Consider the following 50791-nt stretch of genomic DNA (forward strand, 5'->3'; position numbering starts at 1 on the left):
AGCAATTTTAATTGGAAACACAGCCGTCAATATTTGGTTTTTAATTCGGTTTTTATTGGGGTTTATATTGTTGTATTTTTGTATTTTTTGTATTTGTGTATAGTATCTGTTTTTTAAATATGCTGTGAACCGCCCTGAGTCCTATGGGAGAAGGGCGGTATATAAATTAAATTTGAATTGAATTGAATTGAATTCATTACAACAGCACTGAAAAGAGTGAGTCCAACCAGTCCTCAAACTTATGACCCCTGCAACTTCCCTACTGTGATCATAGTTCAGGCACTTAGCAACCAGTGTATATTTATGAGTTTGGTTTTTTACTTTTTAAATGTATGTGCTGCTCATATTGTTTGGAGATGACTTGCAGTGTCCTGGAATCACGTGAACTCCATTTGTGACCTTCCCAGCTGGTTTCCAAGAAGCAAAGTCAATGGAGGAAGCTGAATTATCTCTCTCTTTTTTTGTAATATATTTTATTGATTTTTTAAAAAACATAAATCACTTAATAATTGGTGAACAGTACGTTGTCTGGGTTACATTTGTAAAACAATAATTAACAACTGATTTCTGTAATCCATAATCCACATAATGGTTTTAGTTGATTTCCTCTGTTCCCAAAATATCCTCTTTTGCAAACATTGAGTTAATACATTTCTTATTGTTTTGATAGATAACAATTAAATATATATATATTCCCGATATTCCTAAAAATAATAATCACATCAATATAATATTTCTTTTCTATCTAATCATTCTGGTTGTCTTATCATAGATCCTGTTACAGTCCTTATTTTAGTTTGTTTCTCCCACCAAATTCTAGGTATTCTTACTGCTTAAGATTTTCTCAAAAATTAATTACATTTAAAAATTTAACTCTATTTTTCCATATGAACCATCTCACACTTTTACATTTCTTAAGGGATAAAACAATAAAAAAAGAAAGGAGAGCAAGAGTAAAGAAACATAAAAAATAACATACTACTTAAAATATATATCCCTCCTAAGCTAATATATATTTATTTCCTAAATTTCTTATTCTTTTTAACCATAATTAATACATATAGTCATCCATTTAATACATATAGTCATCTAGTCCAGACATGTCAAACTCGTGACGTCATGTGGCGGTTTTGCCATTGCCGGCAATGGGGTGGGCACGGCTTCCGGATGACACGTCTGGCCCGCAGGCCGGCAATTTGACACCACTGATCTAGTCCTTTAACTCTTATCCAAAATATTTTTTTAATCCATTATAATTTTCTTAAATTCAATCACATTTAAGTATCTGAAACATTTCCTTTATTTAAGTCATTTCAACTTTTTTATATTACTCATATCAAGAAAGAGAACAAAAAAGGGGAAAAAGCATACTATATTATTTAGGGAATTCATCCCTCTTAGAATGACATATATATTTCAAAACTTTTTTATTTCTTTAATACTTTAACCATATTCAAACAAATGTTTCTTTTTAAGTATTCTCTCTGGTAAGTCCCATCATCTATTTTCTTGGTTTCCACTTTAGTCTTTTTCCTTTGCCCGGTATCTTTCTTAATCAATGTATTTTGCTGAATCAAAAAGTTTTCCCGTATGTTCGTAAATGTTGCTGTAGATATAAAAAGTAAATTAGGTGAAGTGTCTTTATACGGGGCTTCTGCCTTTCCATGTTTGTTGAAAATATTTTTCTTTTTCTTTCTCTCCGCTTCTCTTATCATTTCCTTTCTCTTCGATGTTCCTGACATCTCTAAAGTCCATTTTGTCCAATCTGTTTTCTTGTCCTCAGATTTATATTGTAGTCTTAAGAGATAAGTTGTTTTTTCCAGTTCTTGTGATTCCCCCCCCCACTAGGATTAAATCATGTTTCCTTGTTTTGTTAAGTTCCATCTTTAAGTCTCTATTCTCAATTCTATATCCATTTGTCTGTTTTATGTGCTCCTTCTCTGCTGTTGTTTTCTGGGAATTTTTTTGTTGTAGAGTTAACTTAGAAATAGACTGATTTATATTTTCAAAGTTATTTTGGATTTCTTTGTGGTTTAAATTCATTGTTGTTTGAATTAGTTGCAGTATACTACGGTATATATCTCCTCCTGTGAAGTATTTATGTTTTCTTGATATGTACTTTCTACATGTCTCTGATCCATGATGGCCTAGAATTTGAGTTTTTCTCTTCCTTTTTCTCTGCAAATAGCTTTAGAGTCCCAATTAAATAGATATTTGTAATCCAAATAGTTAAAAAAAGATTTTTTTCCTGAAATTTATAATTCTCTATTTGTCTACAGCCCAGATTGTCTTTTTTTTTTTTGTCAGAGCTGTTCTTTGTTGTTAAAGCTTTGAAGGTCACAAACACAGATTAGCTTTTCCCAGATTTTGCCAAGTCTTATATTAAAGTCATAGCTGTCATAGTCTTCATCCACTACTAGGTGTCAGTAACTATTTGTTTTTCAATTTCCAAAATGAACAATTATCTTTAGAATGAGAGTCTTAACCATTCAAACAATTTTAGATTTATCCAGATTTAAGTTTTCAATTTCAGGTTTTATATTTATTTCACTTCCATGTATTTTGATCCTCCATAAAAAGATTAATTCGCCGCTTCCGTTAGTAAAAGGGTGGGGCAGAAATCCCCCTCCTTCCCTTTCGGAGGTATTTTGCTTCTTGGGGATCTTTTCCAGGAAATCAAATGTAGAATAGAAAAGAGAAGATCGAGTTCCTCACCCAGTTTCAAGCACGCTGTTCACAGTTGTGCTGGTTTGTGCTTTTGGACTTCAGTTGCTAATAGCTTGGGCTGGTCAATGCAATACGTCCAGCCTTTCTCCTGTCGGGTTAGAAGGCTTTCCCCAAGTTGAATGGAATGGCCGCCGCCGTTCCAGAATCGCTGGAGCACCTTTCTTTTTTCGTCGCCTCTCCGGGGTGACTTAGACCCATTTAGGGTCCCCAGGCAGGGCAAAATTACCTGCTGGGGTGCAGAGAATCCGCAAGCCCGTGACCAGTTGCTACTGCGGGGAAAAAACTGAAAGCTGGATTCTCTTAATGATCATGTGATTCACTTAACTGGGATGATTCACTTAACTTGGCAAAAAAGATTATAAAATCGGGCACGACTCACTTAGCTACCTCACTTAGTAAGGGAAGTTCTAGTCTTAATTGTAGTTGTAAGATGAGGAATACCCCCATTCACATTTCTTACTTCTGCTTCCAGTGTACAAGTTTTACTTTACTTGGCCCACTCACCAATTTACCTATCTTTTCCTAGAAGTGGAATCAGGAGACAAGTTGAACCTCTGCAGCATTGTGCAGATTCCAGAACTGTGGGTTTTTTTTATTTCCAAGGGTAGGAATAGCATATGAATGTACCCAACAACAGACCGGTTGTTTTTTTGCTTGGACCAGAATCCAGTTGTAGTATGTAGTATGTTTAGTATGTTTAGGTGTGTGTCATGCAGGGCTTTTTTTGTCATAAAACACCCAGAATGGAGTTCCGGCACCTTTTTTGGATGGAACCTTGTAGGGTAGGCAAGGCGGGTTGTATGACATGTGTGAGCTCCGGCACCTTTTTTTTATATATATATACAAAAAAAGCACTGGTGTCATGTATGTGTTTTACTTTGAGAGCAGGCAACTAAATTTCATTTTTGATGTGTGCTGTTGTGCCGGTGTAAAAAAAAATGACAATAAATGTTATCTTATCTTTTATCTTATCTTATCATTTCTCCCTCCCTCATTCACTTCCCTGCCTCTCATTTTTCTCTTAAACTGCTCTTGAAATGGAGATTTTTTTTTAAAAAAAGATGAGGGGTTTCTTCGCTAGAAACGGTAAGCCCAGCGTCTTTCATTTTTGATGTGTGCCTTTGTGCCCACAGTAAAAAAAATGACAATGTTATCTTATCTTTTATCTTATCTTATCATTTCTCCCTCCCTCATTCACTTCCCTGCCTGTCATTTTTCTCTTAAACTGCTCTTGAAACGGAGATTAAAAAAAAAAAGATGAGGGGTTTCTTCGCTCGAAACGGCAAGCCCAGCAGCGTCTTTCATTTTTGATGTGTGCCGTTGTGCCCACAGTAAAAAAAAAAAATGACAATAAAAGTTCTCTCTTATTGTATCATTTCTCCCTCCCTCATTCACTTCCCTGCCTGTCATTTTTCTCTCAAACTGCTCTTGAAACGGACATTAAAAAAAAAAAAAAAAAGATGAGAGAGGGCTTTCTCCGGTCGAAACGGCAAGCCCGGCGTCTCTCCAACTTTTCCCGTTCCAGCCCGACTTCAGCGGGCGAAGGCTGACGAGAGGAGGCTTCTTCTGGGCCGCTCAGGAGACCTAAGGCGGCGCTCTTGGCAAGAGGCGTGCTCGCCCTCACCTCCTGCCGGAGCCCGGCCCTCCAGAAACCAGCTGACAGCGGGAAACCCCGGCTGAAGGGACGGGCGGGGCTCAGCAAGGCCGGGGAAGTCTGGCCTCAAGGATGGCAGAGCGGTTTGGGGACAAATGGTTGGTGAGTAGCGGCAACGGCCGGACCTTATTCTATCCTGTCCTTTCAAGCCGACCTTTAGTTTCTCCTCAGGACAGGGGCCTTCAAAGTTGGCCCTTTTATGACTTGTGGCTGGCTGAGGAATTCTGGGAGTTGAAGTCCACAAGTCATAAAAGGGCCAACTTTGAAGGCCCCTGGCCTTAGGGTTTCTCCGAAGAGACTTCCATTTCCCGGGGGAAGCGCTTCTCCTCCTCCTCCTCCTCCCCGAACGAGCATAACCAACCACGTGCGGATCTGACGCCGGTCGCAATGCTAGCACGGGAAGTTTCCCACGACGCCAGAATCAGCAGGCGGGGCAAAGCTGACCTCGCTCGCTGGAGAAGACGAGGCGGCCCCCGGGTCTACCCCCCCGCTCCTTCCCTCCTTCCCTCCCCGGAAGACTTGGGAGCGCTTCTCCATCTCCCAACCGCGCTTTCCTTGCCCGGCCCGCAAGAGGGCCTGGAGATGAGCAAAGGCAGGCTGGCTGGAAGGCGGAAGAAGCCGCGAGAAAAGCGAGCAGAGCCTGCCTTCTTCTGTCCCTCCCTCTCTTGGGCTTTGCTGGGTTTCTAGGGACTTTCCAGCCCTGCTACCTTGCCCGCCCAGTTTCCCCTAAGTTTCTTTTGGCGGCGGCGGCGGCAGCACAAGGGTGTTGCTTGGTTTTGATTTGTAAAGATCCTCGGTCTGTCCTGTTTCTTTCGCAGAGCCGGGTTGCCGATTCCGTGATCACAAGCTAGAAAAGATCCTCCATGGATGGCGAAGGCTATCCCGCGGTGAGTCTCCCCCGTTGCCTGGAAAGTTCCCCTCCCTCCTTGTAATTCACTTGGAATTTGCGATCCGGCTGAAAATCGGGGCCTCCTTTTCTTGCCCTTGCCTTCCAAGTTCTCCGTCTCCCAAGTTTGTTACCTTTTGGGATCCTGTACTTTGGAAGGCTTAAAATGTGTTTGGTTTATGTTTATTTAGATTTGTATACCGCCCTGTCTCCCTTAAGGGGACTCAGGGCGGTGAACAGGCGATGATAAAAATCACAATAAATATCTGTTCTGAAATCAAATGAAATAAATAAAGGCCCGCTCTAAAATACCCCCTATAAAAACCTATGCTAAAAACGACAACAACAAAAGTTGTCTTGTCTGCCTTGGTTACCGGTTGGGCCCCAAGGCAAGCAAAATATGCATTATATACAGCAGTCCTTCCGTAACAAAGTGCTACCAAAAAAAAAGGAATAGCTGGGATTTGTGTTCTCTGTTGTACAACCGTCTATCAATATATAAAAACGATTGATTTCGTATGTGAAGTAAAGTGAGGCTTAAGCAATAAAAAAAAAAGAATAGCTGCTCTGTTGTACAACACCGTCTATCAATATGTAAAAATGATTGATTTCATATGTGAAGTAAGGTGAGGCTTAAGCAATAATGGGGCAAATGCTTGTTTTTTCTTTTCTTTTCCCCAAACAACTTAATTGTAGATATCATTCTCATATTTGCCTTCTTCCCGATGAGAAGTATGTCCTAAGAAACTTAAATCTAACATTCTTGTTTAGGTATTTATTGGATTTGGGGGTTGCCTGACTTTAAAGAGTGGTGCCTACAGATTTAAAGTGCATCTATTTATGTGAATTGTAGCCTTCCATCGGTACAGAGGGTTGAATGGGAGTGTTCTTTGCTGTCAGATGCTCAGGAGACCTTGCCTTAGATAAGTTGATTTTTGTTCTCAGTGTTTTCATTTAGCTGTCACTTAGTAGTGGAGACTTAATGTAGATTCCTGTTGACTGTCTACATTATTTATAATCTGTATAAACGCTATGTCTGTAATGCTTTCAATCATCTGGGAGTTAAGGCTTCCTTTGTTCTTTGATCCTTGTTTGTATGCAGTGCTTAGATGGGATAGACTATGACGATTTTCAGTTTGGGGCTCATTTGATTGAGCAGAAAGAGCTGTTCATGGAGACAGGTAAGGAACTTTTTGGTTAAGTTATGTGTCCTGAGGGATGTGGAACTATAGATAACGGAGGGAAGGAGCTAATTTTCTGCTTCCGTGTGTTTTATTAATAATGTTCCTCTTAAATTGTATTACGTTGTATTTATAAGTATTTAATATTGAGATACTCTGAATATCATCTTGTTTGTTTGTTTTAGTTGAAGGCCCATTTCTCACTATAATCGAACAGCCAAAACAGGTAAGGATTTTCTAAGGATATATATATATAGCTCATGGTTGAACTGTGGATTCACAGCGTTGAACTTTGTGTTCTCTGAGCTTATTTGTTTGCAGAAGTTTTGTTACCACACTAGGTAACAACTTCAGTGTAGTTTTGTAATGCCTGCAAACAAACGACCAAGCTCAGAGAGCACCAAGGACTCCATCTATAGTCTATTATAGGCAAACTTTTTCTGATTTTTCTGGGGTTTTTTTCTGATGGAATGGCTTTGCTTGAATTATCATTTTTGGCAGCGAGGTTTCCGGTTCCGTTATGGCTGTGAAGGGCCCTCGCATGGTGGGCTACCTGGAGCATCTAGTGAAAAGGGACACAAGACTTATCCCACTGTCAAGGTGAGTAACACGTTCATTTATTTATCATGTTTTATGAAAAAAACTTTTTTAAAAAAAGAGTACTCTCCATTGCCTTTTCTGTCTTTAGAAAAAGTTAGGTTTTTTTTTTAGTAGTCTTATTATTTGGTACATATTTTGGTACATATTTTGTTTGGACTTTCTAATTAATTAAGATACAGCACAGAAGGTCAGTAAAGTAATTATTTTTGATACACATTGCAATACTTTTAAGTTTTCATAACGTTATTCCTGGTTGTTATAGATAACTGACAGAAGATAACTGACTGAAGTAAATTCATTTATGTTTGCAGTGTTACTCTTGGGCCTTAAATCTATTGCTTCCTGTTGGCTTTTGATTCCAGAGCAACTGAACATTTGTTCTGTAGGAATAGAAAATTTTGATTTGGCTTAATTCTACACTAGGCTGGTCTTAATACAATAGATAGAGAGTGCCCAGGAATAAAAAGGAAGAGCATGATGTGAAACCGTGATTATCATGGTATATTTTATCCTTAGGGTTAAAGGGTACAATTCTTTTCGAACCTGTATTTTGCATTCAGAACTCTAAGTGAATTATTTAGTTAATTAATCTTGGTTCCTTTGGTATGGGATCTAAATATCAAAATAATAAGATTAGGTTCAAATAGAATAGAAACTTTATTGCCATTTTAAATGTACACTAAGTGTACATACATTAAAATGAAATTTCATTGCATTCAGCTCTCTTTTTTTAATTTTTAAAATTAAATATTTTTTAAAATCAAGTTAGGATCAATTTTTTAAAAACTTGTATTTCAATTTGTGTTGTTTGCTTCAGAAAATTCCTCAAAGCCAGCTGGGTGGAGTGCAACAAGAATTAAATATAAAAGAAGTTTAAATTTTCTGGCTAAAACATAATTGTATATTAGATTAAACTAAAATCAAGAAAATGTACTATGCGAATGTATGGAATTAACCAGGTTGAAAAGACCACCTGCTTCTATCCATAAGTAATTTCATTTTCACCTAATGCGAGCAGATAAGCAAGCCAGATAAACTAAGATATTTATTATATTCAAACAATTTATCAGTAAAAATAGCTTTTTTGAGGTACACTAAATCAGACTTTTGAAATTAGTTATTTCATTGTGCTATTTTTATCTCGTTGCTTACTTCTTTCATAACATGAACTACCCAGAGTTACTTTGGGTACTTATTTAATAAATAAAACAAAAATAATAAAATATTATGGCTTACTAAGTTAAGATTCATTGCATGTTTGCTGTAGGCAAATATGATCAATAGTGTCATATGGTCTGAATTGCTATTAGTGGCTATGGATATAAACAATGTTCTAAAACTGACTTTTGTTTCTAGCTATTTAAAGGCTATTGTAGTCTGTGTTAATGAAACTTGATAGGCTTGTATCATGAGCGTAAATTAATTCAGTATAAATTATATGTGGCAATATTTCTTTTTAAAGTTCCACAGGCATTTGAAGAATGAGTGTTTCATAGAAAGGTGGTGTTGATGTCATTTTGTATAATTTTTATTGGCAGATCTCTAATTACACTGGACTGGCTAGGATAGAGGTGGACTTGGTGACACACACTGATCCTCCACAAGTGCATGCTCACAGTCTTGTGGGAAAACAGTGTAATGAAGCTGGCAACTGCATTGTGATGGTGGGCCCAAAGGACATGACTGCCCAGTATGTATGACTTACTGATGAAGGAATGATGGTGGGGTTCAAAAGGCAAGACCTATTTCATGATAGCATTTTGTTTCATTTGTTAGATTGGATGGGTTGCAGTATCTTATTTAATGAAAGCTGAAGCTTTCTGCCATTTGGAAAATTCAGCAGAAATATATAATTCCATTGTGGGAAACATTGTGTTTTCTTTGTATGAAAAGGAGTGGTGGCTATAGAGCAGGCATGTCAAACTCGCGACGTCACGTGACGTCGCACGACGTATCGCGACTTTTCCCTCATTGCCAGCAATAGGATGGGTGCAGTTTCGGCGTGATGCATCCGGCCCGCGGGCCAACAGTTTGACACGCCTGCTATAGAGAAACCATACAGTGTACAAGTGTATTGAAACGTGTTTTCAGAGGACAAGCTTTAATACTTGGGTATTCTCTCTGTAAAGCTTCACTCACACCATCCATTCAGATTGAGCAAGTAGTTGGCTAGATGCTACAGATAGTCCTCATTTAGTGACTGCCTTGTTTAATTTGCAATTACAGTAGTAATAAAAAGTCACTTTACAACAAGTCCTTACATTTACGACTGTCAAGCTCCGGCTGAAAAGCCCAGCTAAGAAAAACACCAGAGCCATTGTGTCCTCTAATGTAAACTTTATTAAGCAATATCATACAGGTAGGATTAAAGTGAAAGCTAGCTCTGAAGCTGGGAAGCAGTTAATGAAAAGAATGAATCTTCTCCTCCCCTTACTGACAGTTCAGGTCACATTGTCCAATACATCTCCCAGTAGTTATTATGAGAAGAAACTTTAGTTCGCCAAAATAACTCTTCGGGTCTCACGATGATAATCCAAAGTCCCGTTCCCCCCCCCCCAGATCTTCACCCCATCTCCCTCTTCTCTCTGTAGGCAAGCTAGAAGCACACAGCGGCCCTAAGGGCAGTAGGTTTCAGCTTGATACAGGTGTATAAAGCAAAGGAAAGCTGAAGTAAGATCATAAGCATAATTGTATTTTTACTTAGTGACCACTTTGCTTAATGACCATATTGCTAAATTGTAGTCACTAAATGAGGATTATCTGTAGTATTATGGAAGGTTTCTAAATAAAAAAATTAAATTATATGTGTGTATATGTGTATGTGTGTGTATATATACACACACACACAGATACATACATACATACATACATATATATACATACATACATACATATGTATGTAATTTAGTTTTAGATACTTAAGAATAGAATGCAGGGAAAAAAGGAGACAGAAAGAGATTTACAAACTGTAAAAATTAGCTAGGAATTTACAGAATGTTAAGGGGAAAAAACACATTTATTGTATTAGCAACATTAAAACAATGTATTAAATAGCCTTATAAGAATTTGGCACTTTAAAAATATTGACTACTGTTGAATAAGAGATTAGTATATTATGAGTGAAAATAACGTACTATATAAATAATAATTTGAGATTTAGCTTACTAATAAAAACAGCCGCAACAATAACAATAATCAAATAATAAGAATTAAGTTCTAGCTAATCTGAAACTGCCATTAATTTTATGACCAGTGAGACAGAACATTTTAAAATCTTACTTTAAGAGAAACCTAAATTTTGGATGTTGCAGAATTTTATGTCCTGAATTATATTCTACAAGCAGTTTCCAAATAAAGAGTATAAGATTAATTTTTTTAAATATGAAGATATTTTTTTGATGTTTATGTTCGGTGCCAGTTTTGATGGTCTAACACAGGGGTGTTAAACTGCCGGCCCACGGGCCGGACGTGTCACGCAGAAACCGCACCCACCCCATTGCCAGCAATGGCAAAACAGTCCCGATACGTTGCGCGACGTCACATGACGTCGCGAGTTTGACATGTCTGGTCTAACAGTTTTTTGCTATAGTTTCTAGTTCTAATCCTTTTGGCCATCTGTAGGTGGCTTTTGATAACATATTATAAATCAGTCAAAATTCCAATAGTTTAAGCAAACATCAGAAAATCCACATTTTTGTAATGGATATTATGCAAATCATTGGCATGTTTGCTTGTTGGCGGTTAGCAAGAGAAATGCAAATGTGTGATATTAAAAGTTCATATATACATTAATATGTATTAACTGGCGGTGGCTAATTAACATGGAAAATCTGCATTATGGTAAATGAAGATATCAGCTTGTTTACAACTGCTGTTAAAACATCATTAAGAAGCAAATAAAGGAACCAGTATAAAGTTTGATAACTGTAACTAATAAAAAAAAACAACAGCCCAGAGTTGAAAAAGATGCGGTAAAAGGCAACTACATATCAATTTATTCCTGTTCCAATTTTCAAGCCCCTGTTCATTCACTGAAATTAAATTAAGGGGAGCTTTATGATCAGTAAAAGTAAGCCCATCATTTGCATAGACCAGAGTTAAATTTGGTATCACCTGCATGGTTTTAAAAAGATGGAGCATTGGGCTTTACTGCTCCCCTATCAGTTCTTTTTTAGCTCCCTAGTGCCTTTGGGTTGCTGCTATGTGATATACATGTTTCCCTCAATAATGATACGAAAAACTCTATTTTTTAAATGTTTGGAGATTTGCCTTGTTTTTTAACATGCTCATCTCAGTACCAGTGTCTAGAATTTGAGCGGGTTGCTGCCCACCTAGCCATTGTGATTGTTGCGGCAGTGCAGTAGAGGATAATTTGTCTTTTATCAGATTTAATAACCTAGGTGTGCTCCATGTGACTAAGAAAAACATGATGGAAGTCATCAAGGAGAAACTGCAGAAGCAAAAGATGCGAAACAGAGCACAACCTCTGACAGGTAAGTTTGAGCAGAAAACAAAAGCTTGGGGAAGACGGATTCTAGATAATGGTCCATGGTCTTCTCTTTTACCCTCATAGAACGGGTGCTTGTGGGCAGTAGGCAGTAATGGTTAAACTGAGACAATCTATGCATTATTTATTCTACGCTTGTTAGCAGTCCTCTATTGCAGGGCTTTTCAACCAGTGGTACGGGTAGCACCTGGGGTACATTGGCACCTGGCAGGTGGTACGCGACCATCCTAGAAAAGTGGTAGTGGGCGAGGGGAATGAGCTGAACCGGTGGCAGCACTGCACAAGCCTGAGCGAGAGATGGCTGGGGCTGTAGGGCTGTCAGGGCTCAGCAGAAGTGCCAGGATCAGCGCCAGGCTCCAGCTGGAGCTCGGCGCTGATCCTGGTGCTTCTGCTGAGCCTTGAAGAAGCACCAATCAGCTGGAATGTTGCCTTATCTCCAGGGTCTTGTGATTTACATTCAGATGCTTGGCAACTGATTCATATTTATGACGGTCACAGTGTCCCAGGGTCATGTGAAGTGATCAAAATCTGCTGCAACCACCCAGCAGACGGGGGGGGGAATAAAAACCAAATCCCCCCCCCGCTGCCAATCCCCAACAGAAATGTTCAAACAATGAAAACCTCGGACAGGAGGAAGAGCTCCGCTGGGTGGGCAGGCAGGTGTCTTGCTCGGCTGTCCCTTGGGGGGCACTTTTTCAGTGCCATTGTAACTTTGAACAGTCACTAAGCGAACTGTTGTAAGTCGAGGACTACTTGTACTTCATCACTTTTTTCCTTTTTTGGGGGGGGTCTTCAAGTTTTTGACACCTTGCTAGGCGACTGGTGGTACTCGGATATTGCCGTATCCTAAAAGTGGGTGAAAAGGTTGAAAAGCCCTGGTCTATTGGACCTTGCATGGAATAAAAACATTGATCATAAAACATTTTTCTTGTCAGGTATTCTTCACAAGTTACCTCTCCCTCTCCCTCTCTCTCCCTCCCTCCCTCCCTCCCTCCCCCCTCTCCCTCCCTCCCTTCTTNCCCTCTCTCTCTCTCTCCCTCTCTCTCTCTCTCTCTCTCTCTCTCTCTCTCTCACACACACACACACACACACACACACACACACACACACACACACAGAGAATTCTACAGGGTGATCTGATCATTATGATTTTACCAAGGAAAATGTTTACACTTGTTCAAAGTGAAACTGGTTGTTCCTTGGGCAGAAATGAGAGATCAATTGCTTTACCAATATGAGTAATACATAACATTTGAGAGAAGGTTATTTAACTCAGGAAGTTCCAAGTTGCTGCTTCTGAATTGTTCTGAACTGCTTCCATGTGGGTTTGAAACCTGGGGGTACCTGACAGAGCCAGTGCAAAAAAAGGAAAAATGGAAATGGAAAATTTAGCTAAGGAAAAACCATGAAAGGAAAAGACAGAACAGCACTGAAAATAAAAAAATAAAATAGCATATGAAAGCTCAACCTCAGCAACTCCTTTTAGTGCCCAAACTGTTATAAAGGAGTGGCATTGTTGAGGTTTTGTAAAGTGCATTTTTCTTTTCTTTCATAAGTAAAACTGTATTTCAGAGCAAAGCATTTCTTGTGGCCTTAGTTTCTCTTTAGTTGGGAATCTTACAACAACCTTATTTTGCATGAGGGTTGAAAAAGTTATGTAAGCTCTTTGAATGCTTAAAAAACTGATTTTGACTTTTTATTAGGAGGTGGAATCTACTTAAGATTGTAGTAGGTAATAATAACAATAACAATTAACAATAATAATAGCTCAGTCAGCCATATGTTCAGACTGGATTTGGCATTTTTGTCTACCTATCGAGTCCTTACTAAGGACTTGGAATAGGCAGATATGGATGTTGGATGGTGTTACAGATATCATTGCAGGATGGAAAGTGTCCCCAGTAAAGCCACCTTTTGTAATTGATTGATGGTGAATTTGTCAATGCCAGTGGTGTTCAAATGGTGCTCCAGTTGTTTTGGGATTGCATCCAAGGTGTCTATTACTATTGGTACTACCCTTGCTTGCCTTTGACACAGTCGTTCTATTTCTATTTGTAAGTCTTTGTATTTTGTTATCTTCTTCAGTTCTTTCTCTTCTCTTCTGCTGTCTCCAAGTAGTGCCATGCCCAGACTTTTTTTGTCTTTCTTACGACAGTTGTTAAGTCCAGGGTGTTATGTGGCAGGTGCCTGTCTGTTTGAATTCTAAAGTCCCAGAGCAATTTAACTTCTTCATTTTCTATGACTTTCTCTATTTTATGGTCCCACCAGTTCTTGCTTGCAGGCAAATGATATTTCTTGCAGATCTTCCAATGCACTATTGTTGCTACTTTGTCATAACGCTGCTTGTAGTTAGTGTGGGCTATCTTCTTGCAGCAGCTTACCAGGTGGTCCACTGTTGCATCAGCTTCTTTGAATAGGCGGCACTTACTGTCTGTTCCTGTCTTCTCAATTCTAGCTTTGTATGCATTTGTCCTTAAGGCTTGGTCTTGTGCAGCCAGAATTAGTCCCTCGGTCTCCTTCTTCAGCTTTCCTGCTCTTAGCCATTGCCGGGTCTTGTTATTATCTGCTTTCCCTGATAGTTTGTTAATGTACTGGCCATGTAGTGCTTTGTCTTCCCATGCCTTCATTCTGTTCTACATTTGTCTTTCTTGTAGGCCAGTTTCGTCTCTCCAGTAGTCAGTAAGCCTTCCTGGCATACTAACTTCAGGGCATCTTCTTCACTGTCATTCAGACATTCTTCCAAAGCCCTTTTTCTTCTTCAACCATCTGATGTACTTGCAACAATCCACACCCATCTATTTGCCTTGGTAGATAGAATCTGTCAATGTCACTTCGTGGATGAAGGGCATGATTCATTGTCATTATTTTTCTGGTCTTCCTATCCATTGCTTTTAGTTCTGCTTGAGTCCAGTCCACTATTCCAGCTGTGTATCTAATGACTGGAATTGCCCAGGTGTGGTTTTGATGATATATCCTCCATTGAGTTTGGACTTTAAGAACTTTTTCATTCTCTTGATGTATTCACCTCTAATCTTTTTCTTGACTTCAGTGTGCTTGATGTTGTCAACTTGAAGGGATACCCAGGTATTTGTAGTAATCATCCTCATCCCGACTCTTAATGTTATTTTCATGGGGCATCTTGATTCCTTCAGTTTTCACTATTTTGCCTTGTTTAATATTGAGTGTGGCATGTTTGTCCAATCTAAACACTATTGCAATATATTGGCTATATATACAAATATTGTTGAGCAACGATTCTGTTTCAGATGGTGTTTTTCCATACAGCTTCAGATCATCCATGTAAAGGAGATGGGATAATCTGGGAGATATTTTTGATGTTTGATAGCCACGGCCTGAGTTATTCAGTATGGTTGACAGGAAACAGTGCAGTGACAAATAGTAGTGGTGATACTGAATCACCTTGAAATATTCCTCTCTTGATATTAACCTCTCCCAGTCTCTCACCATTGACCCACAACTGTGTCTTCCATTCTGCCCTCGATCTTTGCACCAAGTTTCTGATGTTTCTACTGACCTCTGTTATTTCTAGACACTTGATTATCCAGTCATGTGGCAGAGAATTTAATGCTTTTTTGTAGTCAATCCATGCTACATTTAGGTTGGTCTTCCTTCTCTTGCAGTTTTCCAAAATCATCTTGTCAATGAGGAATTGATCTTTTGTTCCTTGGCTATTGGGGCAGTTTCCTTTCTGCTCAGGTGGAAAGAGATTGTTTTCAACTAGATGCTGTTAGACTGCATTAGCTATCACACCAGTTAGCAATTTGAAAATTGTTGGTAAGCAAGTAATTGGCTTGTAGTTGCCTGGTGCTGCCCCTTTTGCTGGATTTTTCATTATCGGGTACGTTAGCCACTCTTCAATTTCATCTCCTTGTAGTATGTTGTTAAACTGTTGGGCAACGAATGAGTATAGACCAGTTAGATGTTTCAACCAAAAACCATGCAGCTCGTCTTCACCTAGTGCTGACCAATTCTTGATCTTCCTTGCTCTTTTCTCTACCATTTCAGCTGTTGTTACTAGTTCTTTCATTTTAACTTATTTTTTATTCTTATCCACCTCTTAGCCAAGCTGCGTCCTTGTTGTATTTCTTTGGGTTATTCGATATCTGTGCCCAGAACTGCACTGTTTCTTCCTTCTCAGGTACTGACTGATTCACTGCAGTTTCTCCATTGATGGATTGGTAGAAACGTTTCTGATTGGATTGAAATGGCTCCAAGACGGATATTAAACGTTAAGCTCGAAGCATAAACGACTAGAAGAACCGATATCGACAATAAACGACGAAATAATAAAGGTCACGAAGGAACTAGAAAGAACAAAGATTCACCATAAAGAACTAATCTATAAGAAACCAGAAGAACAAGAAGTCAAAGAAAAGCAAATAGACAAGATCGAACGAACTAAGACTACAACCTTATTGCTGATCTTATTTTCCAGTCTAATCTTTCATTTTTGTGGGACACTGTTTGGTTTTTTCTTCTTCTTTGCATCCTAAGTATTCAGTTATAACTGCAGCTGTGCTGTACATTAGTTGGTTTGTTTCTTGCAATAAGTTGGTGCTTATACTTCATATTGCAGTATTTGCATCTTTTAATGCTTGTGCTAGTTGTTTCTTTGGAATAAGCGTCAATGCAGGCAGCCTTATTCTGATGTTTTTGTGCTGTGATAGATGCTCAGTTATTCTTTGTTTCAATTCTTTTACTTCTTTAGTTAGAGGGCTTTGTTCTTCCTGAGGCAGAGGAGAGGGTGCCTGTTTCCCATGAAAACAGTTGTATATCTCTACTGGATTCCTCTACTGCCAACTCCCCCTGATTTGCCTCTACGTTCTGAGTTGTTTCTGTCAAGGCTTTGATTTCTTTGCCCTGGGTGAACCTTTGCAGTTCTTCTAATTCTGCCTCTGTGAATCCTTTATTTCGTCTTATAAATTGACATTGATCTGCTAGGCCCTGTTCTGTTATTTCTGATTCTGGTTGTTGCTCTTTCCAGAACTGGTGCATTCATTTCAAATATCCTCTTCTTGTTGGACTTGATCTGTAATAACAGATCATTGTTCTTTGTTTTCAATCACTGTATATTTGCAACAAAGTACGTATAGTCAAGGCCATGGTTTTCCCAGTTGCAATGTATGGCTGTGAAAGTTGGACCATAAGAAAGGCTGAGAATTGAGGCCTTTGAATTATGGTGCTGGAGAAGACTCCTGCGAGTCCCCTGGACTGCAAGGCAATCAAACCGGTCAGTCCTAGAGGAGAACAACCCCGACTGCTCTTTAGAAGGCCAGATCCTGAAGTTGAAACTCAAATACTTTGGCCACCTAATGAGAAGGAAGGACTCAATGGAGAAGAGCCTAATGCTGGGAAAGATTGAGGGCAATAGAATAAGGGGACAACAGAGAATGAGGGGGTTGGATGGAGTCACTTGAAGCAGTAGGCGTGAGCTTAAACGGACTCCAGAAAATGGTAGAGGACAGGAAGGCCTGGAGGAACGTTGTCCATGGGGTCGCGATGAATCAGACACGACTTCGCAATTAACAACAACAATATTTGCAATGGGTAAACACCTTTTCTTCCAGTAGTTCTGCAGCTGGTTGCTCAGCCAACAGTCCTGAGTCCTGTAGCCCATTTTTTACCAGATATCTAGGAACTCCAACATCTGTTGTGGACCTTGTTAACCTGGGTGACATCCGAGCTGGTATGGATGGCTTTTTGAAATTTACATATTTTTTATGGGAGAGACACTCTTTGTCTGACTCCTCTGATGAGACCTGTCCAGTATGGTTGAACCTCTGGCATAGCTCTCATCTTCCTCAGAGCACACAAGCCCCACAACCACGTCAAGGTAGTGTCTCACTGGGGGATGATGGTGAAGATGATTCCAGCGTAATCCTAGGTTTCATTAACAGAATCACGATCCCATGAACTATTAGTACCCCTTAATAAAGCCTTAGTAAGATCACGCTTAGAATACTGCATCCAGTTTTGGTCACCCTATTATAAAAAAGATGTAAAGACTTTGGAAAGAGTGCACAAAAGAGCAGTAAAGATAATTAGGGGACTGGAGGCTAAAATGTGTAAAGATTAGTTGCAGGAATTGGATTTATCTAGTCTAGTGAAAAGGATTGAGGTGACATGATAATAGTGTTCCAATATTTGAGGGGCTGCCACAAAGAAGAGGGAGTCAAGCTATTTTCCAAGCACCAGAAGGCAAGACAAGAAACAATGGATGGAAACTAATCAAGGAGAGAAGCAACCTAGAACTAAAGAGAAATCTCCTAACAGTGAGAACAATTAACCAGTGAAATTATTTGCCTTCAGAAGTTGTGCGTGCTCCATCACTGGAGGACTTTAAGAAAAGACTGGACAGCCACTTGTCTGGAATGGTATATGATCTCCTGCTTGAACAGGAGTGTTGGACTAAAAGATCTTTTCCAACTCTCTTTTTCTCTTAATTTATTTCAGTCTGAATTAATATAACCTACTACAATTTCAAGTAGATTGTAAATAGAACATAGCAAACTATTTCCGCTCACTATCGGTTCTACATTACATAGGGAAGAAGTATGAATATTAGAATTTGCTAGTTGTTGAAAAATGTTCATCTGAGATTGGGAGAGTGGGAACAATTAATTAAGGTTAATTTTTTAAAAAATACTGTATTCAGATGTATATTTTATGTGTGATTTTAGTATCCAGAGGAAATTTTGGTTTGATGTGGATGCTGGACTGTTTGTAAGATTTATAACTTTGCATCTATTTTAGCAGAATCTGAACAAGAATTGATTGATCAAGAGGCAAAAGAGTTGAAGAAGACAATGGATCTCAGCATTGTTCGTTTACGCTTCAATGCCTATCTTCGCGATAGTAGTGGAAACTTCACTTTAGCATTAAATTCTGTTATTTCCGACCCCATTCATGATAGCAGTAAGTTTTACTTTTGATCCATAGCTGTATTTGACATGGTTTAGGGGTACCTACCATAATATATTTCTGATTTGGATTTGGCAGGATTGCACACGTATATTTGTGAGGACTTTGCAGTATTCATATTTTTACAGCCTTATTGTAAGGCTGCTGTAAAATGTACACAAAAAAGCTAGATCTTGCTATATACCCAGATTGTGATGATTTTTCTATCTGCCATGAAGATAAAAAGCCTAATATTAGTACATATTTTTGAGAGGAGTTTGCTAGATTTCTTACATGGCTCTGATCCTTTGTGGGTCCAATGAATATTGTATTTTCTCCTCTGTCATGCCCAGCTAGAATGGGGAGCTCATGGATTAAATGCAGTCCCATTTTTGTGATCTCTGGAGACTCCCATGTCATATTTCCACAATTTAGCAGCAAAACAATTCAGTGTTTGGTTTTTTTTGACAATTTAACAATAACATTAGCACTTAGACTTATATACTACTTTACCATGCTTTACAGCTCTCTCTAAGTGGTTTACAGAGTTAGCGTATTGCCTCCAACAATCTGGGTTCTCATTTTATCAACCTTGGAAGGGTGGAAGGCTGAGTCAACCTTGAGCTGGTGAGAACTGAGCTGCTGGCAGCCAGCAAAATTAGCCTGCAATACTGCATTCTAAGCATCGCCTTTAAGATATTTAAGATATAAAATGCATATAACTTGCACAAGCTATTTTCATAGCCCTCAGATTCCTAAAAATTTTCAATCTTATCCAGTGGATTTCACTGATAGGAATCTTAGAGCTTTCAAATGGTAGTACAGGTAGTCCCCGGTTAACTGTAATAATTGAGACTGGGAATTCCATCGCTAAGTGACAGTTGTAAAGTGCAATGTGAAGCAATAGGATAGGAAAAAAGAGGACGCCTTGTAGTTCCTAGAAGGAAATTAAAACTGTGTGACTTCCCTTTTTCTTTTTGTTAAATGAAGTATATTTGCAAGGCGAATCATTTTGCATCTGTTTGTTTGAGTAGCCATGTCTGCTGATAGAAATCTGAGAGGTCCATGCATGGAATTAGTATATTCCAGGGGTAGACAACCTTGGCTCTTTTATGACTGGTGGACTTCAACTCCCAGAATTCCTGAGCCAGCCATGCTGAGGGGAAAGGGAGAGGTTTCCAAGCTGAGCCATGCTGGCTCAGGAATCCTGGGAGTTGAAGTCCACAAGTCATAAAAGAGCCAAGGTGGCCTACCCCTAGACTATATCCCCAGAGATAAAAAGTTCTTGATTTGTTCCATCTCTTGAGGAAAATTTGTACTCTGGAAAATAAATAATACCATAAATGATGGCTTGTGACCATAAGACTTTTTCTTTCAGGCCTTAAATGACAAGTTCCTTTATACTGATCTTCATATCAGAGTTTTGACAGAAGAGTTTCATATTTTTTTTAATATTTTATTTTTAAATTTTTTGGAATTGGTAGGATTTTCTTGCTTCCTTCTGAATGTGTCCAGAGCCTACCACAAAAATAGCAATGAAATAGCAATCTTTCTGCTCGTGTTCTACATTCTTCACTGTTTATTAAAATTAGCCAAAATTATGATCCTTATAATGACTCCATCGTCTAGTACATTTTCATAGTTTTACAATTGTTCCAGAAACAATTTTATATATCTGTGAGGGGTTTTTTTTATTCTACAGAATCTCCTGGAGCTTCCAATTTAAAAATATCTCGGATGGATAAGACGGCAGGCTCAGTGCGAGGTGGAGATGAAGTATATTTGCTGTGTGATAAAGTCCAGAAAGGTAAGTACCATATCTAATCCTGCTTATTTTTTTGGCATTGTACTTTCACTTCTGAAATAGATACAAAAATGTTATTTTTTTTTAGAAACATGCATTTGATTTCCTTTGTCCTTGAGAATGAAATCCATTTCCAAAATGTATTAGGCTCATTTTTTTGCCCTCATCTAGTCTACCACTACATTTGTCTTAACTTGCATGATGTGGAGAAACACTACTAGAAGTCATCAATTACCTGATAGCATCTCACCCAATATCTCCCTAATTTTTACGATTGACAATATATGATAAATTTAGCAAGCGCAAAAGAATTGAGTCCTTTGAACTATGGTGCTGGAGAAGACTCCTGCGAGTCTCCTGGACTGCAAGGCGATCAAATCGGTCAGTCCTAGAGGAGATCAACCCTGCTGCTCTTTAGAAGACCAGATCCTGAAGTTGAAACTCAAGGACTTTGGCCACCTAATGAGAAGGAAGGACTCACTGGAGAAGAGCAAAATGCTGGGAAAGACTGAGGGCAATAGAAGAAGGGGATGACAGAGAATGAGGGGGCTGGATGGAGTCACTGAAGCAGTAGGCATGAGCTTAAATGGACTCCAGAAGATGGTAGAGGACAGGAAGGCCTGGAGTTGTCCATGGGGTCGCGATGGGTCGGACACGACTTTGCAACTAACAACAACAAGTAATATAATAGTGAATGGGACAAAGTGGGGTTGCGATGAGTATTAATAGTCCAATGTTACCATTGTTTTGCCTCCTCTGTTAGATGATATTGAGGTGCGTTTTTATGAAGATGATGAGAATGGTTGGCAGGCCTTTGGAGATTTCTCCCCCACAGATGTGCATAAACAGGTATTGATTGATTGAATCATGAGAGCCAGTTTGAATGGTAGACTAAAGACTTATAAAAAATCTGTAGTTTTGATTCTGTAGAGTGACTTTTTGTATTGCAGTAGATCAAAGACATTTTGTTTTGTTACATTGTAATCCAGTATTCAGAATTTTCTGGATGGATTACACAATTTCTGAACACATTAAAACTACTAAAATAATAAACATTACAATTACTAAATAATACACTTGATAAGATCGAGAAAAATAAAATGCAATTTATTAATAGTATACGAGCAAATAAATGTACTATCATAACTGAAAAGCTTTAGAATATCTTGTAGAAATAAAACACTGAAACCTAGTGCTGAAAGGACATCAGTGAGGGCATCTAGTTATATTTATAGGGAATATTTTTAGTAAAGAGGACCCTTAATTAAGATGACTTTCTCCTCTACATTATCCACTTAATTTGATTTGATGGGATCATTTGAGGTGGAGAATTATTTGAAGATAAACGGAACATGTAGGATGCACTAAACCCATGTTTTGTCTCCTTGCAGTACGCCATTGTGTTCCGTACTCCGCCTTATCACAAGACAAAAATAGATCGTCCAGTCACTGTGTTCCTTCAGTTGAAGCGCAAGCGAGGGGGTGACGTGAGTGACTCCAAGCAGTTTACATACTACCCAGTGGTAGAAGGTACAGGGCACTCCATGTGATGTGCTACTTTTGGTGTTCAACAGTGTGGCAGGGCACATCATTGATTATTTTTCTATATCTTTGGCTGCAGATAAGGAAGAAGTGGAAAGGAAGCGTAAGAAGATCTTACCTCAGTTCCCCCAGCACTTTGGTGGCGGTGCGCCTATGGGAGGCGCTGGTGGTGGAGGTAGTGGATTTGGTTCTAGTGGAGGTAAATGTTAATACTTGAAGGCATTTTCTGGGTTTTAATTTTTTAATAGTCTGTTGCAATTTAACTTGAAATCAAAGGCTTTGTATTGTAGAAGCAAACAAAGCTATAACTGGTAGCCAGCAGGGGTTTGTTAAAAACAGATCATGCCAAACCAATCTTATTTCATTCTTTGATAAAGTGACCAAATTAGTAGACCAGCTAAATGCTGTGGACATAGTATACTTACATTTTAGTAAGGCATTTGACAAAGTAGACCACAATCTACTGCTTGGTAAGCTAGAAAAAGATGGAATAGACAACATCATCACCAGATGGATTTGTAGCTGGCTGACAAACCGTACTCAACAAGTAGTCCTCAGTAGTACTACATCCACATGGAGAGAAGTAAGCAGTTGGGTACCACAAGGCTCTGTCTTTGGCCCAGTACTGTTCAATATCTTCATCAATGACTAATAATAATAATAAAGTTAGGTGCTATGCCTATATTCCACCACTTATGTCATTAGGTATCCATCTTCCAACACTTAAAATGAAGTTTAGTTCTTAAATTTCACCCAATCTTTTTTAAAAAAAAGTTTTAAGAGTTCTCTAAATTGCCAAGTTTGTCAAAGCTGTGTCTTTATATTATTTCCAATTTAATGTTGTATTCTTCTGTTTCTGTCCCCTAAAATAAGGATTAAATCGCTGCTTTCGTTTCTCTGGAGGGAAGGGGCAAAAATTCCCTTCCCTCTCGTGTCTGGGGTTTTTTTGCTTTTGGGGAATTTATCTTTTCCAGGGACTCAGTAGCCAAATAGTAGAAAAAGGAAAAAAAGCCTTACCCGGTTCCAAACACGATGCCCACAATTTGCTAAATAATAATTTCTTTCTTCGATTGTCAGTAGCTTCTGACTTATCACATAAATGCAGCTCACCTTTCCCCTGCTGGTTTAGAGGGCTTTCCTTTGATCAAACGGATTGACCGCCGTCTTTCCGTGATCGACGAGGGTTCCCTCCTTCTTCATTGCCTCTCCGGGGCGACTTTAGACCCTTTTAGGGCCCCTGGCAGGGAGAAATCAGCCGTGGGAAGCGGAGCCCTGCTTTTCCCTCATCTGTGATGCCACGATGCAAACCGGAAGTAAAAGTAACCAGTTCTTATAGTTTAATTATCAGTGTGAAGTAAATAAAGTACAATAGCTGAATAGTGGAGTGGTAGTTATAATTCTCTTATAAATTGTCATTTATTGTGGCCACAGTGCCCTTTCAAAGCATGTGATCATTTTGCATATATACAAAGCTTGCAAAAAAAGACTTAAATTTTTAGGTAGTTCTTACAGCAACAACCAATATGGTTATGAACAGTTAAAATGTCTCTTTTTAAACATATATACTCTAAATTGCATGGCCTTTTTTTTTTGTTCTGCTCTTCTAGCTGGGAGTCCCTGGCATTCTTCAGGATATAGTCCATATAACAACAGCATCTACCTATCTGGATCGCATCCTATAGGCAACTATCAAGGTGGAAGAGGGATCCAGATGCCCAGAACTTCTAGACTGAAAGATAGTGAACATCATCCTTCAGAAGATGACAGCGATTATATTGAACTGCTGCAGCATGGTATGGCTGGGGAGATAAGCAAAAACTATTTTTTCTCTGTTTGGGAAGCATCCAGAATTCAGCTTTCATTGTTGAGATTTCTAAAGGTAAAGGTAAAATCATGTCCGACTTTAGGAGGCAATGCTCATCTCCATTAGTTGTGCGGCACTCGTGTCTTGAACCTGGGCTGCCAGCTTAATTTTTTTAAATGGTCCAGACTCTTTCTGAAATGTTTGAATTTCAGAATGATGTGCAAATAAACAAGATCTTCAGAATCTCAAGAGCAGTCCAACGTTGTAAAATCTAACTTTTGTATTCTGAGTTACTGAAATATATATATATATAGTTCACATACCAAGCATGAATACATTTATCTGTACCAAACAGTTGCTACTTATGAGAAATAAGCGCTGTTGTTAGAAAGTGCTTTTCAAGGTGATAAGTCATTTTCACAAGACTGTCCCCTTTGCTTTTTAAACAAGTACTAGAGAATTTGCTCATAAACCAGAGGAGAGTGGTCAACGTGGAAGCTTTCTTTTTCTCTTATCTGATTCAAAATGTTTGTGACTTATATTTAGAAGTATATTAGTTTTTTCCCCTGTAAAAATAATTAATGTTTTTGGGGTAACATGTCTTGCTTTTCTGTCAGAGACCAGTCCAGGGGTAGGCAACCTTGGCTCTTTTATGACGCGTGGACTTCAACTCCCAGAATTCCTGAGCCAGCCATGTTGAGGGGAAAGGGAGAGGTTTCCAAGCTGAGCCATGCTGGCTCAGGAATTCTGGGAGTTGAAGTCCACGAGTCATAAAAGAGCCAAGGTTGCCTACCCCTGGTATAGGTAGTCCTTGACTTAACGACCACAACTGAGCCCAGAATTACAGTTGTAAGTTGTGCCAGTCCTTTAAGCAGGTCAGCACATGACTGTGCGATGGTCATTAACTGAATGCTGCAATCATTAAGCAAATCCATTATCCACAGTGAATGTTTTTTTGCCAGAAACCAGAAGTAAATGCTGATTTCTGGTAAAAAAAAAAAAAAGTCGTAAATTCCAGTCATGTGACCACAGGATGCTGCAGATGGACATAAATGAAGGCTGGTTGCTGAGTGCCCAACATGTGATCATGAGACCTTGGGGGGGTGCAATCAACTTTAAATCCAGGTTATAAATATCTCTAGAGAGGCCCATTGTAACTTTGAATAGTCACTAAGTGACTGGTTGTAAGTCGAAGACTACCTGTACCGACTGCAACTAACTGGAAACTAGTAGAATAGCCCTTGCTTTTGTGTTGGCAACACCAGCCGAACTGTAGATAACTAAAGTACTCAGATCTCCTGGCAAGTCCATGCTGCTGCCATAGCCAACTCATCTAGGATCAGGTATTTACAGTAGTGGCCAAAATTGTGGAAACCTTTTGGGAAAAGTGTACAATAGAAATGCCACCTTTGGTTAAGTTTCCACCCATTTTTCTTCTAATTTATTTATAACTGTAGCCTTGTTCACTTAATAATACTATTTTACATCGCTTTCTGGGCAACCAGTCAACTCTTTGCACCATGACTTTAATTTTATTACGTTTTACAAGCTCACTAAATGAAAGAACACAAAAAAACCCCAACCAACTTGATAGCGATCATATAACACCCTGACAAATATCCTCCTCTCAGCTTCAATACAGGACACCAATCACTGAATCCTACTGTGATCTGATTGGCTCATTGCCAAAACAAGGTGACACCTGATTGGCTCTCTAAACACTCGTGCTCATTGGCTACAATCGGATGAAGGAAAGCTACCTGAGATCAACCTAAGCAAGTTGTGCTTCCTTTTTCTGGTTATTTGGCTATAACTTTTCATAGAATACAGTACAGATAATTGAACAAACTATGTTGCATTACATTCGTGATTAAATTATCTTTCCATTGATATATAATTTTATGGTACTACTCCCCCCAAAAGGGGTGTTATTAGCCATCAAACCTCAAAAATACACTTTTCCCAAAAGGTTTCCACAATTTTGGCCGCTACTGTAGAAGTAGACTTTGATCAAAGTAATTCACCAGTATTGCTTACTTTGAAGAACAGGCACACTGAGATCTTTCCCATTACATACTATCAGCATAAAAATAGTTGTTGGACTGCGGTAAATGGGATATCATTCTCTTTCTAAGAAAAAAAGGCATAGGAAGATGGGAGTTGTATAAGCAGAAAACGTTTGTGCTTGCACTGCTTGTTTTGATGGTCTGCTTTTCCCCATCTTACCTAGCTCAGGAATGCAGTTCCTGGATGCTCATGGTAGCTCGGCGCAGTGCCCAGGCACTTTTGGATTATGCAGTTACTGCTGACCCACGTATGTTGTTGGCTGTCCAAAGACACCTGGCTGCTTCTCAGGATGAAAATGGAGATTCGTGAGTATATTTTGGGAACAATCAGGGCTCCTAGTCTGAGATCATTTGCAGAGAATTAGTCTTCCAATTTCTTGTCACTGTTTAGTATTTTCCTTGTTGTGGGGATACCCTTTCAGTGCAAATTTATGTCAGCTCTGCTAAAGGCAAGGCTGTGCCTTAACTAAAGAACCTTATATGGAAAAGAATTCTGTAATCCCTGATTTCAGCAAACCTTGTCACTAGCAAGATAGTTTTTCCTTCTTCTGAAATATGTGACATCATGCTTAAGTTGGTGAAACTATGGCCTCTCCAATGACAGCCCTATATATCAAAAAGGGTAGATGAGGAACTGGGGGTGGTGTTGTTGTTGTTAATTGTGAATTCGTGTCCGACCCATCGCGACCCCATGGACAACGTTCCTCCAGGTCTTCCTGTCCTCTACCATCTTCTGGAGTCCATTTAAGTTCACACCTACTGCTTCAGTGACTCCATCCAGCCACCTCATTCTCTGTCGTCCCCTTCTTCTATTGCCCTCAATCTTTCTCAGCATTAGGCTCTTCTCCAGTGAGTCCTTCCTTCTCATGAGGTGGCCAAAGTACTTGAATTTCAACTTCAGGATCTGGCCTTCTAAAGAGCTTAAGTTGGTGAAACTATGGCCTCTCCAATGACAGCCCTATATATCAAAAAGGGTAGATGAGGAACTGGGGGACCTACTATTAAAGATGATGAATGAAATTAAACCAAGAAAAACAACGCCAAAGACATAGGAAAAGGCACATATAACATTAATACACAAAAGAGGGAAGGACCTGAAAGAACCTTAATTAATTACATGAATATCCTTATGAATGTTGATCATAAGATATTTAGACCCTCTTTAATCTCTGCTTTGCCAGCATGTCTTGGGCCAGAACAGTGTGGGAAGGTATTTTAAAAGATTGCCAAACAATAATGACTTAATAGCCAGCTCTCAATACCCTAATTAACAACTAAAAGCTACACACAAGTAGGAATGATATAAATACAATATATAAAACAGCCCAGTGCACGTATTTTGGAGAGAGAGAACTTCCCTGAGGATGGGCACCAGTCTGAAAGCTTGGAAGAATAAAACTTTGCTCTTTTATGACTCGTGGACTTCAACTCCCAGAATTCCTGAGCCAGCAGGACTCAGCTTGGAAACCTCTCCCTTTCCCCTCAGCATGGCTGGCTCAGGAATTCTGGGAGTTGAAGTCCATGAGTCATAAAAGAGCCAAGGTGGCCTACCCCTGGGCTAGGGGAAAAAAGAAATAGAGGTTTCTGGAATGGCCAAATCATGGAATGGGTTGCAATTCTCATTTCTGTTGTTGACTAGTATTACTGTTGCAATTAGCCACTACATCTCCTTGTTCTTAAATCCATATTTTCCCCCCACAGGCCTTTGCACTTAGCTATTATTCATGAGCAGACTGCTGTGATTATGCAACTGGTCCAGGTGGCTGTAAGCATTCCTAATCAACAGATCATCAACATCACAAATCACTTACAGCAGGTATAATAGGTAGTGTCTCAAATTCAGTGGTAACCCATTTGTGGGGAGAGAAGGATGTGCATGCACATAGGGGAGATCTGATCAGGAGGTGCAGTTGAATTCACTCGAACACACCATGTTTTCTCCAAAATAAGACTGGTTTTATATTTTTTTGGGGGGGGGACCAAAAGACCCATTAGGGCCTTTGGGGGGATGTCTTATTTTGCAGCAGCCGCCCACTCCATCCCACTATCTGGTTGCTTGCCTAATATAAGCCCTACCCCAAAATTAAGCCCTAATTAAGAACCCGTCCACTCCGTCCCACTGTTTGGTTACTTACTGCCGCAATGGGACAGGACATGTAGTAACAAGATTGTTAAGAACATCTCGCTTCCCCATTGACTTTGCTTGTCAGAAGGTCACAAAAGGTGATCACATGAGCCCGGGACACTGCAACTGTCATGAGCCAGTTGTCCAGCATACGAATTTTGATCATGGTTACCATGGGGATGCTGCAATGGTTGTTGTGTGTGAAAAATGGTCATATGTCACTTTTTTCAGTGCCGTTGTTATTTTGAACCGTCTCTGAATGAACTGTTCTAAGGCAAGGACTACCTGTAAAGCTCTGTCATTTGATTTCTGGATTGTGCATATAGGTAAATGTGTTGTTGAAAATATAAATGCAAGTAGACATTCTCTTTGGAGAAAATCTATTGATCCCGTTAGCTCTTTTGATGGAACTTGGTTCTCACCTGTTTTCCCTAGACACCGTTACATCTGGCTGTGATCACCCATCAGCCCAGAGTGGCTGCTTTCTTACTTCAGGCTGGAGCAGATCCCACTTTACTGGATCGATACGGCAACTCAGTCGTGCATTTGGCTGTACATTTGGATGACGAAGTGATGCTGAAGATTCTTCTCTGTCATTTGGACCCCCAGATTCTCCCACTTCTTGAGATACCTAACTATCTTGGTGAGTCATATGGGGAAATTGTAAGAAACCCGAGTCTTTTGTCACAGGACCATTGAAATCAAATTGGATGTTGAAGGAGGGGTGGCTGTGAGAGGCAGGACTGAGGAAGAGGAGGTGAGAATATTATTTTTATTAAAAGTTTTATAAAGATTACAATATTTTTTCCCCCTCCCACCCCCAAACCCCCCCTCTCCCCCACTTCCCAGAGCTATTCACAGGGTTAACAAATAATAATCATAATCTAAATAACATTAACCAACTATTAAATTACCAAATCTATAAAGCACTTTAACTCCCTTTTTAGATAAATTTAAGTAAATTAAAGTTAAACACAATAATGAACAAATAATAATATCATAATAATAATTAAAAATAACAGAAAGAATAAACTATTATAAAATATTAACAATAATAATACTCTAAAATTTACTCAAAAACCAAATGGAACTTTTTAGTCCCATATTTATTCTGGATATAATTTATCCATCTTCTCCAAACCAAAATATATCTTTCTTGTGAATGGTCCTTCACATAAGCGGAAATCTTGGCCATTTCTGCTAAATTTGAGACTTTAAGCAACCATTCTTCTATAGTAGGCAAACGATCCGTCTTCCAATATTGAGCTACTAATAGTCTTGCAGCTGTTATAAGATTCAACATCAAATTCGTTTCTTTAACATCCAAATCTTCCATAATACCTAACAAAAATATCTGCGGTGTAAACTTTATCTTTTTCTTAAAAACATTTTGAATATTCCACCAAATTTTAATCCAAAATGCTTTTATTTCCCTACATGTCCACCAAATATGAAAATAAGTTGCATCTAAATTTCCACATCTCCAACACTTGGGTTGTAAATTAGAATACATGCACGACAATTTTTGAGGATCCAAATGCCATCTATAAAACATTTTATAAAAATTTTCTCTTAAATTTTGAGCTTGAGTAAATTTCACATTTCTAACCCAAATTGTTTCCCATGNCCCATTTGGGGTCGATCGACCATTTCATGGGGGTCGCCAAGCAAGGCTGTCCGCCATTTTTTTGTCCGCCATTTTTTTTGTCCGCCATTTTTTCCCCCTTTTCCGGCGGGTGCCTTACCTCCCTTGGGCTGGGCCAGCTGGTGGTCGGCCTGCTCCGTCTCTGCCGCTTGCCAGCTACGCCTCGGCCGGCGCAGGGGGCGGAACCACGCATACGCGGCGCTCCCGGGCAGGGAAAGTCCTTGACTTACGACCGGTTGGGTAGTCCTTGACTTACGGCCGGTTTAGTCCTCGACTTACGGCCGGTTTAGTCCTCGACTTACGACCGGTTTAGTCCTCGACTTACGACCGGTTTAGTCCTCGACTTACGATCGGTTTAGTCCTCGACTTACGACCGGTTGGGGTCGCTTTAAAAAGGTTGAGAATCACTGCTTTAACCAATTCCGTTTCCGAATCCAATTCTATCAAAGCATCATAAATTCTCTTTATATGGGCTCGCCTTTATAAATGTGGAGAATATTATTAAATCCTTTATCATACTTGATGCTTCTGCCCTAGTTTGGGCTTGTAGGACGAGCTTCCCAGTCCTGCTGCCAGTCATTATTCAATTATATTTACTGCTGTTGCTTCAGGTCTTTTTCCTGTGCATCTTGCGGTGAAGTACGCAAGACCCGCCTGTCTTGAGTTGCTAGTTGAGAAAGGAGCGAACGTGAATGCAGCAGAACGGCAGAGTGGACAGACACCTTTACATCTAGCTATTGAAATGGATAATCTTAACATGACTGCATGTTTGATGAAGAAGGTGAGTTGGAGGTGAGGCTACCGATACGGCACAAGTCTGCTCCGTTCTGCAGTAGATCTGTTCTGTTACCATACAGGAAGGTTACTATGAACAAATGATAAGTCCAGCTGGGAACAAGATAGATTTTTGTAGTTGCTAGTTTGTAATGCTGGACTGACATGGCAATTCTGGCAAATAGATGGGGAAGAAATGGAGGTAGTGACAGATTTTATCTTCCTGGGCTCCAAGATCACCACAGATGGGGACTGCAGCCAAGAAATTAAAAGACCCTTGCTCCTGGGGAGGAAAGCTATGGCAAATCTAGACAGCATACTAAAAAGCAGAGACATCACCCTGCCAACAAAAGTGCGTATAGTCAAGGACATGGTTTTCCCAGTTGCATTGTATGGCTGTGAAAGTTGGACCATAAAAAAGGCTGAGCGCCAAAGAATTGAGGCCTTTGAACTATGGTGCTGGAGAAGACTCCTGCGAGTCCCCTGGACTGCAAGGCGTTCAAACCGGTCAGTCCTAGAGGAGATCAACCCTGACTGCTCTTTAGAAGGCCAGATCCCGAAGTTGAAACTCAAGTACTTTGGCCACTTAATGAGAAGGAAGGACTCAGTGGAGAAGAGCCTAATGCTGGGAAAGATGGAGGGCAATAGAAGAAGGGGACGACAGAGAATGAGGTGGCTGGATGGAGTCCCTGAAGCAGTAGGCGTGAGCTTAAATGGACTCCAGAAGATGGTAGAGGACAGGAAGGCCTGGAGGAACATTGTCCATGGGATTGCGATGGGTCGGACACGACTTCGCAACTAACAACAACATCAATGCTGGAAAATTAGATCATGCAGTAGCAGAGTTTGCAGAGGGTTCCTTGACTCTTTATGTATCCTCCCAGACCATTTATAAGTAACTGTTTATAAATAGATAAATAAATAAACCATTCCCGTCCTGTTCATGTCAGGGGGACCATTTAAGGCGCTTCCGGGTTGAAAGGATTAGCCAGTGACATCACCCATTGCCCGGGGGTCACCAGGCAATGAATATTTGAATATTTGTTCATAACTGTGTCCTAAAAGATGATCTGTTTTTCACCCAAATCCTAAAACTAAAGTCATGCTGGTATTTTTAAGGATTTCTTCTTGGCAGCCTTTTGTGATGAGTGAAGCTGCCTCAGGGGAAGAAGCTATTGCATCTCTCTATTTCTTACAGCAGGAAGTGGAGAATTTACTCTCAATCTGCATATTCCATTCCAGTACATTTATTAGTTTAACATGTGTCCAAGGCATGTTCTATTATTAATATAGTTATTATTGCTTACATCATCAACATTTCTGTTGCGAAGAAAGAGAAGTTGATTTTTTTGTGTTTTGGGATAGTTTAATATCTTTCCTCCCATTGTTTGATTTTTTTTTCTTATGCACAGGAATAAAAAAAAATTACATTTTATCTGTATGGATAAAATACACACTCTGCTGTAGATAATCTAGTACAGTGATGGCGAACGTTTTAGAGACCGAGTACCCAAACTGCAACCCAAAACCCACTTATGTATTGTCGGGTGCTGGTTGGGCATGGCCCATTGGGTGGGCGTGGCCCATGTGGGCGTGGCTGCGACGGTAACGGCAGACTGGATGGGATTAAAAAGTTCAATTAATCAATTCCAACTTTACGAGATCTTTTTTTTTCCCCGCGAGAAGTTAAAATTGATTGAACCTTTTTTTTTTTTGCACACGGCGGTGGAGGCCTAAAGTGAAAAGGTTTTATAAAATCCAGCTGAAGGCCTAGCACAGGGGCGATGGTGCTCATAGAGGGCTCTGCGTGCCACCTGTGGCACGCGTGCCATAGGTTCTCCATGACGGATCTAGTAGGTGGCCTTGATGGAGAGGGATGAACTAACTAGAGCAAGGATCACATAAACATGGCTTATAGCCTACCAAGATATTTATGAAAATCAGGCACCTCCCTAATTCACATGAAGTTAAAAGAGATAGGAGGAGAAGCACATCCAGTTTTGGAAGGTCCTGTTACTATAGGTCAGGGGTGTCAAACTCAATTTCATTGAGGGCCGCATCAGCATTGCGGTTGCCCTTGGGGGGCGGGTGGGTGGGTGTGGCCTACTGGGTGGGCGTGGGTGGAGTGGGTGTGGCCTACTGGGTGGGCATGGCCAGCTCTACATCATTCGTGTCAAGGGTGCCTGTGGAGGCCTGGGCAGGAGTGGGACAGATCTGAGGGTCTCTGGCAGAAAGGGGTGGGACCAGGGCAGAGCCCATCAAGCCAGATATGTGAAGTAGGCGAGGGCCATTTGCTGGCCACTTCCAGGCGATGGTGCATTTCTTCATTCCTCACAAAGGGTGACACTTCCCCAGCATGCACCCAGGGGGTGGTTCCTCGCTGTTTCCAGATGGCCTTGTGGATCTAAGACTGAATGCAATTGTACACTGGCTCCTGGCCGGCCTGGGCCAGGGCCAAGGCAGTGGGGGCCGTTCCCTCACTGTTTACAGGATGGCTTCGCAGGCCACATGAAACCACTTCGCGGGCCGCATCCAGCCCCCGGGCCTTGTGTTTGACATGTCTGCTATAGGTGTTCTAATAAAAGTAGCGGTACATAGTATTTGTTTCTTGATCCTTGTAGAGCTGATGCCAATAAAGTCTAAAAGCTATATACATGCAGATGATAAAATGATTAATAAAAAGGTTTTTTTAAACACCGGGGGAGGTTTAAATAGAAAAGTGCTTCCATTTTGCCCTCCTGATTCCATCCCTTTCATAAAACATTTATTCAGTTCTGACCTAAGATTGTTTATCAATTTGATTGGCTTGCTGCTTGCTGAAGATTCTGTTAATGAAGATGGAAACTAATATAGAGAACAAATGTTTGAAATTTATTAAGTTATAATAATATAATAGGCATCATTGGCCTTACAGTAGATTTCTTAGTTGTAACATTTGTATTAAAGTATTTATTATACTTACGAAGTTTCTGGGAAGGATTATTTTGACTTCATTCACTATTGCAATTATTAAAAAGAGATAAAGGATGGAAACTAATCAAGGAGAGAAGTAACCTAGAACTAAGGAGAAACTTCCTGACAGTTAGAACAATTAACCAGTGGAACAACCTGCCTCCAGAAGCGGTGAATGCTCCAACACTGGAAGTTTTTAAGAAGAGGCTGGACAGCCATTTGTCCGAAATGGTATAGGGTTTCCTGCCTGAGCAGGGGGTTTGGACTAGATGACCTCCAAGGTCCCTTCCAACATCATCATCATCATCGTTGTTGTTGTTAAGATGAATAAGCTGGCATCTATGAGATAAGCTATTATTTATTAATTAGCATAGCTTTTCCCCATCTGCTGTTCTCTAGTTAGGTTGTATTAGTGATTGTTATTGCTGGCTGGAGATAAGTGAAATCTGAAATCCTATTGGGAAATGGTAGACACTCTGAAAGTAGAAACTGTATATACAAGACATAGGTTTTCAAGACATAGGTCCTATAGGCTGTATCTGCTTTGAATCTTGGAATCTAAATCCTTTTGCATAGATACAAAAGTTTGTCTTTTATCTTCCACTCACTCTGTATCATTTTTTTTCCCCCAAGCTGGGAGCTGATGTAAATGCTCGGACATCTGCTGGGAATACACCCCTTCATTTGGCAGCAGCGTTGGGTTCTCCAATTCTTACAAGGATGCTAATCAGTGCAGGTAACGCATTTCTTCAATACACCTTGAGCAATTTAGCTTCCTCTGAGAAAGGGTGGGCGTGTTTGGAGAGAAAGGGATGGGCGCACCTCTTCTTCGGCTTTCTGCTTTGCTGTGTTAAACAGTATTCGCGTTTTGGAAATAAGAATTACCGACCTTTTAAATTTCATGTCCTGATACTTTTGTTTCTTACTATGAGTTTCCAACTTAACCACATCAATCTCCTCTCTTAAACACCCACTTTATAGTTTATTTTAATTGTATTGTCATAAAACGTGTTGAAATATAAATGAAAGACACGGTAATAGTGCTCTCTTGATAGTTAACGGCTGCTGTATTTCACAACATTTAGAGGAAATCATCTATCTCTGGTGTAGGATATACTACACCAGAAGTTATGACTATTGCAGTACCCCTGTGGTGACATGATAAAAGTTTGGGCTCTTAGCAATCCACCCACCAGAGGTGCTGCAGCTGCCTCCACCCACTTATTTATCTCTCCCTCCATCTCAGCCACTTATCCATCTCACCAGTGCACCTAACACTGCCTGCTCCTTTCCCACGAGACTCAGGAGGCCTGGGCCTGCCCCCCCTCCCCCCCACTACCAGGCCTGGGAGCCTTGGCCAGTGACAGGGCCCACCAGCATATGTAAATTGTCCCACTCACTTGCAGTGTTTCTGCAGTTGTTAACAGGCATGCCCAACCAACACAAGAAAATGGCCTTCCTACCGAGGCTGTCTTATACCATATGTCAGCAGGAGAGCTCATTTCTTGGGACCATTCAGAAGACTCGAGAATGGCGCCCGGTCTCTCGGTGCTTTGGAAGCCTCCTTCTGAGAAGAAGACGCTTCCAAAGCACCGTGAGAGTAGGCACCATTCTTGTGATGATTCAAAAGCCTTCTGACATGTTGTTGCAGGAAGCAGGCCTGAGTCTCCCAGGGTGTGGCAAGTTGCCACACGTTAGTGGCCTGCATGGGGCCTTCCATGGCCTTCCCCATCCCCCTGAGGCACCCCTGACCACCGCCTAAGGATCTGCCTGATCACTTAAGAACCACAACCAGGACTGCCGAGATTGCGGTCATTGAAGTGGTTAGGTGGACATCTCACTTCATAATCATTTTGTTCAGTGATTTGAGATTCTATTCCCAGTTGTGGTCATAAGTCAAGGATTACCTATATTTCCCATCTAACGGGTGTTCTCATCCTCCAGTGTAACGTTCCCCAACCTTTGTGGCTTGGAGGTGGCCGGGGTGGGTGAGAGGATGGGTCTGTGTGAGCAGCAGGTGCGCACGCAGCTCCATTTGTGCTCACCTGCCGATTGCGCAGCCGAGTTTCAAAAGGGCAGTGGCCCAGTAGTGGGCTGCGTGCCGGGAATTGGGAACCCCTGCTCCAATGGATTGTTTGAAGACTGTCTGAATTGGGAGAGGGGAATCCTGCTTCAGGAGGATTATATGTTTTTGGGTCTACGTACTATACTCTCTTGTATGCTAGGATTTGTTTCTCCCTTTCCTATTTTTGCCAAGTAGATTGGAGCGGTGAAGTGTTGTCTTCTCTGCCACCTGTTCGTTTTTTTCAATCCAGCTTGTTTAGTTGTGTTTATAATTTTTGAGTCTGTTACAGAATTATATTTTGAACTCACCTTTTCCTTTGGTTGTTATTTAAACTTCCTTGAAATAGAATGAATAGCTTATTCCACACCTATCCCGCTGTGCATTCAATTTCAAATGCGCCTTGCGGACTGTATTGGTTATAGTAATACTAAAAACAATTCATTAAATTTATATGCCCCTCGATTCCAAGCAACTCTGGGTGTTTAACAATTCTATACTTGATGCCTCAATAAATTTGTGCTACATAAACCCTTGATGGGATATGTGATACCCCCAAAAAATATATGGACTATTGATTCTTTTTTGAAACGAAGATGGAATTAAGAATGTATTCTAGACATGGGAGATAAGAAAAATGGTTTCATCAACATTGACAGCGTTGACCTTTTGAATGATAACCCCCATAGCTGAGGTTTGTCATAATTAGATCTTTCTTCTAGAGCCGGGGGGTAGGCAACCTTGGCTCTTTGATGACTCGTGGACTTCAACTCCCAGAATTTCTGAGCCAGCATGGCTCAGCATGGAAACCGTTCCCTTTCCCCTCAGCATGGCTGGCTCAGGAATTCTGGGAGCTGAAGTCCACGAGTCATAAAAGAGCCGAGGTGGCCTACCCCTGCTCTAGAGTTTTGCTAAAAAGCATGTAAATTATTCACAATTTTTGCTCCATTTTAGCAACGTTCTGACCGACTCTGTATTTCCTTTCCCAGGAGCAGATGTTTTATGCGAAAACGATGAGCCCGTTTCAGACCCCTCATCTCCACCCAGCAGTGACATTGAGCTGGAGGAAGAGGAATGGGTCACAGAACTGGAAGAGACTTACGCTGACTTGACGGAGCAAGGCCTGGATTATATTTCTGTGCTGGAGAGCGAGCAGTCCAAAACGAATCAGGGTCGGGGACACACCCCATTTGATTTGGCTTGTAGCCAGAAGGTAGGTAATGGCTGAAGTTGTTCAGCTGATTGTTGGAGCAGTGAAGGAATTCAGTTACTACTCACATCTGTTAAGAACTTCTGATTGATCTCCCTGTGGTTTTTACATCACATTTATGGGAAATGGGCCTATGTACTGCTGCGGTTCCCCGGTGGAAAATGGTCTCCTTTTAAAAGTGTTATCTTATTAAAAGGTAATCTAGTAGAAATATTTCAGATCCAGTTTCTTTCTTTGTAGGTAAGAGAAATACTACTACAAGCTTCAAAACAGGATGCTGGAAAGAAGCAGGGTGCATCTAAGCAAGGTGGGTAAATCTGGCAGACTCCCACTACAAACTAATCAACTTGCCTGACTTGATACGTGCCAAGTCATTTGGGGTACCTACTTGCTTCTGACTATGGAGCGGGCACAGTGCTATTTTGGATATATCCTCCTGCATAGAAACGCAGGGTACATCTAGCAGTATTTTTTTATTTTTTGGCATATAAATAACACTCATTCTCCACCGCCAATCTTTCTTCATATCAGGGAGCATCCTACTTTTGAATAACGATGTTCTTCAGAGGCTAGAGAAGCTCTTAAACCAGGGCTGCCAAGGGGCAAATTGGACAGAACTGGCCAAGAAATTAGGTCTCTGCAGTTTAGTGGAGATGTACAAAGACACCATTTCCCCCAGCCGAAAACTCCTGCTCAGCTACGAGGTCAGTCATCCTTCTCTCACCTATTCCCACTGTCATCCCATTCTCGAGTTGCCCTTTTAATTCCTGATTTTCCTCAGATTGCTGGCGGCAGTCTCGAAGGTCTGTTGGAAGCCCTTGGCTCTATGGGACTGACAGAAGGCGTGAGGTTACTACAGAGATTAGAGACCTTTGACAAGCTGCAAAGTGCAGGTAATAACACCCAGTTACGAGTAAGGCTGCAAAGTGAAGGGGGAAAGTAAAAGATGGTGATTACCTTTTCTCTCTGCCTCAGAGCTGAAGGAAGACAGCGCTTACGGTAGTCAATCCGTGGAAGCGGAACCAGCAGCTTTATCTGGGAAACTGCAACCTGCCCCGTTGCTGGAGCCACCTTCTCCCTTGCCTCACAGCCAGCAGGAGCAAGTGCACTGACGCTAGATGAACATCCGGAGAAAATGAGTATTCATTTCTTAAGCATGGGCCTCTCCAGGGTCCAGGATGCTGTCATCAGTGAGAATCGCTATCCAGTCTGGGTCATTCCCATTTTTTCTTAGCCAGTCTGCGGCCTATATTAGCCAAAGCTCCGTAAATGTGGAGAAATCTGGTTACATAGTCCAATATCTTTTATCAAGCTCTGATCCAGGCCTGCTTACATTCTAGAATGTTTTAACTATGGTTCCACTCACCATGTAGTGAGGGTTGGTTTGACAATGAAAGCAGCCTGTGGGGCAAAATTGGATTTCAGTGACCCAAGCAGATTATTATGAATTAGTTTAACCGTTCTCTTGACTACACTTTTAATAACTATCAGCACGCGCCACTTGTTCATGAGAATGCTTTTATCAATAATCAGTTTCCATACCCCCCTGCCCAGTTTTTTGATCCCAGATAACTGCTTCCTTTTATATTCCTTATTCAAAGAAGTCTTCTATTGCAGAATGCGTTCGATGAGGGAATAACTTAGTTTACTGTTCGTTGATGATTCAGGCTGCCCTGAGTTGTGTGCCAAGTAGGTGACTATATAAATTGATTACATAAAATAAACCTGTTTTTTACAGCATTCCAATGATGCTAATTCCCTCAGTAACTAAGTAACTATCCTTGCTAATAGAAGCTCAAGAGTTTGAAATGACTTATTTTTAATTTTAAATCTCTTCTGGTATATGAATCTCCTTTGTTCAGAAAATTATAAATTTCATGACCAGGAAAAAGTGCAAAATGGCTTAAAAATCTCTTTATTTTGTTGCTCAATGAAGTTTTCTTTAGCAGTGTTTTGATCTGGGAAAGGAAAAGGTACAGAGAGCAAAACATTGCAGCAATAACAACATTCTGCCAGAATGAATTGTTTTAACATTTAAAAAGTTTCTCAAGTCAAAAGTATGGTTATGTATTGATGTAGAGCTGCAAAAATTCTGCCTTTAAAATGTGGCTGAAATGAACATAAGATTGTAGGATAGTGAAGCTGAATGCCAGTTTCTTGTATTAATAACAATGTGTGACTAAAAGTAATTAACATGTAAAGTCAGATTACTTTTGTAAAGATGTATGGAAATAATTGTTCATTACTTTGCATGCAGAATCAGAGATTTCCTGTGCTGAATAAAATTTTTCTACCTCTCTTGCTTAATGTATTTTTTCACCCTTTACCAAAATACTTTAGCCCGGCTCTAACATAGAAAATTCCTTTTCCCCACCTTAGTTTTAACTATATTGTTTCAGTGGGCGGTAGTCTACCAGTAGTTTATTACCTTCCTTTACCTTTATTCCTTGTAAAGTAATTATAAATCTTTTTTAAAAGAAGCATCTCTTCATTTTCTCTTTAGTGATTTTTTTTCTTCCAATCTATAAATCAAATCTTTATTTGGCTATAGAGCAGAAATCACAATTAATTAAAATAGAAAAGTGTGTGTATGTGTGTATATACACACATAGTACTGTGCAAAAATGCTGTAAATTAAGGATGCTTTCAGAAATAGAAGCGTTAATAGTTTATTTTTACCAATTAACAAAACGGAAAATAAATGAACAGAAGAGAAATCCAAATCAAATCAAAATTGCCTTCAAAAATTTTCAGCATCCATTTTCCTAGTGACACTTTCAGAGTTTTTGAAGGAACTCGGCAAGGTTCTTTCAAGATTGTTCCAAATATCTTGGGAAACTAACCACAGATCTTATGTGTATATAGATAGGCTGTCTCAAATTCTTCGATGTCTTCATGTAATCCTAAACAGACTTGATGATGTTGAGATCAGGACTCTGTGGGCCAAACCATCACTTCCAGGACTTCTTGTTCTTTACACTGAAGATAGTTCTTAATGACATTGGCAGTATGTTTGGAGCTGTTGTCCTGCTGCAGAATAAATTTGGGGCCAATCACACAACTCCCTGATGGATAAGTGTCTGCATATATTTCTCAGCATGGAGGACACCATTGATCCTGATCAAGAGGGAGTCAAGCTATTCTCCAAAGCACTTGAAGGCAGGAGAAAAAGCAACGGATGGAAACTAATCAAAGAGAGAAGCAGCCTAGAACTAAGGAGAAATTTCCTGACAGAATAATTAATCAATGGAACAACCTGCCTCCAGAAGTTGTGAATGCTCCAACATTGGAAGTTTATAAGAAGAGACTGGACAGCCCTTTTGTCTGAAATGGTATAGGGTTTCCTGCCTGAGCAGGGCATTGGACTAGATGACCTCCAATTATTATTATTATTATTATTATTACTATCATCATCATCATCTTTTATTCATTAGACATGAACCTCAGTGAACTGAACATTCAGATTGACTGGCACTGATGGTTGACACGGGTTGCTACCAGCATCCTAGGTGTCAACCAGATACCTCCTTAAAATGTAAGATGTTCCGAGTAACGCAGTTTTTTGTAACATTGCTGGAGTTATTGCAGGAAGCTGCAGTTTCTTGATGTATTTTGCAAAGTTTTGGGACATAGTTCCCAGTGCCCTGATGACAATGGGTATCACTGTTACACGTTTCATCCATAATTGCACAGTTTCGCTGGCCAGGTCGCGATATTTCGTAATTTTTTCCAGTTCTTTTTCTTCGACTCTGGCATCTCCTGGTACAGCGATATCAATCAGCTGTACACTTCGGTTCTCTACAACTGCAATATCTGGTGTCTTCTGTTCCAAATGGCGATCTGTCTGTATTTGAAAGTTTGCCATTATTATTATTATTATTATTATTATTATTATTATTATTATTATTATTATTATTATTATTATTATTATTATTATTATTATTATTTATCACCATCATCATCATCCTCCAACTCCATTTGCAGAAATGCAGCCCCAAACCTGCAGCCCCTTCCCTTTCTTTGAAGGGAATTTTTTTGTAACTTCTTTCGGTAACAGCTGTTGGAAGGGCATTGAATCTGGCTAAAGAGAAGGCCCTTCTGAATTTGGGATCGTGTGACTGAGATATCTGACTAGTTGGAGAGGGTGTGCAGAGTGGCTCAAGATGGTGTTTCTTCAGCTACTTTGGCTGAGAAGTTGGCTTGCATCTGTAAACGGTCTGCTGTCTAAGATCAGAGCACATTCGTAGTCCATCAAGTTGATGGCCATGAATAGCCATAGAGCTGCAATTCGGCTTGTATTATCTGGACTACAGGAGCACTGGAAGTTGTTAATCTTCATTAGAGAGGTCAAGCCAACTGGAAAGAAAAAGATCTTAAGCCGGTGGGAGAAGTGAATCCAGGCAGATGTTTCAGTTTTGAGAATGACTATATTCCAAACGCAGGGAGATGCTTGGAAGATGGTTCTTAGAAATTTGGACTGAACTCTTTCCAAGAGAAGGAATGACTTGTAGGGGCCCAACTGAGCTCCAAAAAGGAGCTGTGCTTGAGTATTAGCTGAGAAGACTTTAATTGCTGCAGGTATATCCTTTAGAAAAGGATTGTAAAAAACCAGCACTGGTTTTTGTCATTTAATATGACATAGTAAGCTTTGAGATTTGCATTTACCTATGTAGCATGGAGACTGTAGATGGGAAGACAATCCCCCAGTTAAAGACTTGCTCTATTAGGTGGTTGTCTTGGATAGTTGGTGAAAAATCAGATCATTTAAACACATAAGCTGCTTTATGTATTGCCACTAGAGTTTATCTTAAGTCACCCAATCTTTGGCTATCAGCTTGTTGTGAATCTGCCAAGGTACTGAAAGAGTTGGACAGATTTCCCCCCCCTAGACGGTTATTTGTGCAGTGTATTGTAGAAAGAGCAGACTTTGCACCTGCACAGTCATCTCTCCATGGCTGTGTTAATAATGTGTCCTGAAGGTTATCTAAGATGGTCATGTTTATTCTTTAAAATGGCAATAGTCTCAGCCAGATTGGCTTAGGAGCAGTCAGAGTTTATCTGAGCAAAATACACACTTTAGAAAGATTGAAAAGGTGTGAAGGCCTCATTTTGAACAACATACTGAGAATTGTGGGGTGTCTAAATGTGAGTATAATTTGATCTTGACCTCTGCTAGATGGAAGCCACTCAGCCTGCTATAACTCAATCAGCTGCTCCTTGCAGTGTAGTAACTGGCTTAGAGATAAGAAAATTGTTCTTTTTGCAACTAATCCAAACAACAATGATCTCAAACCACGAGGAAATTAAAAATAACTTTGAAAATATAAATGAACACATCTCCAATTTAACTTTACAACACAAAAATTCTCAGAAAATAAAAACAGAGTAAGCAGAAAAAAACAGACAACTGAATACGAGACAGAGGAGAGAGGTTTTAAGATGGAACTTAACAATAGAAGAAAGTATGACTTAACTCAAATGGGAAAAAAATTACAGGAAATATTGGACATGGAAAAGGTAACCTATATCCTAAGATTACAAAATAAGTTTGAGAGTAAGAAAAAAGATTTGACAAAATGGATTCTGCCAGAACTACGAGAACTTGAGAGACAAAAAATGATAAATAAAATCAAGAAAGAAAGAAAGGAAAAGATTCTCAATGAATATGAAGGGGCAAAACCTTCCTACAAAAACATCTTACCTGTTTTGCTTTTTGTACCTGCAACAACACTTTTAAGATTATGGAAAGATTCTTTGATTCAGCAAAGCATATTGATCAGGAAAGTTGTTTGGCAAAAAAAAAAAAAGGCTAAAATGAGAATTAAGAAATTAGACGATGGGATTTACCAGAGGGAATATTTAAAAATTAAACATCTGTTTGAATATAGTTAAAGAAATAGAAAGATTTTGGATATAAATGAAGATTAGTTTAAGAGGGATGAACTGCTCAAGTAATGTAGTATTTTTTCCTTGTGTTTTGTTTTTTGACATGAGAAATATAAAAATGTTGGGATGGTTTATATAAAAATGTTTTTCCTGTTTTTTTTTAAGATATGAGAAATGTAAAAGTGTTGGGATGGCTTGTATGAGAAAAAAAGACTTAAATACTTAAATACGTAACTAATTTTGAGAAAATCTTAACCAGTAAGAATGCTTTGAATATTATGGGGAAAACAAATTTAAATAAGAATTCTGTAAACAGGATCTATGACCAGGCAATTAGAAAAGAAGCTTTATATCAGTGTTTCTCAACCTTGACAACTTTAAGGCATGTGGACTTCAACTCCCAGAATTCCACAGCCAGCATTGCTGGCTATGGAATTCTGGAAGTTGAAGTCCACATGCCTTAAAATTGTCAAGGTTGAGAAACACTGCTTTATATTGATGTGGTTATTATTTGCAGAAACATGAGAAAAGTGGCTATATTGAATTGTCATTCAAATAATAAGAACTGTATTAATTTAAGTCTGGCAAAAGAGAATATTATTGGAAGAAGAGAAAATCAAGCAAAGCCATTATATGGACTGTAGAGTTATAGAAATTGTTATTGTTGTTTTAAATACTAACCCAGACAACATGCTGTTTACCAAATATTAAAGTGATTATGTTAAAAATAAATAAAACATATTTTTTTAAAAAAGTAAGTTCTTTTTATTCCTGTTGACTCCTGCTTATTCTGTTATTTAGTATTTCTAAGGTGATTTGTTTGGACTGAAAAGAATATTTATGATTTGAAAGTCTCTTTCTCTCTCCCCCTTGGTTATATACCCACTAGAAACTTATTTCTCACCCTTTTCCATGAAGGTGGGCAGCGAATAGACTAGATTAGACTAGACTAGACTAGGAACTGGAAGGGACCTTGGAGGTCTTCTAGTCCAGCCACCCGCTCAAGCAGGAGAACCTGTACCACCTCAAGACAAGTGACTGTCCACTCTCTTATTAAAAACCTCCAGTGATGGAGCACCCATGATTTCTGAAGGCAAGCTGTTCCACTGGTTAATTTTCCTCACTGTTAGGAAGTTTCTCCTTAATTCCAGGTTGCTTCTCTCTTTGATCAGCTTCCAACCATTGTTTCTAGTTTGTCTTTTGCAATAGATTTTTTGGTATGTTGGGCTATAATTTCTTTTTGTGTGAAGACTGATGCAAAGAATGAGTTAAGCAGCTCTGCTTTCTCCCTATTACTTTCTTGCCATCGTCTCTCTTTAGTGGACCTACAGTTTCCTTGACTTTTTTCTTGTTGAAAGAAACTTTTTTTATTGTCCTTGATTTCTGTTGCAAGTCTTTCTTTATTTTGAGCCTTGCCAAAATTCCTTCGTGTAGGAAATGCAGTCCATGGTCCAGGAAACCAAAATTTTCTTGGTGACACCAACACGTTAACCAATAGTTGCTTATAATCTCTCAATACTGTACTTAGAGGTTCTTTGTTGTGTCATTCATCCCAATGTGAAGGAGGAGGAAAGGGTAGTAATCTGTGGGCCTAATTATTTTTGTTAGGTTCTCTGCCACGTCTTTGATTTTTGGTCCAAGGAGACAACATACCTCTCTGGATTGCATGTCAGGTCTGCAGATGGCTGATTCTGTTCCTTTGAGAATAGAATTTCTTATTACCAACATTTGCCTTCCTTTTGGGGGGGGTGCAGTCTGGGGTGCTTTTCTGTTTATCTCAGGTGTGTTTGTCGATGGAACACTTAGGGATATTTTGTGTTGTTTCTTTGCTTGGTGTCTGCATATTTTCTTTGTGGTAGAGGTTGTGGGTCTGCGTATTTCCATCTAGGGCAGACATGTCAAACTCACGACGTCACGCAATGTATCGGGACGGTTTTGCCATTGCCAGCAATGGGGTGGGCGTGGCTTCCGGATGATGCGTCCAGCCCATGGGCCGGCAGTTTGACATCCCTGATCTAGGGGGAGCAATCTATTGCTCACTTTTAATGGGGCTGCTTCTGGTTGGGTTAGATTGGGCAGTAGGGGTTTGTTAGATGTATGCTGCTGCTTCCTTTGATTGTTGTGTTTCCTTCTATGTGTGACATACCTCCATAACTAGACATATCTGGTTATTCCTCTCTCTTTTCCTTGATGTAGAAGGAAGGCTGCTCTTGGCTCCCTGCTAGTTGCAATTCTGGCACACTAGACCTCTTTTAAAGAGTCCACTTTAATTTTTGGCAGCAGGTGGAAGAGACTCTGTCTACACTGTGTGCACAATTATTAGGCACGTTGTATTTTGGAGGATTAATTTTCTTATTGACCAACTACAGTGCTCTAGGTCAATCCAAAATGCTAATAAACCTCAAACCTGCATATTTCAGAAAGTAAAAGTGAGGTTTTGGCTTTCTTAGGAGAATATCTATGTGTGCACAATTACTGGGCAACTATTAGTATGCAGAATTATTATGTAACTAAATGAAAGATGAAAATCTGCCCACCTCACTCATTTATTTGCATCTGTTAAAGTGAGAATAATAAACAAACAACTCAAAATGTACAAATAAATATTCCTGACATTTAAAAAAAAAATCAGTGACCTAGATAGCCACCCTTCTTTTCAATAATAGTCATAAGCTTTCATTCATGGAGTCTTGTCAGTTTCTTGATCTGTTGACGATCAATGTTTTGTGCAGCAGCAACCACAGCCTCCCAGACACCGTTCAGAGAGGTGTGCTGATTTTCTTCACCGTAAACCTTCTATTTCAGAAGGGCCCACAAGTTTTCAGTAGGGCTTAGGTCATGTGAGGAAGGGGGCCATCTCATTATTCTTTCATCTTTACATAGATGCACGCGATAGAATATTGTCCTGCATAAAAATCATGGTCATCTTGAAAGATGCAGACTTTTTCCTGTACCACTGCTTGAAGAAAGTGTCTTCTAAAAACTGGCAGTAGGTTTGGGAGTTGATTTTGAATCCATCTTCAACCCAAAAAGGTCCACCAGCTCATCTTTAATAATATCAGTTTCCCACCTCCACTTTGCTGGCATCTGAGTCGAAGTGCCCATTACTGGTCCAGCCACGGGCCCATCCATCTGGTCTATCAAGAGTCACTGTCATCTCATCAGTCCATAAAACCTTTGAAAAATCTGTCTTCAGATATTTCTTGGCCCAATCTTGCCGTTTCAACTTACGTGTCTTGTTCAGTGGTGGTTGGGTTTCAACCTTCCTTACCTTGGCCATGTCTTTGAGCACTGATCACCTTGTACTTCCAGGTAGGTTGCAGTTCTGGAATATGACAGCACTGGAGGACGATGGGTTCCTGGTAGCTTCACGTTTGATTCTTCTCAAATCTTTGGCAGTCAATGTGCGTCTTTTTTTCTCACGTTTCTTGTGATCCTGTTGACTATTTGCAACAAAACATTTGATGGTTCTGTGATCACACCCCAATATCTTAGCAATTTCAAGAGTGCTGCATCCCTCTGAAAGACTTTTTACAGTTTTTGACTTTTCAGAGTCAGTTAAATCTCTTTTTTGGCCCATTTTGCCTGAGGAAAAGAAGCTGCCTAATAATTATGCACACCTTGATATAGGGTGTTGATCTCCTTAGGCTACACCTTCCCTCATTATACAAATACACATCACCTGATATGCTTATATCCACTAAGCATTCGAATTTATACAGCTTGGAGGTGGAAAATATGCATGAAAATAATATGGTCAAAATATCGCTTGCCTAATAATTGTGCACACAGTGTAGTTAGAAAGTCAGTTACATTTCCATTCTTTAGGTTTATTAGATCGCTAACCTCATCTTTAACCTGGTAATTGTATGGCTGCAGAGCAGATGCAGCAGTGTGTTTGATCTATGAGTTGAGATCAATGAGTTGTTGACTTTAGACCTTTATAATAATAATAAAGTTGGAAGGGACTTTGGAGGTCATCGAGTCCAACCCCCTGCTCAGGCAGGAAACCCTACACCATTTCGGACAAAGGGCTGTCCAGTCTCTTCTTAAAAACTTTCAGTGTTGGAGCATTCACCGCTTCTGGAGGCAGGTTGTTCCACTGGTTAATTGTTCTGACTGTCAGGAAGTTTCTCCTTAGTTCTAGGTTGCTTCTCTCCTTGATTAGTTTCCATCCGTTGCTTCTTGTCCTGCCTTCAGGCGCTTTGGAGGATAGCTTGACTGCCTCTTCTTTGGGGCAGCCCTTGAGATATTGGAACACTGCTATCACGTCCCCCCTCATCCTTCTCTTCGTTAAACTAGACATACCCAATTCCAGCAGCTGTTCCTTATATGCTTTAGCCTCCAGTCCCCTAATCATCTTTGTTGCTCTTCTCTGTACTCTTTCTAGAGTCTCAGCATCTTTTTTACATCGTGGTGACCAAAACTGGATGCAGTATTCCAAGTGTGGCCTTACTAAGGCATTGTAAATCTAACTCTAAAGCATCATATCCAGCAAGAGGATTTGAGAGAGTAGAGATACTTACAGGAACTGGCTGTCTGCTCATTAGGTAACTATTGACTTTCAGCTGTTTTGTGGGCTTGGAATAAGCCTTTTTCTTCCCATGTTCTCAATTCTTTCTCAACTCCTTCTGTGTGTTGAGCCCCCAATAAGACAGCAGGGTGGTGTGGTATTTAAAGCACTGGATTAAAAGTACGAGGATAAAACAGTACTCCTTCACAGGAGCTCTTTACAGCAGATGCTGCCTCTTCGTCATCTTGGCTCTTTTTTTTTCTCCCATAGAATCATGTCCAATTCTCAGATTGCCTGGATGAGTCCCTGCAGTTTTCTTGGCAAACTTTTTCAGAAGGGGCTTGCCACGGTCTCCTTCCTAGAGCTGGGATTAGCCCAAGATAACCCAGCTGGCTTTGTACCAAATATCTCCCAGTTTCTAGCCTGATAGCATAATCATTACACCAAACTGGTTGTCTAATGACTTGTTACCATTTTGATAATTTGTCCGATTAATGGTCACTTTATTATATTTTTATTGTGGTAACTTGTAAATTTCCTTGCCTCATTAATTCCCCCTCCCCTGCCATTTTATCTATCTATCTATGTATCTATCTATGTATCTATCTATCTATCTATCTATCTATCTATCTATCTATCTATCTATCTATCTATCTATCTATCATCTATTTGAAAAATATCTTTAAACTTATATTGTGATTTTATTATAATCAACATCCTGTTCTACCCTTTATTGCTTACTTTCAGTGGTTCATTTCTACTTTATGAATTTAGTTTTTAATTTGAAAAATTATTACCTAAGAAATTATTTCCCCATTTATTCACATACTTCATACCATGTTGCAAAATGTTTTCATTTTGGAAATGCTTTGAATTTGAAATTAGATTCATTTGTCTACTGATTGGAATAACCTGTAAGCCCAATACACGCATCAGTTGTATCATGTTCAAAATGGTTTGTTCCAACCTTTGGGGAAGAATGCCAGTTTTACTATCCTTCTGGACACAGCAGAGGAACCATACCAACATCCATTATAAACCCATCATCAAAGCATACACACACGGTACTGTGCAAAAGTGTTAGCCAAAAATGATGTTAAATTAAGAATGCTTAGTGTTAATTGTTTTTTGTTAATGAACAAAATGGAAGGTAAATGAACAGAAGAGAAATCTGAATCAAATCAATATTTGGTGGGCCACCCTTTGCCTTCAAAAACAGCAACAATTCTTACATTTGTACCCTTGTGCAAAGTCAGGGATTTTGTAGGATTAGAGTCAGATGTTTGATTAACCAATTATACCAAGTAGATGCTAATGATCATCCATTTCTTATGTAGGTTGAAACACAGTCATTAACTGAAACAGAAACAGCTGGGTAGGAGACTTAAAATTGGGTGAGGAACAGCCAAACTTTGCTATTAAGATGAAGTTGTGGAAGACAGTTTCATGTCAGAGGTCATAAACCGTGGTAAAACTGTCACAGGAACAAGACAAAAAGATAGTTACAGCCCATCAGCAAGATTTCCCCCAGGCAAAGATTTCGAAGCAGACTGGGTTTTCAAGATGTGCTGTTCAAGCTCTTTTGAAAAAGCACAAAGAAATGGGCAATGCTGAGGACTGTAGATGCAGTGGCCAGCCAGGGAAACTTAATGCAGCACATGAACCAGGTACACCCCCATCTAATGTCCAGAAGTGGTCTTCATGGAAGAATTGTGGCCAAAAAGCCATACCTACAATGTGAAAACAAGGCTAAATTGAATGATGCATGAAAACATAGGAACTGGGGTGTGGACAAAATGGCAGCAGGTGCTCTGGACTGACAAGTCAAAATTTGAAATATTTGGCTGTAGCAGGAGGCACTTTGTTTACCGAAGGGCTGGAGAGTGGTACAATAACAAGTGTTTGCAGGCAAGAGTGAAGCACAGTGGAGGTACTTAGCAAGTTTGGGACTGTATTTCTGCAAATGGAGTTGGAGATTTGGTGTCCTCCATGCTGAGAAATACATGCAGACACTTATCCATCAGGAAGCTGTGTGATTGGCCCCCAATTTATTCTGCAGCAGGACAATGGCCCCAAACATACTTCCAATGTCATTAAGAACTATCTTCAGCGTAAAGAAGAAGAAGTCCTGAAAGTGATGGATTGCCCCCCCCCCCGAGCCCTGATCTCAACATCATCAAGTCTGTTGGGGATTACACGAAGAGACAGAAGTATTTGAGACAGCCTACACCTACAGAAGATCTGTGGTTAGTTCTCTAAGATATTTGGAACAACCTTGAAAGAACCTTGCTGGTTCCTTCAAAAACTGTGTGCAAGTGTATGTAGAAGAATTGATGATGTTTTGAAGGCCAAGGATGGTCACACCAGATACTGATTTGATTTAGACTTCTGTTTACTTTCCATTTTGTTTTAACCATTTTTATTTGGTATGTACGTATGTAAGTATGACGTTTACAGTCTGTATTCGACGAGTGAACTTCATTCTAGTCCCGTTGTTAGAATCGAACGATGCATCTCCTGAAACCATACGAATTTCCTCTGAGGGAGGTGAATTACAAGGTGTTCCTAAATCTAGTGTTACTCATGAAACACCACTCAAGTGGGTAAACAGAATCTTGTTACGTTTGCTTTCCACCTTTGATTTTTTTTAGAATACTCCATCACTTGCTTGATGTCTGAAGAGTGTTCACTTTTTATAGAATCATAGAGCAGGAAAGCAGTTTGGAAGTGTCTAGACCCAAGAGTCTAGGACAGGGGTAGGCAACCTTGGCTCTTTTATGACTCATGGACTTCAACTCCCAGAATTCCTAAGCCAGCCATGCATTGTTTCCCCTTTGCTCCCCCCCTCCCTGCAAATCTTGCTCTCTCCCGTAACCTGTCACCAATCTCATCCCCCTCACAGCCCCCTTGGTCACCGTTCCCAGCGCCATCGTTGCTGTCTGCCACCCGATTGGCTGGTGCCTTCTTGTCCCGTGGAGCGAAACACCCAGGACAAAGGGTGTCTGGGCGAATGGGCCAGGCTAAACATCAAGGGGTGGAGGGCCAGGAGACCATTGGCCAGGGAGAATCATAGGGGGAGGGCCAGCAGAAGAGGAAAGCTGGCTGTGAATGGGCTGAGGTGGGTGGCTGGAGGTGAAATGAGTGTGGCCAATGGTGGGATCCTAAAGGTCCCAAGCTGCTGTCCAAGGGGTTTTATTGCATCCCAGACAAATGGCGGTCTAATCTGTTCTTGAAAACCTCCAGACCTTATGTAGATCAAATAACTGCTCTGTACCACCCTTAAGGATTCTACATATAGGTTCCCATAAAGGCCTCCCTCATACTACCCCTAAATTTTACAATGGTTCAGATTGGAACTAGAAGGAAATGAATTACGTGGAAGTCACACCTACAAGAGTCAGAGCAAATTCCTTGAGCACGGTTTTTCCTTACAGATTTCTCCTTTAAACGGTCAGTCATCTCTAATAATTACTGCCAGGTGATCTTTGAGCCAGCAGGTGTAGTATTTGAGAAACAGCTTCACACAAGTTCTATCTGCTATGTGGGAAATGCATAGACCAGGACTGCCATCTGTATCTGGGGCTGGTTACCTGAGCATTCACACAAATTGCACTCCTTTCCCCTTATATTTTTAGTTTTAGGATAATTTGGGAAGAGGCCAAAATCATAGACAGGAATACGTGTAGGAGACAATGGCTGCCCTCAACACCACTATTAAATCCTTGAGCATTAAAAGGCTCCAGATGACACTTTTGTGTAAATGACAAAGCTACGTTTGTGAACGCAGAAGTGACCACAGTTACAAGTAAACAACCAGTCCTTTTTATTCTGTGAAAAACACCTAATTCCTGGGTTACATTGCTGGAACTTTGACAAGGAATGGGAGATCGTTTCCTAGGAACCAGCAAACTTTGGGGGATTAGTAGGGTGGT

General features: G+C 40.0%; 1 protein-coding gene across 1 annotated transcript; it reads left to right on the forward strand.

Annotated features, from left to right (window-relative positions):
- The first annotated feature begins 4429 nt into the window (after positions 1-4429).
- NFKB2 (nuclear factor kappa B subunit 2) lies at positions 4430-38758 on the forward strand. The gene is made up of 23 exons (XM_015824101.1): positions 4430-4483; positions 5200-5268; positions 6370-6448; positions 6634-6674; positions 6950-7048; positions 8587-8738; positions 11435-11541; positions 18330-18491; positions 20179-20283; positions 21044-21129; positions 21672-21810; positions 21902-22021; positions 23430-23615; positions 25857-25998; positions 27394-27508; positions 28253-28460; positions 30074-30243; positions 33822-33924; positions 36240-36463; positions 36701-36767; positions 36992-37164; positions 37242-37353; positions 37436-38758. The coding sequence occupies exons 2-23, from the start codon at positions 5245-5247 to the stop codon at positions 37570-37572; spliced, it is 2751 nt and encodes a 916-aa protein (XP_015679587.1). The 5' UTR covers positions 4430-4483; positions 5200-5244; the 3' UTR covers positions 37573-38758.
- The last annotated feature ends 12033 nt before the right edge of the window (positions 38759-50791 follow it).

Source organism: Protobothrops mucrosquamatus, unplaced genomic scaffold (genome assembly GCF_001527695.2).
Source record: "Protobothrops mucrosquamatus isolate PMUCROS unplaced genomic scaffold, P.Mucros_1.0 scaffold2116, whole genome shotgun sequence".
NCBI lineage: Eukaryota > Metazoa > Chordata > Lepidosauria > Squamata > Viperidae > Protobothrops > Protobothrops mucrosquamatus.

Excerpts from the sequence above, each read along its gene's own strand:
- NFKB2 (XM_015824101.1), top strand. The coding sequence starts at position 5,245 with ATGGATGGCGAAGGCTATCCCGCG. Across the intron at positions 8,739-11,434 it reads CCAAAGGACATGACTGCCCA|ATTTAATAACCTAGGTGTGC; the intron begins GTATGTATGACT and ends GTCTTTTATCAG. Across the intron at positions 36,464-36,700 it reads ATTTGGCTTGTAGCCAGAAG|GTAAGAGAAATACTACTACA; the intron begins GTAGGTAATGGC and ends CTTTCTTTGTAG.